This window comes from Camarhynchus parvulus, chromosome 4A, assembly GCF_901933205.1.
Source record: "Camarhynchus parvulus chromosome 4A, STF_HiC, whole genome shotgun sequence".
NCBI classification, from domain to species: domain Eukaryota; kingdom Metazoa; phylum Chordata; class Aves; order Passeriformes; family Thraupidae; genus Camarhynchus; species Camarhynchus parvulus.
In genome coordinates this window covers 17675770-17745545 of record NC_044600.1, presented here as the reverse complement: position 1 = coordinate 17745545, position 69776 = coordinate 17675770, and the positions used below count along the sequence as shown (strand labels likewise).

The 69776-nt window shown below is 48.7% G+C and overlaps 3 protein-coding genes across 4 annotated transcripts in view; 2 read left to right on the top strand and 1 right to left on the bottom strand.

Moving 5' to 3' along the window:
* Positions 1-9243, bottom strand: part of LOC115914976 (ras-like protein family member 11A-like) — a 12125-nt gene extending 2882 nt beyond the window's left edge. Inside the window, exons 1-3 of the mRNA XM_030967884.1 lie at positions 8846-9243; positions 7462-7518; positions 5120-5202 (exon numbers count right to left, since the gene is read on the bottom strand). Coding sequence (XP_030823744.1) covers positions 5120-5202; positions 7462-7518; positions 8846-8990 — 285 coding nt within the window. The 5' untranslated portion in view covers positions 8991-9243. The remainder of the gene's footprint in view (positions 1-5119; positions 5203-7461; positions 7519-8845) is intronic.
* Positions 9244-16080: 6837 nt separating this feature from the next.
* LOC115914918 (ubiquitin carboxyl-terminal hydrolase 12-like) lies at positions 16081-44798 on the top strand. Of its 2 annotated transcripts, none has more exons than XM_030967775.1 (9): positions 16081-16178; positions 29269-29349; positions 33083-33156; positions 33939-34165; positions 35352-35428; positions 36238-36321; positions 36954-37151; positions 39265-39343; positions 42776-44798. In XM_030967775.1, exons 2-9 carry the CDS (start codon positions 29324-29326, stop codon positions 42875-42877), a joined length of 867 nt encoding a protein of 288 aa, XP_030823635.1. In that variant the 5' UTR covers positions 16081-16178; positions 29269-29323; the 3' UTR covers positions 42878-44798. The 2 variants fall into 2 exon arrangements, with proteins under 2 accessions (XP_030823635.1, XP_030823633.1); XM_030967773.1 differs by having other exon boundaries at positions 16087-16178; positions 32943-33156.
* A 17499-nt stretch (positions 44799-62297) lies between these two features.
* On the top strand, positions 62298-63206 carry LOC115914997 (G-protein coupled receptor 12-like; the record flags this gene model as incomplete). Its single annotated transcript, XM_030967906.1, has 1 exon — positions 62298-63206. A coding segment is annotated over one exon (909 nt), but the record flags the coding sequence as incomplete, so codon positions are not given.
* Between the last annotated feature and the right edge of the window lie 6570 nt (positions 63207-69776).

The window sequence follows — 69776 nt, the reverse complement described above, 5'->3', positions numbered from 1 at the left end:
ATCAGGGATCAGCCCCAGACAGAGCTGGATTTCAGCACGGGCCTGTTTTCCCAGAAACTTCTCTGGAGGTACCAGGGAAACTCCCGGTGTTGGTAGCATTGTGCTGGGCTGTCCAACCTGGAGAAATGTAGGGGGATAGAATATAAGAAAATAAAGATAGTGTAGAAAGTAACCTTACCCCTAAGGAGTTGCCCAAGCCAAACCACTCTTTTGCCACAGAGAGCGGTTCGCTCAGTAATAGCTGCTTGTAAGTAGCTCGCTTGGGTTTCAGGGTGGCAAACTTAAATTCATTTTGTTTGGTTTTTCTTGCTAAAGCATGATGCAAGAGGCACAAGGGTTGATCCTTGCTGTTTATAGCTTAGTTTATTCATTATTATTTCACCTTTCCCTTGCGGTACATAGTCTCTATCGTGCCAATGGTGTCTTTTCTATTGCCTATACTGGGACTAGTAAATGCTTTAGTTGAGTGTTGAGTGGGCCAATTATCAAAGATTAGGAACAAGCCTGACTTTAACAGGCCACAGCTGTAACCAGTGAGAAGAAGATGCTATAAAAGAGTGGGGTGGCTGGGTAAGAAGGGAACTGGAGTCAGTTGGCTGCTTTGTGAAGAAGAAGAAAGAGTCAGTGCTTGGAGGAGCTGCTCACAAGAAACACCAAGAAGGTATGGAACTTTTGTGCTAAGGAGACAGCTGTATGGAACCCCTGCGATAAGATGACAACAGAGAAAAGGAGATTCTGGGGGACCTGGTTGTCAATGTTGAGCCAGAAATTACACAAATTCACTTGAAGGCTGATTTGCAGGAGAAGAGCATTTAATATGAAAAATCCTCTCTTTTACAGACAGATTTGACACATCCTACTTGATTAGCTAACTAAAAAAAACTTTCTCGCAAACAGTCCTTGAGAAGAACAGAAAAACAGAGTAGAAAAACACCACCTGCAGGTTGTTTATACTAACAAGTTATAATTTCTACAACTCCCTAAAAAGTCTCCCAAGTCTACTGTGAGGAAAATAAAACCCATTTTCTCACCCTCTGACCAGGCTGTTGCATCCACACCTGGTCATTGTAGCCAAGTGTGGGCCAGGCTCTGTTCCCAGAGATGGGACAAGAGGAAACACCTCAAGCTGCACCAGGGGAGGTTTAGGGTGGATATCAGGAGGAGTTTCTCCATGGAAAGGGTGGTCAGGCACTGGCAGGGGCTGCCCAGGAAGGTTTGTAGTCCCCATCCCTGGAAGTGTCCAAGGAATGATTGGATGTGGCATTCAGTGCAAGGTGGGGATCAGTCATGGGTTGGACTCCTCCCTCCTTTTCCAACCTCACTGATTCCATGATTCTCTCATCCCATACTGCAGGAAAGCAGTAATGTGGAGTGGAGAGGGGTCAGAGCAAACTAGTTGGAGAGAAAAGCCAAAATACTGCTTTGGAAAGTTAGTTCTGAATTCTCTTCTACCCAACAGTCAGAAACTCACTCTCTTATTGTGGATAAAACTGTGATGGGCACAGTAAGAGCATTAAAAATCATCAGGTTTGTCACAGCATGACAAGTGAACATCTGTCTCACCAGGTGACCTTTAGGGCTTTTTCTGATTCTTTATTCAATGTCTCCATGGACAGAGGCTCTCACTAACTCTGTTTGGTGAAGCCTGCCAGGTTTTCCTGCCTTGAAGGTCTCCAGATAGTCAGAGGCAAAGTTCTTTTGAAAAAAAGCAATTTGTTATCAAGAACCAATGACTGGAACTGAAAATCAGCTAAAATCTCATTGGTAATTTGGGGAGCAGTGATGAGTTTATATATTTTTTTTTCTGGTCACACATTTCTTGAGTCCCTCACCCCTCCTATTTAGAGCCCAAACAACCACCAGCTCTGGGACTACAAAGCTGAGTACAGCACTGTAGGCTTGAAAAGGGATCAGCTCACTTGTCAGGATGAAGCTATTTCCAGCTAATCCTCTCCTCTTTGTTACCCTGCTGGGACAGGGATAGCCCAGCCAGAGAGGGAGATCCCTGCTGCAGCCTGCTTACTTTGGAAGAACTGACACTCCTGTCAATGTTTCATTCCTGCAATTACAATTTCTGTAATTTTTAAAATATCCTTTATCCTATCCTTTTGTAATATCCTTTATTTAAGTTGTATTTTATGTAACAAGCATATTCTGTGTACAGCTCTTCATGAAGCTGGTAGAAATTGTGTATTTTAAGGGGAGTTTAACATCACAAATACAGAGCTCATTTTTTTATTATTGTTGCTAAATTCTACCCAAGAAATTTTCATCAACTTCAGTAAGACTAATAGAAAACACATTCCATTATCTAATAATCTATAGAATGCATATGTGCCATTCACATTAATTCTAACAGAATTTAATGCTCAGCACTCTCCCCAAACAGATCACTTTTATTTAGACCTAAACATTAATGATAAAGCCTAACTTCAGAGAGCAGAAGTAGCAAAGAATGAGTAGAACTGATCAGTTTTCTTCTGGGATATCAGACAGTAAAAGAAGAACTACTGACAAGCTCTTCTGTGAGGAGGAGGAAGCAGAATTTCTGAAGGGTCAGAGTGTAAATTAGGCTCAAAGCTTTTCCCAGGAGTTCTGCCAGCCAAGTGCCCTTTGTAAATATTTCATTATTGCCCTCAGAGACACTGGCTCATCACACTTTGAGGTTCTTTGTCTTTGCCAGCTCACAGCTAAATCCTGTGAGCAGTGACATTGGTTATCAGCTGCTCTTGTCCCTCCTCCCCAAACCCCTCACACCCCAAAGCAGAATGATGCAGAGGGATCCTCCCAGCAGCCTTGTTGGGAAGGTTAATGAGAGTGAACTCCAGCCAGGCTGGGGCAGGCTGTGGGAAGAAGGGCAATTTGCACTGTTGGGGTCTGGGTTGTAGCCAGTCTGGGGATAATTAGCCACTCTCCATGTCCTGGAAGCTTCTTTTCACCAGCAAAACCCTTTCATGGCCAAAAAAAAAACCCAACAAAACAAAACTAATTGCACTGGCAAGCTTTGAAAATGGGTTTGGAGAAGGTGCACATTCAGAGAGCCCTAAGAGCAGAAATTCTCCCTCACTCCAGCTAGGCCCACCCAGCAGTGAGATGGATGGATGGATGGATGGATAATCCCAAGTGGAATGCTTTATTCAGGAAATCAAAGGTTAATGGGCTACTTTTTAAATGGAAATCTCTGCTCCAGAATGAATTTTGAAACACACAGGCTTTTGCAGTGTATAGGCCAAGCAGCAATGAATCACCCAACAAAACCACTCATCTGCTTCTGTTTCTCTCTTACAATTTCACGTTTCTGGGGGCTTGAATCCTGAGGGTTTCCACATGATTTCCTCCTGGAACACTGCACTCAGCCTGCAGAGTGCAGGAAACTCTCTTCCTTAAGGATTTGAATTAAAAATCCAGCCTTTTCTCAGTCTTAACCTGTTCTGTTACAGTCCCTTCAATTATTGCAGATTTACCATTTGAAGCAAACAGACACAGGAGGAGATAAGGGTTGCTGTGGGAGATCTTGGAAAAGCACAGACCTTGGACTGGGACAAAGAAAATGAAACTCCTTCCTAACTAATTTAAAATCATTTCTGACTAAGCAACCTCAGCTGTAGGCTTGACTGAATTTTGTGTACCTCTGGAGTCACTGAACTGTAGGACACAGCTTTAATTTAAACAGGAAAATAGCATCTATGTGGTCTGAAAACAGGAGTTAAATCATTCCATGGAACAGAAGAGAGAGGGGATTCCCTTTGTTAAGTGTTTATCAGGCAATCCCAGCGGTGCCCAATCCCCCCCAGCTCCTCTCTGCACGGCAAGCTGGCAAGGCCTTTGTGCTGGTAAATCCCACTTGAATATTTGGAGAGCTTCCACTGCAGCTTTTGTTTGCTTCTGAGTGTGAAGAGCAGATGAGGGCTCCTGCCCTCTGCTCTGTGCACCCTGCACAGCAGAGAGTGGGATTGCATCAAAGCTTTCCCCTTCAACCCACTTCCAGGCAGAGGAGCTGGAAATGGAACGTTGGAAATTGGAGCTTTGCTTATTCCCTTCTGGGAACTCAGGGTGGAAGAGTCCCGTGGCACAGAGATGCACAGGTGGCTCTGTGCAGGTAAAACAAGGGTGCAGAGCTGTCCAGGGCAGCCTGACACATGAGGAGAGAGGTTGGTGTTCCCATCCCACAATATTGGCCAAATCTAAGCCTAGTCTGAAGTTAAGGCCACACCTAGAAGTCTAAGCTTGGTAGTGCAATGAGAATGCCTGATTTTATCATGAAATCTCTGCTTCTGTAGGAATTATTACTCATGAGATTTCCACCATTCATGTAACCCCAAATTTCACTACATTTCCCGTTGCTTTGACACTATTTTCATCCTCTTGTTCTGCATGCAAAGCAGATCTTCAAGGAGAGACAGCATAAATCCTGCTTGGAAAAATATTCCTAGAAAGAGGTTCCTGGTAGAATATTAAATCTAGAATATAATAGAATCATTAAACCATTAAGATTGGAAAAGGTCTTTAATATCACAATAGAATTATAGAATCACTAAGATTGGAAAAGGTCATTAATATCATTGAGTCCAACTGTCTAGAACACTGATAGAAAAAGGAGTGTGATAAATGCTAACACCTTAAAAAAATTAATTAACTACATTTAAAACCAGGGTAAGGAAAGCAGGGCAAAGCACCACAGCTGGAAATGACAGCTGCTGTGAAGCCTGGCCCCTTGGAAAGAAACACTTCCCTAAATCTGAGAGACTTTGGGTGGGGAGGAAGGTCCAGGCTGAGCCAGCTGGGCCTCTGGGCAGGTGAGTTTCCTGCCATGCAGGGACAGAAACCACCTGACAGAAAATAAAACAATCAAGCTGTTGGCAGGAGGGAACCAGATTGTAATTTTACTGCTGTTTAGTAATGTGTTGGAAATAAAATTGTGTTAATTTTGGCTTACTCCTGAAGGAGCCTGATTTAACACCTTCAAGAGCTCATTTTGGTGGAGTTTAAGGTACCTTGATTAGTCTTGGGTTTGAGCCCAGGTATTTTCCTGCTGCTAAGCAGAGTTAATTACAGATGGAAGTGCTGACAATAAACATAAGACAGAAGGGTGTTGAAAAGCACAGAGCAGTTGTTTTACCTCCAATGAGACAAAGGGAGTGTCCTGCACCTGCAGAGAGATCTGTTCCCCATCTATGGTGAACTTCCTGGAATACAAAGCACCTGGGGGAGAAGGAAGATGTCAGTCAGGGTCTGTACCAGGGAACCAAAATGACAAAGGAAAAGTAAAATGGGACTGTGGAAATCCAGAGCTTTGAGGTTTAGGATGTGGAGCTGCCTGTAGGAAAGTGCCTGGCCTGGAGTGTTTGTGTGGCTGTTTGCTCAGCAGTGGGGCTGTGTTTGCTATGTGGGGACACATCCTGAAGGCACAGCCAGGGGGGCTGGGAAGGGCCACTCAGGATTGAGTCACAGACACAAAGCAGGCACATAAATCCCACTCAGGTTTCCAGTCTATACTGTGAACTTTAAATAGAAGTGCAGTTCACTTTTATAATTACAAATGAAGACATCCAGGTGGGGTTGGTGAAAGGAGTGAGTGCTTCCTGCTGTATTTTTCTGAATGCCTTTAAAAAAGGAAAGTGCTCCAGTTTGGGACACAGAGTGAGGGATGGTATACAAATCCCCCAGGTGCTCTTTGGGGTTTGTGTGATTTAGAGCTTGGTTGAAATCCCCAAAGACTGGACACTTCAAACCTGACTTTGGTTAATCTGGAGGACACATATACACAGGCAAGTGTCAGTTCTACTCACCTAGGCCTGATCTAGCTCTGATCTAACCACTGCTATCCTGGGCTTGAACTTTATTTTGTTACTGCAGCTGAGGTAAACAACAATGAAAATTTAAGTCCTGATCTTGTGCACTCTCTGTGGTTCAGAGGTGGTTGTCATTCTCATTTTTCTTTAGAACTTAATACGAGTCACGTGGGGCTGTGAGGAAATGCTAATCCACAGCTGCTGTGTACAGCCCTTCTGTCCTGCCCCAGCACAATTGTCACTGCTGCCTCCAGAACAATGTCAGACTGGAGAAATCCACCCACTGGAGAGCAAGGAATTCACATTAACAGGGAGCCCAGCTAGTGACAGTAATGCCCTCACTTCTGAAAATCAGCTTTGTTTCAAGGAAACAAGTGATTTTATTCCAGTGGAAAAGAGCCTGAGCTCTCAGAGCATTTTCAGCACAAGGAAATTCAGCACTGAATCCCACATTGTCATATTGTGGTTTAATACTGCGATCCAGCCCTGGTGAGGTTTGGTTTGTATTTAAAACCAGCCCTGATTTAAAGCTGTAAAGGTGGTTCTATGAGAAAATACTGCACCCCTGCACCAAGACCAGACAGCTCCTTTTTCCCATTCCATGATGCCCTGCAGAACAAAGAACAGGTGCTGCCAGGCACTGCCCCTGCTCTGCCCACGGATGCTTGGCACAAGGACAGGCAGAGCTGAGTGATCCCAAGGGCAGTCACTGCCACCTGTTCCTTATTGCTGGAATATTCACCTCTCCTGCAGCATGGCCATGGGCCTGGGAGCTTAATGGGAAAAGCATGTGGCTCCCAGCACTGCTCTGGCAGCAATCACTGCACAGCTCCCTGCTCTCGCTTGATGTACAACCTCCCAGAGAAGAGGTGACAGAAGAAAAGGAGCAAAAGTGCAGCCAAGCATCAGGGTTACTCAGGGTCAGGGAGGGGGAGCTGGGAGGAGGAGCTTTCAGAGTGCATTTCCTCAGATCAAAGGTGTCTTGTGCTGCTCCCTCCTCATCCTGAGCTCAGCAAGCATCTCCAAAGTGAAGCATTTTCTGAATTCTGCCCACTTTCACCCCAAAACTGTGCGGTGGCCAATGTATGGGGTGTGCAGTAGGGGTGAGCATGGGGGGTACATGTATCCATCCTACAACACTGGCCAAATCATTCAGTGTTTGCCTGGAACAGTTCACATGAACACACCCTCTGGATTAAACAAGGAATGAATGGTTGCTTTGCTTGTCCTGTGGAGAGAAGGTTTCAATTTCAAGGTTTCCCTGGTTATAATAGCCCCTGAAAGAAGGGGAATGCACAGAAAAGGTTCTGAACTGCATTTACACTCCTCCGAATTCCTCTGCCTTCCCTGGGGTTGCAGGGGGAGCAGCATTGGGTTTAGTTGATGGGTAGGTTGTTCCTTGAGCCTGTGTTTCACTATAGGTATGTCCCCAAGCAAACCTTTTACTCTGATCCTTTTCCATCAGCTTGGGGGGAAAAAAAAACAGCTCAAAGGATCATAAATAATGAGCCTTTGATTTATTGCTTTCATAGCTCGAGGCTATTAACTGAAAATATGCACCTTATGGACATCTAACACCACTTGGCTTCCCTGTAACGTGCAGCAGTCACAAAGCAGAGAGGATTTCTTCCCCACTCCCTGCAGTGCTGCTGGGGAGAGCAGAACTCACCAGTGTTGGCTTCGTAGTCCCCAATAAATCTCTTTGTGAGGAAGCGCACGACCAGGGCTGCAAAACAATGACAGAAACGTGGGTCCTTAATGAGAGAGAGCCCTGAGCCATCCTGCACAGCTCCTGTGGCATCTTCCTGCAGGAAGGAGTCTCACATGGAACCAGGTTAGCCTCTGCATTGCTCACATGTTGCTCTGCAAGTGCTGCTCTCAACTCTCAGCTCTCACAGACAAAGATTTGGGGCCAGCCTGGGATACCCAACACAGAGTTTTTCACAGCTTGTTTTGGAAATGAGCCCTGGGATTCAGGAGGTTGTTTCCCTGTGACTGCAGGTAAAACAATCTGTCCTTTGCTCTGAAATAATTTAGGAGAAGAGTAACAAGGCAGTAGACTGCAGCTAATCCAAATTTAAGCATTTTCTGTCATGCAAGAAGTGAGGCTGATGGATGGAATGGGTCTTTCCAGCCTTAAAACCTCTCACAAAACCCATCAGTGATATCTAATCACACCCAGCAAACAAACTCCATGTGCTCTGCACCCTTGGGTCATGCTGGAGCACCCTGGCTCCTTATTCACCTTAACCTGAGCTGCTTTCTTAAACTTTGATAAGAACATTTTCCTTTTTCTGCATAAAACATTTAAATCCCATCATAGCAACAGTAACTTATATTCCTGTGGTTCTTTGATCTCAGTAGATTCCTAGTAACTTGCAACACCACTTAATTAAGAGTTAAATAAAATGTCTTATTCTGCAAGCAACATTATTTTATAATAGATTTCATTTCAAGCAATAATTTTTCTCACAGTGATACTGGATCATCCTTTAGCACCCTTAAATGAAATTGCCTGTGCAGCTGTCTTCAAGAAACTATTTAAAAATAATATGAAGACGTGGCTGCTTCAAAGCCAAAACAAACATTTTGCTGAATCCCATGGAACCACAGATGTAATAAATCAATCTGCTTTTCATAATTTCTGAAATCATGGACCAGATATTCAACAATGCTCTCTTTACCCTCTTTTCTTCCCCTCTCCTTTGGAGAATAATAAAGGCACATCTTGTACGCTATGATTTGTCTGCAGAGCATAAAACACTTACAGAAAGGAGGATAAAAGCCACCTTTTGGGGTGCGGAAATTTAACTACAGTTAACTAATTTGCTCATGAGCAGCTAGAAGCATTTGGGAGTACAAAACTCGCGGCTGGCTCATGTTGGCTTCTCACGCATCTACAGCAAATCTTACAAATTCTCCTGTGCCTTTTCTTAAAAAGAAAGAAAAAGAAAGAAAAGCAAATTGAAATAGTTAAGCTGCGGTAAATTTCGCTAGTTTGAGTGTGTCTGGCAGGGAAGGAAAAGGAAAGCAGGGCACACACCTGTCCTTACCTGTCTTGCCCACGCCGCTGCCGCCCAGCACCACCAGCTTGATGATTTTGTTGGGCGCGCAGTCCAGCGCGGGGTACTCCGGGATGGGCAGCAGCAGGAAGTTGGTGGAGTACTGAGACATCGTGTCCTCAGGGATGAGGAGCATGCCAGAAGGGATGGCTGCTCGGCCCGGGCGGCGGGAGGAAAGCAGGAGCGCGGCTCCGCGGCGCCCGTCCTCGCCCGGCTCTGCCGGCAGCCAGAAGCGCTCTCATCCCACTGCAGGCGATCTCCTGAGGAATGCGAGAGCGCCCGGCCTCCTGCATCCGCTGCCTCTGCTCAGACAGCGACTTCGCAGAGCCGAGGGGAACTTTTTGATCGGCCCCCGTGAAAGCTGACTCCTGCAGCCCGCAGCCAATGGCGAGGGCAGCGGGACATTCCTGCCCCGGTCCCGAGCGGGCCGCGCCTGCCGCCCCTCACAGCCCCCCCCTCACAGCCCTCCCCTCACGGCTCTCCCCTCACGGCTCTCCCCTCACAGCCCCCCTCACAGCCCTCCCCTCACGGCTCTCCCCTCACGGCTCTCCCCTCACAGCCCTCCCCTCACGGCTCTCCCCTCACAGCCCCCCCCGCACGGCTCTCCCCTCACATCCCTCCCCTCACGGCTCTCCTCTCACACCCTCCCCGGGCCTGCTCCGTTTGCTGCCCCTGGCCGGCTGCTAAAACCCAGATTTTGGGACTTTGCAGCCGTCACGGGAGCGCTCGGAGCGCGGTGCGGTCACGGCCGTGCTCTGCTCTAATTCGGCTGTGAATAATCCGATTCTGCCTGTCCGGGTCCTTCGCCCTTTCCGCGGCCCCAGCCCCGCGCTCTGTTGTTCTCCCTGGGCCCTTCATTGTGTGCTGCCCATGGGACCCCGCTCTTCAGGATAATAAACATTTCCACCCTCCCTCAGAGCTTTCGGCCAGCTGTGGGATATTCCAAAATCCCAGCTGACATCCCGTGAATCCCCCGGGATACATTTGATCTGCTGCTTTGTGAGTTTTGAAGGGCGGCTGGAACGTGAGGCAGCGTTGGGGTGGGACACTGCAGGCTCTGCAAAGGGAATTTGGGGCTGCTGACAGACTGGGGCTGGGCGGCTTCCAGAGGAAGAATGAGAGAATGGCTTCTCTAGGAAAACTGAGTGGGGTTTTAGGGCAGCTGGCAGGGTCTGTGGGATGACAGCCTGGAACTGAACACTGGCTACAATCAGCTCTCTGGGATAGCAGGGAGGGAAGAACACTGGGGAAGGAGTGACCCAGATAAAGCAGAACTGCAAATAATACAAAACAGATGTAAATTAAACTTAAAAAAATAATGTAGTTGGAGCATTTGTCTTTGGAAGGCTTCTCAGAAGGGAGCAGAGGCGAGGCTGGGACATGGACTCTGTCAGGCTGTGTGGGAGATGTGGATGGGAATGGAGAGCAAGATAAACTCCCAGAGCTCATGGAGACCTGGGGATGCAGATTCTCTGCAGGCAGGAGATGGACTTGGCTCACTCTGGAGAGGCTGCAGTCACCAAAAAGCTTCTCTGTGCTCAGCTGCTCTCATGGGGTTCTCATGGGGACCCACAGCACACACCTGAACCCTCCCCAGCCGGCTCAGAGCCAGGCTGGGCTCCCAGGGGATGGGAAATCAGGGCAGGGCTCTGGATCACTGCCCCTTCCCAAAGCACCCATCCCAGCTTCCTCACCAACATTTTCACAGGATGTGAACTGCCCTGAGGAAAATCCAGCTCTGGGGCACAGCAGTGCCGTGAAATCAGCACAAGAATCCCAAGATTTATGGACATGTCCCTTTTCCAAGGCTCTATTTCCCCTCTGAAACCTCGTTGTGCGGCAGTATTTGTGCAGTGATGCTCTGCAAGCTCCCAGTGTTGCTCCTTTGACCATCCTGGCAGCTGATGAAGAGGAGGAAGGAAGGTCTGGAGGCTGATGCAGCTCATGGAACTGGGAGGGAGCTGCTGGATCCTCTGTCTTTTGGGATATGGCTCCTGTGGGAATGGTTTGCAAGTCTTCCAGTGTCAATTTGCTTCCAGATTTTTGCAAAACCCCAAACACTGATAAAAAAAAAAAAATCTGTTCCAAGAAATTTATTTACCAGCATGCTTTAATCTCACACAAGTTTTGTAAGAAGAGGCAAAATGAGAGGAGGAATAGGAAAAAAGCTCAAAATCTTGTGGTCAATTAATAGGGCAGCATTTTGAAATGTGTTGTTGAGCAGGACAGTGATAAATTTGGGATTAGTTAGCAGCAGTAAGTCACTGTCTGCCTCTCTGAGTGCTGGAACCTTTGTTCCCATTTGCTATTAAAAGCATATGCTAGTGAGTAATATAAAACCATTCATCACAATAGTCCTCCTCCAAAACCAAACAGTCATAGATCTGTCAGCTTCTAGGTGGCCAGAAGAGCTCCAGCCCAGGAAAAAAAAAAGCCAGATAAGTTCAGAAAAGCCATGAAGAATATTCTATATGAGCAAAGACATTCCTAGAAGAAAACAGCTCTGCTGGCTTGCTCCAAGAGGGAGGCACGTTCAACTGGAAGAAAAAAAAAAAAGTCAAAATCATTTTGGGTAACCAAATGTGGTGCTGAGGAACACAAAGGGAGTCAGAGGCACATGGAGGGTGAGCTTTGGCCTGGATGAATGTGAGGCAGACACAAAGAATGCAAACTGTGCTCAAAGGATGCTGAGCTTGGATGTGGCACTCAAAAATCAGGAGTCCCAAGCAGGGGCAAGGAGCAGCTGCCGCTGTGTGAGGAGGGACAGGGAAGCTGCTCCATGTGCTTGCAGGGCTGGATCTGCTGCTGACACGGGAGAGGGGATGTGTGGGGGCAGGAATGAGACAGCAGTGCTGCAGGAAATGTCAAACTGCTGCTTTTGGCAGCTCTGAGGGCTTCTGGTTGCTTAAAACAAATGTGAAAGCAGTTTCAGGCTGCGTGTTGGAAGCAGAGCAGTGCAGTTGGAGTTCCTTTGCTGATCTGGTTGAATATGAATTTCTTCTGCACCAGCCCTGGCTTCTTGTGCTTCTCCCCAGATCTTGTTCCACCACGTGCAGGAATCTCTGTGCAGAGAGAAGGGCTTTTAGTACAAATAAAAAGCTGTGCATTCTCCCAAAGTTTTCAATCTGCTCTCAAGCTCCCCTCTCCTCTCAACTTGGAGACTTTAATTCTGAAGGGATTCAAGTAAAATACCGAATCAAACCCAACACTGTGCATTCTCCCAAAGTTTTCAATCTACTCTCAAGCTCCCCTCTCCTCTCAACTTGGAGGATTTAATTCTTAAAGGATTCAAGTAAGATACAGAATCAAACCCAGAGGTTTTCAGATGTGGTCCTTGTGTAATTTTCTAGATTGCCAGAGCAGCCTGTTCAGGGAGTGAAGCCCTGCAGAAGGATTCACACTCTCTGAGATTGTGTAACCCTTGGCATGTGGAATAACAATTGTTTTTAAAGGAGATATTCATTGTTTGTGCACAATGGACTTATATTTAGCTAAAAACCCCCATGTTTTAAATTCTAATTCTCTTGGAAAAACAATAGCTTAAATTAGAGGGGGAATGTTTGCAAAACTGAGAGTGACTTTGGAAACACTTGGATGGTTCTGGAGGTTTCACTTTACCACCCTTGGGTTGCTCATGCAAAGATCTGTGCCTTTGCACAGTGCACAGAGATTGTTATTTCCACACCAAATTTTTTACAGATTTATTTACTGCTCTGTGTTGCTTTTGGCTTTGTTTGTTAGAAGATTTTCTATTTATATTGTTGTTGGCCCTCCTACACATTTTCAGAGACGAAGCTTGCTAAAAATAAAAGTATTTGCCATGACCGTAGTGCCCGTCACAGGAGGATGTCAGAGTGCTTTAAAACTGGCTGTAATTATTCTGGATGCATTGTACAAAAGGAGTAAGAGATGAGCAGAGCCAGGGAGACCTTGCTAAGGTCCCAGCATGTTGGGGAAATGTTTCTCCTTCTGCCTGGCTCTGGCAGAAATTATTTTTCCTCCAGAAGTCAATTTGTAACCATTACATTTGCCTCTGGTACATCTTTTATAGAATATATTGATGTTAGGGGGACTTGGGAGGAGAAACAGGGCTGGTTTTGGAGCAGAAATGGGAAATGTGGATGTGGGGAAGTGCCAAGGGCTGTGGCAGATGCTGAGACAGAACTTGTGGCTGGCAGCTCATGCACACACCCCTGAAGTAACTCCAACCAACAAGAATTGATCCCTGCAGCTCTCTCTGCCCCTCTTTGTGGCAAACTTGGGGCCCAAAGGTCACTTCTGACACTGCACTCAACAGAAATTGTCTTTGAACCACCTTTGTGCTCCCAGGAACTGCATACCTCCAAGCTGGGAAAGGCAAAGGAGGAGGAGATAAGAAAGGATGAAAAATGAGTGTGGTGTACTCAGGGAACCAGCCTTGGCCTGTGTGCTCAGGATTCCACCTTGCTGAGTTTAGATGAATGGAAAGTGCATCTCTGTGCTCCAGCAGTGACATCTGAAGATATTCAGGGACAAAACCACGATTTTAGCCCTGCAATTCTACTCAGCACAAAGTTTTTCTGATCCTGAGGCTAAAGGGCAAGGAAATGTCCTCAGATGCTGCTGCAGCAGCTGTGATAAATCATCTTGACTCTATTTTGGGATGCAAGAGAGATGAACATTTAAACACGCACTTCAATCTGGTCAAACGCTGTACAGCTTCCACAATTCCTGCATTTCCTGTCCCTAATTTTAAAGCACTGCCCTTCATGGCAACCCTGTGAGGAGCACGTGGCCCTTTTCACTTTGGGGATTTTTGGGAAGGATTGGGGTTTTTGTGCTCCTGAGGCCTGTCCCTGGGGAGGCTGGAGCAGATGACGTGGGAAGTCCAACGTGGGTAGGAGAAGATCTCTGCAGGCCAGCAGCTCAAACAGAATGGAAACATCTTGGCCTCATAAAAAAGTTTCTGCTTTGGAAACAAAACCGTTCTCCCTTCCCCACAGATATTCCCACAAGGTCAGGGCTAGAGAGTGGAAACAGCCCTGGCAGAGCTGGGACTGTGAGCAGGGAGCTCCCAGTGCCCTCAGCAGCACTCCCACAGCTTGTAACAATGAGAGGAGGCTGCAGCCTCCCGGCTGGGCACAGCTCTGGGGCAGGATCAGCCCCATCCCAAATTTCTGCCCGTTCCTCGCTGCTTTCCAGGGCTGATCCTTCTGAGATGTGTTTGCCCTCAATGTGCCCTGCAGGATGGGCTCTGTGGTGTCTCAGGAATGTTTCCCACTCCTTCTCCCACAGGATTGACAATGGGCACTGTTGTCATTCACAGAATTCACAGAACCACCAGGTTGGAAGAGACCTTCAAGACCATCGAGTCCAGCCCAGCCCCAGCACCTCAGCTAAACCCTGGCACCCAGTGCCACATCCCGGCTTTGTTAAACACACCCAGGGATGGGGACTGCACCACCTCCAGTGGTGGATGAGGTTGGGAATGGGAACAGACCAGGATGGGAATGGGACCAAATGAGTCCAGAACTTTATCACCTTTCTGTAAAAAACTTTTTTCCTGCTATCCACCCTGTATTTCCCCTGGTGCAGCTCGAGGCTGTGTGCTCTGGCTGTGTCAGTGCTGCTGCAGAAAGAGCCCAGCCCCAGCTGAGCACAGGCACCTTTCAGGAGCTGTGCAGAGTGATGGGGGCAGCCCTGGGTCTCCTTTTCTCCAGGCTGAGCAGCCCCAGCTCCCTCAGGGGTTCCTCTCAGGGTTTGTGTTCCCAGCCCCTCTCCAGCCTCGTTGTCCCCTCTGGCCGTGCTCAGTGTCCCAAGGTCCTTCCCAAGCTGAGGGCCCAGAGCTGGGCACAGCACTCAGGGTGTGCCCTCAGTGCCAGGGACAGGGGCACAATGACCTCCCTGCTCCTGCTGGGCACAGCTCTGGATCAGGATCAGCCACATCCCCAATTTCTGCCCATTCCTTGCTGTTCCTTCTGAGATGTGTTTGCTGTCACTGTGCCCTGCAGGACAGGCTCTGTGGTGGCTCAGGAACGCTTCCCACTCCTTCTCCCACAGGACTGACAATGGATTGACAATGGGCACTGTTGTCATTGCAGTGCTGAGCTCTCAAAGAGCCTTTTTGTCACCGTGCTGGAGCAGGGACATGTGGTGTGGAACAGCAGGGCATTCCTGGGCAGCACCACTGTCCCACCCCATCCCAAAATCCCGCAACCTCTGCAAGGAGCCTTGGAATTACAGAGTTCCATGGGCACCTCTGAGGGTTCTGGTGCTCTGGGCTGGCCGTGGTGTCCCTTGGTGGGGTTTTGGTGACGCCCCCAGTTCCCAGCCCCAGCCCTGTGGGGACAGTGCCTTCCTCCAGTGTCACAGAGCCCTCGCAGTGCCCATCCCAGTGGGGCCTCCCTGAGCCCCGGGAACCACGGGATATCCTGGGGGAAAGGGCCCACAAGGATCATGGAATCACAGACCCACAGAATGTTACGGGTGGGGAGGGACCCTAAAGCCCACCCAGTGCCACCCCTGCCATGGCAGGGACACCTCCCTCTGTCCCAGGTTGTTCCCAGCCCCAGTGTCCAGCCTGGCCTTGGGCACTGCCCGGGATCCAGGGGCAGCCACAGCTGCTCTGGGAAAACTGTTCCCCAAAACGATCCCAACCCCATCCTGGTCCTTTTCCCACCCTGTCCTGTTCCCATCCCTGTGCCGTTCCCGATCCTATTTGCATTCCTGCTCCCATTCCCATTCCCGATCCCATTCCCATTTGCATTCCCATTCCCTTTCCCATTCCCATTCCTGTTCCTGATCCCATTTCCAATTCTGTTCCCATTCCCGATCCCATTCCCGATCCCATTCCCATTCCCGATCCTATTCCCGTTCCCATTCCCATTCCCGATCCCATTCCCAACCCCATTCCCGATCCCCATTCCCATTCCTGTTCCCGATCCTATTTCCAATCCCATTCTCATTCTCCATTCCTGTTCCCGATCCCATTCCCATTTGCATTCCCATTCCCTTTCCCATTCCCATTCCCGTTCCCCATCCCATTCCTCAATCCCCATTCCCATTCCCATTCCCGATCCCGTTCCCATTCCCATTCCCATTCCCATCCCGTTCCCATCCCATTCCCATTCCCATTCCGATCCCGTTCCCCAGCCGGGTTCCCCCGGACCGAGCACGCCTCGGAACGGTGGTTTCGCGGCGCAGCGGCGCGGTTTCGGCGGCGCACGGGCCGGGCCGATTAGCGGGTGCGCAGCTGGCGCTGTCAGTCGCGGCCCAAGATGGCGGCGGCCGGGGGCGGATGGAGGCGCTGGTGACGGTGCGGAGACTCGCCGCCGTCTGTACCATGGTGAGAGCCCTCGGGCCGCCCGGCCCGCGCGGCCGCTCCTCAGGGGCTCCCGGCCTTGTGCCCCGCGCTGGGCGGCGGGGAGAGCCCGCGCTCCGCGCCCCGGCACCGTGCGGGCAGTTCAGAGGCATCGCTGCGGGAGGCCCCGCCGCCGGCTCCGGGGTCTGAGGGGCCGGGGCGGAGCGGCTGTGCCGGGGCAGGGCGAGCGGAGCGCGGGGAGCCGCGGCCGGGCTGAGCGCGGGTGCCGGCCTGGCCGGGGCTCGCAGGGGTTTGGGATAATGGGGCTGAAATCCCGGTGGGAAAGGTGCTGGAGGCTCGGCAGGAACGCGAACCCGGCGCTCCCGGTGGGTGTGTCTGCCGCCGCCCGTGCTCTGAAATGTTTTTCGGGCCGGTGGGTGCTGCCTTTCGCAGAGAAAAGGAATTATCGAGCATTAATTGGCCTTGTGCCCAGGTCGTGTTGGGTTGTTGTGATAACTGAGTTCATTTTAAAGCTCGTTCTACTCGTTTGTCAAAGCTCTGCAGTCGCTCCACGTGCATGCGTGTACCGGGACCGTCCCTGCCGCCAGCAGGGGAGAGAGGCAGGCTGGTAATTGCATGATCATGCAGAATTTTTAATGAAGCTCTGCTGCTGTGTAAATAGAGCCCGGAGTGGCCGGGCTGGCGCTGAGCACGGCTGAAATACCTGAGCCTGGCCGTGAAACAGCAGAGCTGTGCTCAGAGAACCTTCTGGGAGGAGCTCCGTGCTCCAAGCCCCGGCTGCAGCGGCTGCAGCTCCCAGGGCCAGCAGGGCAGCGGCCCGGGGGTGCCCACTGGAGCAGTTTGGTGTTCACACTCCCACCTTTTCATTGCTCAGCTCCCCTCTCCCTCTGCAGCCTCCACACCAGTTCACTGGCTCTGTTTGCACCTGTGTGGGACAGGAGCAGGATTCTCCTGCTGTTCCATGCAGGTGCTGCCTCCCAGTGTAAGTCCAGACCCAGCACAAACTGACCAAAATGCCCAGCTCCAAACTGGGCACTTGCAGCCTCACACCCCTAACAAGAGACATTAATCTTTGCTTTTCAACTCCTGGCCTTGGAGACCACCATGTTAGTCTTTGGGAGAAGACTTCCCAGGACTTTATCCTTCCCTAATCTCACCAAATGGGTTTTTTTCCTGCATAATTTGTATTTTTTAATTGCCATCACAGGCACAGGTGAGATGAAGGCCATGAGAGGTGAGTCAGGAATTTGCTGAGGAGTTCTGCACCCGGGGGCAGAGATTGACTCAGTCCCTGGAATATTTTGGGTGCATTCCTGAGAGCAGCTGGCTGAGTCTGGGCCTCAGAGGGCAGAGGGAAGGCAGAGCATTTCCCTGGGACTGTGCAGCCACACCTGAGCACATCCCTGTGGGCTTTTGGCATTTTTGCTCCTGATTTTGGCTGGGAGGGTGGATGGAAGCTGGGCATGTTCCTCCCATTCCCCTCCTGAGGTTCTGGGAGTTCTTTTCTGCAGCAGCTCTGGGGAGGCAGATTCTCCCCATTGTGTTTCAAGTGGAGAATTCTTCTGTTTCAGTTCTGTTCAGAAATCCTAAAGCAGTGCTGGTAGCACACAATAATTGCATGAAACTGCCTTCCAAATTTCTTAATTAGTCATTTAATCAAATGCTGTGGGATCTGTCATCATCAGTGTTTTAGGTGGATGTGTATCTTGGCTAAAGTTACTGTCAGTATTAACATTTATTCCCTCATCTAGCCCAGGAAATTAAGGTCTGGGTGCTGGATTTTAGAACTGGATCAGTTTATTTGCATGGCCAGCAAGTGAAAATACTGTTTGGTTTGTCATAAAGGTGGATGAAAAAGCTGAGCCTTCTTTTTAAAAACATTGAAATACATGGACAAAGTCCCTTTGGGAGCTGCTTTCTTCAGGATTATGCTAAACTGCAGTGATTGTACAGGACTTTACATATTTTTTTTTAGTAAAATATGCAGTTTTTACCAGCATTTCTAGTCATCATCTGTGCTCCAGGCTGGAACAGTGAAACCCAGGTTTGTGACATTGTCAGACCCTTCAGCATCACAGGGACTGCTGTTCCTGACTGCTTCTCAGCCACTCCATTCCTCTCCAATGTCTCTTTAAAAATGAAATTCCAAGCATGAGCTCATTCCAGCCAGAAATGAGGTTGAGCTTGGATCATCTCCCCCTCCCTGAAATCACTTGCCTGTGGATCAGCTCTGCTGTGCCTCAGGGTGGTGGCATTTCCTTGGTGGGGGGCACTGTCCCTTTTCCTGGGTTTTGATGCCTCAGGTTTCAGCTTTTCAGGTTGTGTGCTGCTTTAGTGTGGGGTCTGGGCTTCACATGAGGGCATGGTGAGCTCTGTGCTCAGAGCAGGGAGACAAAACAATTCCTGCTCCAGCTGGGCACCAAGGACAAATGATCCAAATCTCAGCACCAAGAGCACAAACACCGTGGGCTGAGAGAGAAAAACAAGGAGGATGGGACTGCATGGGCTGGAGCTGGAATGGGACATGAACTCCAAGATGCAAATGGAGCAGAAGTGATAAAAGTGAGAGAGCCCATGACCAGTCAGGGATTTTTGTTTTTTGGTTCATCTTGGATGCAGCCCTGGCTGGGCTCTGGTGCTGCCCAAGGTGCATCCATTGAGGAGATCCTTTTCATAAATCCTTTATTGTCTAGCTCTGTCCACTCTCTGCTCTAGCTCAGCCTTCCCAAGGCCTCAGTTTCATCACATCCCTGTGGCAGCTCCAGCCTGGCCAGGACTGGGAGCTGGGAGGGAGCAGGGGTTGTTCCCTGGGATGTGATTCATGGCTTGGGGAGGCTGTGGCACCACGTGGGAAGCACAGCCATGGCCAGGAGCCACTGCCCCAGCTCTGCTTCCCTGGCACCAGCTTTGTGTCCCAGCCCTTCCCTTTGCTCTGGGCTTTGGGATTTTTCCTTCTGTTTGTAGGCAGCTGCAGGATTGAGGGAAATGGCAGCAGAGGTGGAAACAGAGAGCACTGCTGAGGCATTTTGCTTAAAAAATCTACAGTTGCTGTCTCAGAAATGTTTAAAGGGGGGTCTGGGGTGAGCAGGTGGGAATCCTCTTTTGGCTGAGGAGAGTGAGGAGGGCAGAATTCCATGGGTCTGACTGCATCCTCTGACCCAGGATGTGTTTGCTGTGCTCTGAGGCAGTTGTAGAACTGATTTTCTCAGTCAGAACTTGAGAATTTTGTTGAGTTGACAGAACTTTTGGAAGAGGAGACCAGAACTTGAGAAGGGAGCAAGGTGCAAAGCCCAGAGCTGGGCTTTTCCTCTCTGGCAGCTTGTGAGGAGTCTGTAGTAAGCTGTGAGCAGAATATTGTTTCTTGTAGGCAATTAGGGCCACTTCCTCTAGGTTCATGTCTAATTGTTGGTCAAACCAGTAGGACATGCCTGAAGAACTCCAATCCAGGCTACAAATTGGGGGTAGTCTTACACACTCTGAATCAGGACATAATTATTGACTTCAGTGCTGGAGGGGAGGTGGCTGCAGCATTTGTAAGTGCCACATTTCCATTTGCCACCTGAATAATTTACACTGGGCAGCTCAAGCAGAGCTGTGGTGTCCCTGGTGTGGAATGTCACCTCTCTGCTGTCACCTGTAGCTGTAGGACTTTGGTTTGGCTCTATCAGAGAATTAACATTTATAGCTTTTATTTTTATCACTGGAAGAAGGGAGGGTGGAGCTGGCTAAGCAGATTTGTGTCTCCAGCAGTGCTCTGCTTCTTGAATGACTTGTTAAGCTGAAAGAAACTAAATATTCATCTTTGCACTTAGAACCCAGCCTGAGAATAATTGTTTTAGGGGGGAAAGAAGTACATAACCCTTTGCAAATCAGGGAGGAGGTCACTTCATGGTTTTCCCACATGCTGTTTGTGTTCTGGTTTAATGCTGTGTGTGGTGGGTGTTTATTGCGCAGATTTGGGGCTTCTGACAGTTTGGGGCTGGAAGCGAAGGAGGCTGCAGTTCAGGTGGACCACCCAGGTTCTCTTGGAATGAGCTTTGGGATTTTACAGGAGTCCTGAACACCTGAAGGAGCTTTTGTGCTGTTCTGGTGCCTGCTTTGATTGTCTATAAACTTTTAAAATGTCATTCTTTAATTGTCCTCAGGAAAATGAGAGATCGTGAGAGATCCCAGCTGTGTTGTGCCATGGAGTTGAGGGAGGTGGGCACTCCATGGTTCATTTGTTCAAAGTAGACACTGATTATATTAGAGAACTTCTGCTTCAGTTCATGTAAAAATGAAGTGTGAATACCTGGGGAAGGATGCAAAAATAACAGAGTGTAGCTTGTTCAAGATGTGCTCTGTTGTTGAATCTCTATTGTTTGGTTCTTTAATCAGGATTTAGAGCAAATGTTTTTATTGCCTTGGAATTCATCTGTTTGCATGCACATCACTTGCTGTCTTGTTGCCATTAAAGAAGAAATGGCTTTCAGTGCTGCTCCAGCAGATGTCAGTTTGGGGGATTCCTGCACTTGCTGCCAAAATAAAGGGCAGCACTGTGCATCATTATGGTTTGTTTGTGTGTTGTATTTTCTATTTTCAGCTCCTTTTATAGTGAACACTTAAAATGGGCTTGTAAAACAGATGGGGAGAAACTTTGTTGTGAAAGGACAAGAGGGAATGGTTTTAAACTAAAAGTGGGTTAATTTAGACAAGAAAGGAAGGAATATTTTTCCATTAAGGGTGGTAAAGCACTGGCACAGAGTGCCCAGAGAAGCTCTGGCTGCCCCTGGATCCCTGGCAGTGCCCAAGGCCAGGCTGGACAGGGCTTGGAGCAGCCTGGGACAGTGGAAGGTGTCCCTGCCCATGGCAGGGGGTGGAACAAGATGAGCTCTAAGGTCCCTTCCAACCTAAATTATTCCATGATTTATCCACTTAACCTCTCACACACAGAGTTGTGAATAAAGCTCCCCATTCAGATCCATTGATTGGTCTCACAGCTGAATTTTACTGCTCTGTGCCTGTGTAAGATCTGAAGTTATAAATGAAATATTAACCTATTTATAAATCTTTGCTCTCCCTCAGCATCCACTTCCTTACTCTCCACAGCATTGTCCCTGCCCTGTTTGATGTGTGAGGCTCCTGATAAAATCTCCCTGCCAGCTCACAAAAGAACAATGCTGGTAAACACTGGGCCTTGCACAGCTGGGAGCTGTTTGTGTTTGTTCTCTCGGGGAGCTGCAGAATCCCTGAGAGCTGAGCTGGCAAAGCCTCCTCTCCTATGTGTGTTACTGGGTCACTGCAGAAACACAAGGTCACCAGGAGTCTTGGGGTGGAGAAATCAAGGGGATGGGCTGGGAGCAGTGTGATGTGGGAGGCTGAGGAGACTGGGGTGGACTGGGAGCAGTGCTGATGTGGGAGGCAGTGGCTGAGGGGACTGGGATGGACTGGGAGCAGTGCTGATGTGGGAGGCAGTGACTGAGATGAATTGGGATGAACTGGGATGGACTGGGAGCAGTGCTGATGTGGGAGGCAGTGGCTGAGATGAATTGGGATGAACTGGGATGGACTGGGAGCAGTGCTGATGTGGGAGGCAGTGGCTGAGGAGGGGAAGGAGCTGCTGACAAAGGTCAGCCCTGAGCAGTGGTGCTGTTTTTCCTGCCCTTTCTCCCCAATCCTTTCCAGGTGTCTTTTCACTGGAGCCCAGCTTTGCTGTCTCACTCACAGAGTATAAAATGAGAGGTTTCCCAGGAGCTGGGCCCTGCTGTCCTTTGGGAGTGTGGATCCTGTGGGCCTTGCAGGACCAGCTCCTCACAGAATAAACATGTGCTTGGAGGAGTTTCCAAAGCACCCTGCTTTCACTGATTTAAACCACTCCAATTAAGGCTTCCTAGGAGGAAATTCCTTTGGAAATGCAGCACTTTGGAGTTTCTCTGGGTGCCATGGCAGCAGTCAGGGTGCTCTGTGAGCTCTCCTCCCTGCTGGAAATGGGCACAGCCTTTCCAGGAGGAAGATTCTGTGGCATTTGGGAGGTGGAGCCTCGGATGGTCTGTGACACTGCTCCTTTCAGGATTATCAGTTTGTTTGGAGTGCTTATGCAGGCAAAGTGCTGCAATCCAGGGCTCAATTTACAGTAATTTGTTATGCCTGGAACACAGACAGCCTTCCCAGATCTGTGAAAAGGGATCCTTTCAAACCCGAGCTGACAACTCTTTTTATCTGACTTCAGTGCTCCACAGCCCTGAGTTTTAAAGGATGGGGAAAGCAACATCTAATCTGTGTTTAGAAAACCATACCAGTGTGTTCTATAAACTTGCAGCAATACAACCCCAATCTGCTCCATTTCCACTTCCCCCCAGGGTAATTTTAATAGTCCTGAAGCTGGAACTGTTATCTCAGCAAATACAGCAAGTGCAGGCAGACTTCTGCATCAGCTCATGCAGATTTCTTTCATGCAAAAGTAGCTTTATTTTTTTTTTTTAGGTTTTAAGTAGCTCTGGCTTGGCCTGCTTGTTCTTTTCCCCCCCCTTTTTGTTTTGATTTGTTTATTCACTCTTAAAACAGCTCCTCAGCAGTCGGTTTAAGCAGCTCCTCTAATCTGGAGTGCTGCACGATAGTGTCCCTGGGAGCCTTTCTGCACAACCTGGAAGCTGCTTCCCAGCTTTCTTTAAACCCTCAATCTCCTGCTACTCTCATTTGTTCAAAGCCAAATGAGTAATTAGAAAGCAAGTTGTGCACCAGGCACGTTGTGGACACTGAAATCCTGTAGGTTTTTTTCCCTTTTTTGCCTTTCTTTAAGGGAAATGTGTTTTGCGGGCAGGTGCTCAGTGGGAAGCAGCTGGTTCCAGTCCAGGAGTTAGGATGGTGTGGAGTCCAAGCCACATATCCTCAGGGATTTTATTTCATCAAGGTTTTACTCCAGTGATGCTACACAGCTCCTGGGTGTGCATCCAGCTGCAGGGAAAGGTTAGAGACCTCCTGAGTTATGAGCCTTTAATTCCTTCACTTTAAATGAATTAGATTCATTGCAAAGAGAGAAATGCATAAAAGTCAGGTAATTTGAAATAATATTTTGTACTGAGCTAAAATAATAGTAATTATCCTTAAAGGCTGAATCTTCCCATTTGCATGGGCTGTATGGAGAGGGCTTTAAATTGATTATTAAAAGTGAGCTAATGGAATTGATTGGTCTTGGGTGTGTTTTAGACAGGCCTGAAGCAGCTGAAGGGTGGAGGCCAGCATAGAGAACTACAGTTTCAACAGGATACAGTGAACAAATAGAAATTTTCTGAAATTTTGGGACACACATCCAGATTTTGAGAGTTCTCTTCTGACAATCTGCAACTGTCCATAAATGAACTGTAAACAGAGTATCTGTTGGGATGTGTATATTTATGTGTGTCCATCTAAAGTAGTGGAGTGTCCAAAATAAACACAGCAGACTTTAACAAAAAAATAAAATTAAAATTGACTTCTTGTAGATTTTGGCAGGATTCATTTTGAAAAAAGACCAAACTGTAAGTTTGTAGCTGTATTTTTGTAAAGATTGGAAGGACTTCACCGTTTCAGTTAATTCCCTTGTACTTTAAACAGCTGCTTCATCCCTGTTAAAAACCATCAACTAAAACCTCATGGGGCATTTGTTTGACAAGTCTTTCTGAATTTCTGTATCTGTTAATGACACCAAAGAAATCTTGAGTAGTTTTTGTCATTACATTGAGCCAGTGGTGGTTCTGGAATGGCTCTAAACCCGCTGGCAATTCCAAACCTGTGTGATTAGAGCCCCTCAGAACTTGTCAGGGGTGAATGCCATGAACTCTGAGGGCAGTGGGATCTCCCCACTCCTGACTCCTTCCCTGCTCTGTGGGTTTTTCCCTTCATTTTCCAGCTCACTGTTTGCTGAGCAGCAGCACAGCACTGACCTGATTATTTTGACAAGAGCTCAGAACAGCAGTGAGGGTCCTGCCCCAGAGTTGTGCTAATTTTGGTCCTTTTCTCCCTGGAGCTGCAGCAGCAGCTGCTCCATGCTCTGATCTCCTCACACCCTTCTCTCTGCTTTTCTGACCATCCCCACATGGGCAGAGTTACCTCCAGAGCACAGAAAGCAGATATTTGGGAATGGAAATGGGGATTCCAGCCCAGTGGGAAAGTGTGAATTCAGGGTAAAAAAATGGGCAGTTTGTAATAACAGTGCACTAATTGTCAGCCAGGGTTTGTGGTGGGTCAGGATTTCACTGAAACTCAGTAAAACTCATATTGCTGAAGAGGAAAGAGGTTGTAACTTGAAGCAGGAGCCATGAGCATGCTGGAAATGTGGAATTCTCTGCTGACAGCAGCTCCTGTTCTGAGCTCTGGGGTTGTTCTTAATCACTCCCAGCTTTTATTCATCCACAGTTTCACCAAAACTCTTCAGCTCAGAGCCTGATTGCAATTTCTGCCATAAAGCTAATTAAATATAATACAGACACAACTGAGCACTCCTGATTCCTGTCACATAACTGAATGCAAACTCTGAGCTTTTGTCTGTAAGAATAATTGCAAATCCAGCGAGTTTAAGGTCACCAAATATTGAAGCCCCTGTTGTTTGACACATTTCCAGTTTCTGAAATCAATTAAATCTAGGCTATGCAAAATGCTCATTTTCTTTGCAGGAATAGGATTTTTTCTTTGCTAAGAAGAGGCAGTAATGCCTAATTATCCTTCTCTGTGATCTCCTTTTGGTGCTGCAATGGCTAAGAAACAAAAGTCTACTACTATTTATTCCACTTGCATGGTGCATTGAACTGGAAATAAATCTTTAAGACTTCTCTGGTGAGCAAAAATCACTCAGAGCTTACAAGCTGGAAGAGTTGATAGATCTCCTGGATTTGATGGGTTTTTCAGTTAAAATTTCAGGAGTACTGTGGGATCACTGCCTCAGTATGGCTTGGTTAGACAGCTCCCTCAGGTAAGGGCGTTTGAAACTGCTCCTTTCACATCCATTTTCTTTAAAAAATTCAACAAAACTTGCCTTGGGTGTTCTCTGGGTAGATATTAGTTTACCCCAATGCTATTTTCTCTGTATCTCATGTCTCTGTCCAGCTCTGAGCATGGAATAGAATCCCAGAATCCTTTAGGTTGGAAAATACCTCCAGGATCATCGACTCCAACGTGACAATCCCCACCTTGTCACCAGCCCAGAGCACTGAGTGCCACATCCAGCTTTTTCTTGCATTTTTAAATCCAGATATTGGTGTGATATCCCTCACTGTGTTGGTATGAAAAAGTGAGGAAAACTTAAATATTAACAATTCCCTGTGCTGTTGTTTGGTACTTCAGTATTGGTATATTACATTTTTAAGGGTGTTCTTTGTCTTTTCAGACATGAAATGTTCATGGATAGAGCCTTCTTCTAATTAGTTGATATGCATAAAGTGAAATGACTGCAGCTGTGACAGGAAATATTTTATTGTTGTTCTTTGGGGGTTTTCTTGGACATTTTTAGCTGTGTGTATTCCTGCTGAGGTGGTGATAATTGAGATGGGCCAGGCAGTTTTTCATTTTCCTGTTTGACGGATAATTGCAGAGCTGTGGAAGCACAGCCAGTTCTGTGAGTGGGCTGTGAGCAGAAAAGGGGAGCTCTGAGACAACACTGGAAGTCCAGGAATTTCCAGAAAATGGAAAATTCTGCATACAAGTGCTTAAACTTCCTTTGTCACCTCCCCCACCAGTGTGGAACACTAAATTCAAATCTCATTATGTAAATCAATCACTGTTACCACGTGCTTAAATGAAGGGAAGTTTTCCTCCTGGGGTAATTGTGTGTTGCAGAATTTTGGGTTTATTCCTGCTCACAGAGCTGAGTTTGATGGTCCTGAAGCAGAGCAGCTGCTGGAGAGCATTTCCTTGCATCTCCCAGAAGTCAGGGATGTACTCTCTCTGGGATTGTTAAAACATTCATTTATTTGCCTTGTACTAGCAGTGAGAAGTCCATTCTAATCCCCTGCATTAATCTTTATATTCAGCTGTATTTTAGTTTTTCATGTTTTTGCTCGCCTATTTTATGCCAAGCAAGCTCAGTTGGTATAGATGAGGGATTTTTTCCTGGCATTTCTTTTTGCTCCCACAATATGTCACATAGTTCATCAAAACTGTATTGATTTTCTGATGGTTTTAGGTGTGCAAAGTACCACAAAATGCAGAACACTTTGGGCTGTGGCACCCCAAAGAGGAGAATTTAATTAATTCCCCAAATAACAAAATAAATTTTCATGTTATGTACATTTACCACTTTGGTTAGATTTTTAATTCTGGACAAAATGTGACTTTTATATTTCCAAAATGATGAAGTGTGGATTGTTTATCGTGAGGAATTATTTCTGTGATCTGTGACAAATGGAAAAATCTTCACACCTGTCAGAGTGGCAGCAAAGCCTCCTTGCAGCAGGACATGGCTCAGGCTGGAGCAGGTTTCACTGCACTGGGTTAATTGGTAATTGTTAATTGAGTTGCAGAGATCCCTGACTGGGAGGAGCTGGACTTTGCCTGCAGTTCTGGACCTTACCCCAAAACGTGACCGAGGCCAAGTGGTGCCCTCCCCATAAAGTGAATTCCCCATATCCCTGTTCAGTGCAGTTCTCCTGGACATTGGCTCTGTGGTGAATCATCTGGGATTCTGCAAGGGAGTTCTTTTTCCATGGAACACTGGGCATTGCAATTCCTGGAACTTTTTCACTACTTAATTTGCAAGTTTGCATCTTCAGAACTATTTATGATTCATCTCTGATATTTTTTTTTATTCCTCCCACAAGTGCTTTGAGTTCTGTTTTGGTTTTTTTTTTTATGATTTTATGAATTTAAAATATTCTCTAGCAGGAAACTTTAGAATCATCTCCGAATCCCAGAATGATTTGGGTTGGAAGGCACCTCAAAGCTCATCCCATTCCATGGGCAGGGACACCTTCCACTATTCCAGGTTGCTCCAGCCTGGTCTTGAACACTCCCAGGGATGAGGCATCCACCACTTCAATTGTAAATAATACATTAAATATAATCTAATTTATTAAGAAAACCTTAATTTTTTAATCTGCCTCTGCAGATAGTTTACCCAAATTTATAAAGTTTGGGCAATAAATACAAGGAAACACTTGGGGAAAAAACTCACCTGTGACCTGTCAGGTTAAATGGATACAAGTTGGTGGCTTGGTTAACAACCCTGGTTTATGGTAGGTTATTCAATTCTTTATATCATAGCTTTATTCAAAAATACAATTCTTATGGTTTTATTTATTTGTTCAGATATTTATTCCATGTGTTGCTTTCCAGCTGGAACATTTGGGCTGTGAGGTTTCACTGATTTTGGAGGTTTGGTACCTCCTTTAATGGGCTTTTCAGCTAATAAAATACTGGAGATCGTGGAGGGGGTGAGGAACCTCCTGAGAAATTGAAACTGAACTTCACAAGCTCACAGGATTTACAAATCCTCCTTTCCTATTCTCCAAACATGCAACTTGGAAGAGCAAAACAACCTCAGCAGGAGCCAGGTCTGATTTCCAGGCTGAAAATTCTGGAATTTTCCCCTCCTGAGCATTTCCATGAATTTTGGAAATTTTGAATTTTACAGCATTTCCCAAAGGCAGTGTGGATCAGAGCAGAGGAATTGGAGAGCTGAGGTAGCCCAGGACAGAGCCCTGCCAGCAAATGCTCCTTGCTGATGGTTCTCCCTTTTTTTAGATTGGATTTGGGTTTTATTGAGGGGAGATATTGGAGGAAAAAGAGCTTTTTGGAAGCAGAGAATGGCTGCAAGGAAACAAATGAAAGGAGCTGCCTGAACTGGCACTGGTGCCTCAGAAATGTTGTGAGTAATTGCTGCTTGAGCAGACTCTGCTTGTAAATCTGTCAGCACCCTGTGAGTGTTTTGTGGGGTTTGGAGTACCCAGTTCTGAGCCTGCCTCGTTTTATCTGCTTTGAGAAATGTAACTCACTGGAAATCTGATGGGGGACATCCAACTACAGCTGTTAAACCTGATTGTTTCTTGGTTTCTTTCCTGTTTTTAAGGGAATTTTGAGTTCTTTCTCTGTTAAAAACAATCTGGATGGAACTGTCCTTACCAGTGTCTACTTGTGGTTTATATTAATAGGGAGAATGGAAATGTTTGCTGAGCAATTGAAAAGCATTGGTAGCTTCAGGGGAAGAAATAAATTGAGTTTTGCTGGACTGTAATGTTTGGTTGAATGTTTTTCTGAGGTGGCTGAAGGTGGCTCACCTGTGCAGGAGGATTTCTGTTTGGGCAAGGCTAGAGTTGGACTCACTTGGGCATTTAAAACAGAATTAGGAATCCAAAGTGTTTGGATTCTGCACAAAGGAGCTCAGGAATGTTGGAGCATCAGCAAGAAGCATTAAAGAACAAGGTGGAGAGGAATGAGGGAAGGAACCAACCCCAGATATTCCCATCCATAAGGGGCTGGTGGGTTGAAAATGGAAAGAGATGAAGAAACCACTTTGAATATGAAGTGGAGCAAGTTAAAATTCAAAATAAAACATTGGAATGCTTTAGTTGTTGCTTTATGGGCCAAATAAGAGCAGTGGTGGTTTTCAGTTGTATCTAAACCAGCAAATTCCATCCTCATTGTACTGCTGGAAACTCAGGGATGTGTCAAAATGCACTGTGAGCTTCATACATCACCTTGAAATGAAAGGTAGCCAAGGCAAAGCACTTTCACATGATCTGTGGTAAAACTCTTCCATCCTTCTGGGGATTTGTAATCAAAAACTTCACTGGTCCATAGCATTTTGTAAAATAAAGCTAGAAAAAGACAAGATAAGTTTCTTTATTTTCACGGTGCATTCTTGACTAAATTAAGTTGCTGTTTCTAGATCACTGTGGCCAGCCTGGTGTTTTAAGTGAGAACAGTTAATTGTGGTAATTTCCAAATAAACTCAAATGTAGCAAACCCTTCTGTTAGATCAGATTACTGATTTTGGCTGAGGGAGTTGAGATTTTAAATGACACCTTGGTACATTTATGATAATAAAGCATCACATTCATTTAATTCTGACAAAATACTAATTTTCAGTGGAAGTAAATTATTTCCTAAGCTTTGAGTTTTTTTAGGAAATTTCTATTTTCTCTAACATAAATGTTGTTTTTTGTAGGGCGCCAATGCCTCTGCTTTGGAGAAAGAGATTGGTCCTGAGCAGTTCCCTGTGAATGAGCATTATTTTGGCTTGGTCAATGTAAGTGAATTTTCTATGCTTAAAGTGCTGGGTTTTAATTCACATCCTAATTTGGAGCTTAGCAGGATTCTCTGAGAACTTGATTGAGGAAGCTTCTCACTTGGAGTGGGACTGAGCACAGACACCACATCCTGCAGTGTGCTTATTAACCAAGATAGCATTTCATCTGAAACACTGAAAAATAAATGTACTTCTTGTAAAGTCTGTGAGAGAACTCTTCCTCCTCCAGTACATTTCTACTTCTAAGATTTTAATATTTAACCGGAAAATTGGAAATAATAAAGTGTGTCCATTGTTCATATGCTGTTCCAGAGCAGATTTTCCACTGATGCTGCAGTGCAGGGGAGGCTTTAAAATTAAAATGTGTTACTTTTTAGTTCTAAAAACACCCCTCTCGTGGGAGGAGTGGAAGTTTTGTGCAGGAGATGAATGACATGGACTGGGTGGATAATTCCTTTGTGTCGTAATACTCCTTCTGGATTTTTGGTGTAGCCACGAACCCTCCAAAAAGCTGAATTTTTGCAGTTTGTGTGGCTGTGGGGCAGCAGAGCTGTGCAGAGGATGTTGATCCTGGTGAGTTCAGAGCAGCACTGGTTCTGTGGCATCCTATTCATGATGGGAAAATGCAATTTTGGCAGAACTCACTAGAAACAATTATTCCTGTATTCTGGTCGTCAGGGTTGTGTTGAGAGCTGGGAGATGCTCCATGTCTTCACACACCAAGTAAGGCCAACTAAACAGTATTTATTGAGCTCATTAGAGGCCCAGTTAATTGACTTTGTTTGGGTTTCTAGCAGTTTACATTTCAGACACCCAGCTATCCAAACAGCCAGAATTCCGTTCCCTCCGTGGGGTGTTGGTGGCCATTCCAGAGCTGCTGAGGTTTGCACCATAATGGCAAAAATGGAATTGTGACAGAAATAGCAGAGCACTGAATGGAGTGAGGAGGAAAAACAACATCCTAAAAATAACCAGAATTATTAGAACCCCGTCCATTCTCTGTTTTGAAGGACAAAACATGACTAACATTGTTGTGCTTCATTTCATGCAACTGGTTTCTTGAGGGTGGTGTTTTCACACTGTTGTTCTGCTGAGCTTTATCTGAAGTTATTTCTGGTTCTTTCATGATTTGGAATTAATTGGAGCATTTCAAAGAGGGCAGTTCCATGGCTTCAGCATCAGTGCTGTTAAATGTGTGATTGCACTGCAAATACAGTCAGGTGTTGAACTCGTGGGCAATGGAGGCCAAAACTTTGGGTTGAATAGTTATTTAATTATTTATAGTATAGTATATTAGTATATTTTATATAATATAGTATATATATATATTATATAGTATATTTTATAAATAGGTATTTAATTTTTGGATCAGTGAGCTGAAGCAACCTGACTCTGTTAAACTGTGTCTAAAGCCACTGCAGAATATGTGGGAAACTGTTCAAATAGTTTATATTTACTAAAGCCCAAGAGGGATGGAACAATGGTGTCATTCCAGAATTTAATCTCAATTTTCATTTTAAGAAGCTCCTATCTTCAAATAAGCTTTCAGATCTAGGATGCCTGTTTTGTGTTCTATGCAGATTTATTTGGCATAATGATTCTTGGTTTTTCTAGATCACTAACAAGCATGTGAGTGATTCTCTCTCCTAATTCATGTGTTTGTTTAGTTTCCATATTTTCCTCATGTTAATAAGTTTTAACTATTGTTCCCTGTTGTTTGCATATGGTGTAAATCAATGTTACTGGAGCTATAATCTGTGACCTTTTGAGCTGTATAAATGAAGCTGTGCATTTTCTGTTTCAGTCAAAGTGATTATTACCTTGAAACCATTCTGCTGCAGTAATCACACCAAATTTGGGTGAACAGTGACCATGTCTCAGTGTACCACCTAAAACCAGTCTGCTCTGCAGACAGATATTTATGCTTTTTTGGTTTATTTAAAATATGTTGCTCTTGGGGTGCAAAACCTTGTTACCAGAACATCTGGGGACTGCAGACCCAGAATTTGTGTCCCTTTTTTGAAGCAGCAGCAGCAGCACAGTAGATTGCAGAGCAGCAGCTCTGAAGCCATGGTTTGTGGTTGTGGGTGATAAGCTGATATCCTGGTGTCCTCCTTGCTGTGCCACAGGGTGCAGCCTCTGCAAGGCTTTATCTGTGCCTGACACTGCCTGCACACAGGCCAGATGCAAACCAGCTGCTCTGTGCCTGGCCCTGCATCACGTGCTGCTCAAAACATTCTGTTACAAGCAGGAAATATTGGTTTTATTGTTAATTTATAATAGGTATTGCCCCTGGGATTGGCTCAGATGGTAAGAGCAGGGTGCTGGTAATGCCAAGGCTGTGGGTTTGATCCCTCTATGAACAACCCATAGAGGGTTCCTTCCCAACTTAAAATATTCTATGGAATTCATTATTTATTTATTTCATGTCCTTGCTGCCTCTCCCCTCTCAGGATGATGAGTTGTGCTGTGTCTCCACAAGTTTTGATTCTTTGCTGAACCCTTAATTACTTTATTACTTATTCCCAATATCCTGTGAGTGTTGTTTCCTCCCCCTTCCCTTGCTGTCACAAGGCTCAGCCTTTGCCCCTATTCCAAGCAGTGTTTCCCTCCATCCCAACCAGTGTTTTCCCCATTCCTCCCACTCCAAACAGTGTTTCCCCCCACTGCAAGCAGTGTTTCCCCCCACTCCAAGCAGTGTTTCCCCCCATTCCAAGCAGTTTCCCCCATTCCACAACCAGTGTTTCCCCTTATTCCAACCAGTATTTCCCCCCACTCCAGCGTTTCCCCCCACTCCTACTAGTGTTTCCCCCATTCCAAGCAATATTTCCCCTAATTCCAACCAATGTTTCCCCTTATTCCAACCAGCATTCCCCCCTCCAAGCAGTTTCCCCCCATCCCAACCAGTGTTTCCCCTTATTCCAACCAGTATTTCCCCCCACTCCAACTAGTGTTTCCCCCATTCCAAGCAATATTTCCCCCATTCCAAGCAGTGTTCCCCCTCATCCCAAGCAGTGTTCCCCCCCATTCCAAGCAGTTTCCCCATCTCAACCAGTGTTCCCTTCACTCCAACCAGTGTTTCTCTCCATTCCCCCCATCCCAAACAGTGTTTCCCCCCATCCCAACCAGTATTTCCCTCATTCCAGCCAGCGTTTCTTCCCCCCGTTCCAGCCAGTGTTCCCCCCCATTCCAGCCAGTGTTCCCCCCCATTCCAGCCAGTGTTTCCCCCCATTCCCCCATCCCAAGCAGTGTTTCCTCCCATTCCAACCAGTGTTCCCCCACTCCAAGCAGTGTTTCTTCCCCCTCCCCATCCCAACCAGTGTTTCCCCTGTCCCACAAGCAATATTTCCCCCATTCCAACCAGTGTTTCCCCTGTCCCACAAGCAGTATTTCCCCCATTCCAAGCAAGGTTTCTTCCCCCCATCCCAACCAGTGTTTCCCCCATCCCAACCAGTATTCCCCAGTAAATGAGCTCTGCCAGGTGACTCCTCCAGTTTCACTGTGTGACATTCTTGATGAACTCTTCCTGTCATTCCTTTTTGGCAGCCCTAATGCAAAGCCCTTTGTTCTCCCTGTGTTCTGTTTCTGACCAGTTCGGCAATACCTGCTACTGCAACTCGGTCTTGCAGGCCCTGTATTTTTGTCGGCCGTTTCGGGAAAAGGTTTTGGCGTACAAGGTGCAGCCTCGAAAGAAGGAAAGCCTCCTGACCTGCCTCTCTGATCTCTTCAACAGTATTGCCACACAAAAGAAGAAGGTGGGAGTCATCCCACCCAAGAAATTTATTTCCCGCTTGAGGAAGGAAAATGGTAAATGAAGAAATGATATTTTAATGTGTTTTTAAGGATGTAAAATGTTAAATTCAGGGGTTTTTGTTTAGTAAGAATTGTCAAGTTTGAACAGGTTTCTTGGAGATTTTTGTGGTGTGAAGTTCACCACCTGTGTGCTTGTCTTGTCTCAGTGTCTGTGTTTCTGGACTTGCACATGTCCAGATATTCCACACTGGCATGGTGCTCCCTAGAGGAATAAAACACACTGCAGGTCATTGCTCCAGGCTCTTATGAACTCTCACAAGAGACCCAGCCACTCATAGCCTGTTCCCTTGCATTTGTGGCAGGATGAATTCCTCAGGATCAGAACTGCTGGTTAGTTCCCAGGGCTGTTTGGTGAGGACATTTCTGGCTGTTGATTTCTCCTCTCTGCTTGAACTTGAAAAGATAACAAATTTCCAGTAGGGGATTTTTGCCCCTTGGTGCTGGATTTAATGAACCAGTGGCCCAAGGCAACACATCTCAATTTCTTTCTTTATCTCCCTTTCCAAAGAAAAGAAGAAAAAAATCTACAAAAAGCCCCAAACCAATAATGATTTCTTCAGTTCTGAGAAATGGCCAAATTAAGTTTCTTTAATGGTATTTTTCAACTGTGTGTTTCTTCTTCCTGAGGAAAATCATTGAGAGAACAACAAAGTGTAATTCTTCCCAAACTCACCAGAGCTGTGTAGCAGGGGAGAGGAGGGAAGGGAAAAAACCACAGTGACCTGGTGTTGGGAAGTGTCTGTAGCTGTTCGTTCTCCTCCTGTCTCCCTTTCCAGAATTATTTGATAATTACATGCAGCAGGATGCACACGAATTCCTGAACTACCTACTGAACACTATTGCTGACTTGCTGCAAGAGGAGAAGAAGCAGGAGAAGCAGAATGGGAAGCTCCAGAATGGCAGCATTGAGAGTGAAGAAGGAGACAAGGCTGATCTGACGTGGGTCCATGAAATCTTCCAAGGAACACTAACCAATGAAACCAGATGTCTTAACTGTGAGGCTGTACGTGCACCACCAAACCACTCCTCCTTAGCTTTCTCCCAGCTCCTGGATTGGTTTCCCTAACACTGAGCACCCTTTTTCATTCATTAGGGTAGATGAAATTGCACTATCTCTATTAAAGTATGGAGCATAGCCTATTTTAGGACTCTATGTTCAAACCAGTGCTCATTAAGGTATGTTGCCCAGAAAAAGCCCAGTGTTTTCCCTGTTTCTCCTCCCTGTTTCCATCGAGGCAGCTGCACTTGGCTGACCCAAGCTGCCTTTTTGTCTTCATGTTATTCCCTGTGTCAGTGGCTGAGAGTTTATGTTGTGTTCCTACATGAGAGTTGCTCTTAATTTAACTCTGGCATGAACTGAATTGCTTGAACTGGAATTCTGTGCTTGGTGCTGGTCCTTGGCCACTCTATTTGAGAGCAAAAAAAGTGGCATGAAGTCTAGAATTAGAACCACAGCACCTTCAGACCAGGGATTTGTAGTTTGTCATATGCTCTGATTTAATAGTGCTAAAAAAAATGAAAACCCAGATGGGGAGAGAAATAAAAAACCCAGGAAATTATTACTACAGAAAAGACTGCTCTTGGCATTTAAAATCTAAAGTTATGGCTATGTGGTGAGGAGAAGCTCTAAAAATGACATTAATAGGATTTTGTCTCAAGGTTTTTGCAATGAAATGTGACTGTTCCACAAATGGAAAGATGGTTTTCCTCCCTGCTAACCCATTTAATTGAGGAGCCATCTGCCTGTTTCTGCATTGCCTCTGAGTATTGACTGTTACACCCTGAAATGCAGCAGAAAGCTGCAGCAGGCTGCAGAGAAAATGGAATGTGGTTGAAACCTCTCCAGTGAGAGCTCTGGGTGGTTAAAACCTGGGTTTGCCAGTGAAATAATAAAAGTGCCTTGAAGTCTCACGGGGGAGAGATGTTTCATGGGGAAGTGTTTGGGTTTTTGTGCTTTTTTCCATGGGTTTTTGGCTTTGTTTTGTTGTTGCTTTTTTTAAAATGCTCCTCTACAGATTTTAACACCACATCAGACTATTTAATCACTTTTAGTTTACCTCAAGAAAAGGCCTCTTTGTGTACGTGTACATTTATTTTTAATCACATTGCACCACTCCAGAATTGGATAAAAGAAATCTGCCAGCTCTAAATTGTTACCAAATATCTCTTCTTATTATTTTTTTTTCAAGGTTAGTAGCAAAGATGAGGACTTTCTGGACCTCTCGGTTGATGTGGAACAAAATACATCAATTACACATTGTCTAAGGTAAACAGAATTCTTTGGGAATGGAAAAAATACCTGCCCTGGTCAGAAGGAAAGAGCCTGGATTAGTTATTCTCTGTAGGCTTTGACATGAGATAAAATATTGTGAGTTTTGGAAGGGTTCTTAGTGGGTTTTAGTAGTTAATAAATACTAGTGGTTGATAAGATTGATTTTCACTTTCTTTTATGGGGATTTGAATTTGTTACATCACACAGCCAGGCTTTGTCAAAAATAAACATGCAGTGTTTGGTTTCACAATAAATTCTTGATTATTTTCATATTCTTACTGAATTTCAGTTGCCTGGCCCTGATGTTAAGGGTCAGTTTGGTTTTTCCTGGTAGACATTTGCTCCATGTGTTTGTCTGCTGGATCCAAGGCTTATCAGCTGCTTGGATATTTAATTTGCACCCAGCATCTGGCTATTTAATAGCTGATAATGGGTCTCTAATTGCTGGGAGCTGAAGGATCATCCAGACTTTGCTACTTAATGGCTGGAGATGGGAACATTTAATTTCTGCCACTAAAGAAAACATGGAATGGCTACTGATGGAAACAAAACTCAGTCACCTTCTTGCTGTTTATTACTTTTCCTAGCCAGAAAATAGGCAGTTAATAGTGCAAATTCCAGATTTTTCCAGCTGAACATTGATGCTGCATCCCAGGAATGAGACAAATACGCATCAAATAGGTCTGGCAGCACCATGAATGAAAGGAGCTTCATCCTCTGTGTGTTGTTTGGGGGTTTTTTCAGCATTTTCAGCCTGGATGCTCTGGAATATCCCTGCTTATGCCACTCTCTGATTTCCACAGGGGATTTAGTAACACTGAAACTCTATGCAGTGAATACAAATACTATTGTGAGCAGTGCCGCAGCAAACAGGAGGCACAGAAGAGGTAAGGGCCAAACATTCAGGCTGAGGGAGATATTCTCTTTAAATTTCTGGGCAAATACACCTGGTGAATTCAGGCAAAGAAAAGGTGAGGTTGTCTAGATCTGTATTTGGTGAAGGAGAAGTGGAGAGACCAAGTAACTTCATGGCAGCCTCGTCATGAGGAGATTCATTCTGTGTTTCTCCCTGAAGAGTTTCTATCTGCTCTTTCCAGACATCCACATTTTCCCCAGTTAGCATTAATCAGCTTAAAGCCACTGGAAAACATCCCATCTGCTTTGTCTGGGAGCACTGGATACAAAAAAATCTTATTTCTCCCCTCAGACTTGGTCACAGCCAGAGCAGCAACACAGATTTATTCCAGCTCTTTCTTCCCACTGATGGGTGAAAAATTGATGTTTTCCTGCAGTTGTTTTGCATTCAGATGTCAGTTGTGCTGTTAATAATTTGGAATAAATATTGCCTGTTCTCACTAAGAGATTTAAAAAAATTTTTTTTTATTCTATCAATATTTTGGATTATATGGGATTCATTTTATGGCGCTTCCTCATTACGAAGCCATTCTTGAACAAATCTTTGTTTGGGGTGATTTGCTAACCCTTACCCTTTATTTCCCACATTCTTTTTTTGCTCCAGAATGAGGGTGAAGAAGCTGCCCATGATCCTGGCTCTGCACTTGAAGAGGTTCAAGTACATGGACCAGCTGCACCGCTACACCAAGCTGTCCTACAGGGTGGTGTTCCCCCTGGAGCTGAGGCTCTTCAACACCTCGGGGGATGCCACCAACCCCGACAGGATGTACGACCTGGTGGCCGTGGTGGTGCACTGTGGCAGGTACCTCTGCACATCCCCTGCCTCTCCTTGGAATTCTGAGGGAATCTCTCATCCCTCTGCTGGGCAATGCAGGAGCACTGTCAGAGCTGGTTGGGTGGAAGTATTTTGATTTTTTTTAATCTGTATTTTTTACTAGTTTTTTTGCTATTTTAAGTTTTATTTTAAATTTTTTACTGTTGGTTTCTCTGGGTCTGGATTGAAGGCACTTGAGGAGGCAGTTCATGTTCAGATTCAGGTGGTTTTTATTTCTTATCAGTGAAACAGCCTCACAACCATGAGTTCTGCAGCCTTTCATTAGAAAGGCACAAAATGGCCAACAATCTCTTGTTACAAGGTCTTTTAAGACAAAACTATCCAATTAAGAAAGGACACCTGGATTATTTCCCTTTTAGCCCAATAACTGATCCCTGGAAGCCCACAATGAGGACTTTTCTGCCCAATTACAGAACATCACCCCAACCCATGAAGAAGGAAGAAGGTGAAGAAGAGCAACTTGTCTCCACCCTAAAACCTCCATCTTGCTTCATATTTATTTCTATATTCTAAAACCCCAAACTCTGAGTTTTCCACCCTGTGACATTACACATTTCTAACCAACTCCACACCCACAATCCCAGTGCTATCAATCAATTCTGGAAGTTTTCTCCACAGCCTCAGGTCAAGTGCAGTGTTCTCTTGTGGCTCTGTGCCTTTCAGTACAGAAAGTTAAAAATTCTCAGCATCCAGGGTTCCAACATTTTACTATTTTAAATTTAACTTTACAGGCTCAGATTTGTCATTTTGTGTCACTTGGGTCATCAGCCCAGTGGCACATCAGGCAAGTTCTTTCTTTGAGCTGTAGCAAAGAGCAATCATTTAAAAAACCCAAAACAATAAAAACCCCCATGCCTAACCCTGCTTTCCAGGAAATCTAAGTGGCAGAAAAAGAAATCTTGGAAAAACACCTACTGAAATAGAATTAAATTATGATTTTCATCTTGCTGCTGCCTAAACCCTTGAAGTTTCTTTAGAAGCTGGTGCCATCATGTGGAATAAACTGTGCACTGCTGGGTTTCTAAAATGTCCTTCTTTTCTTCATTAAATTTTAGTTTTAGCAGCTTCAGATCTGGTTTTAAAAGCAAAGAGGAAAAAGCTTCTAAGCATTTTAGGAAAAAAAAGCCCTCATGGAAAGGAATAAATATTTCTAACTGCCTTCGGGAAGTGTGAGTTTTAAAGGAACCAGTTATTACAGCACATAAATGCTTTGAAATATCTTTGTGAGGGAAAAATGCTAATAATGCATAGATTTAGTATAAATAAACTTTATATAATTCTAGAATATTTTTGCTGTGGTGCAGTTATAGTTATATATAGTTTTTATCATTTTAGGATCTCATGCAATGCGTTTTCTTGTGTAGTTTTTATTTGCCATACCTGTGCCTACACTTACATGTTTGAATAATGGTGATTAATAATTCAGATTATTAAATGGCTTTTCATTTTTTTCTCAAACCTTTTATCCTATGTGGGGCTTTTAGGTTTCCTGTAACTCACCTGCTCTCAGTTCTTACCAGGAATTTACCAAAGGCTTGAGATAAATGAGATTTTCTAAATATTTTGAGTTCTCAGAACTTGTTTGAAATATTTTGCACATAGGGTTTTCTTCAGTTTAAATTTAAATAAGGTTAAATTTAAGTTTAAATTTAGTTTTATGTAGTTGCCCTAAACAAAGGAATTCCATTCTGTGAATTGGAAACTTCCACCAGCAAAGTGGGAAGAGCTCTCCCAGAAGTCAGGGTAAGCTACACTGAGAACTAAAGGAATTCCTGCTGTGAAATAAAATATTTCAGAGCTGATTTAACTCAAAACTTCAATTGTAAGTCAAAATACTCAGCAGTGGTGAATGCAACACGAGAGAGATTGAAATATTTTTAATTTTAGGTTTTAAAATCTATGAGTGATGATATGCAATATTTACAGCATCGTGTGTTTTGAACATTTTAATTGAAGCAATTTGGCAAAAATCGAAAAGCCTCCCCAGGGAAAAGCTGGGCAGTGGAGCTGGGAGAGCAGAGGTGGTTTTGGGGAGGGCAGTGGCTCCTGGTTAATAAATTTGCAATTCCTTTTCCTGCAGTGGCCCCAACCGTGGGCATTACATCACCATCGTGAAGAGCCACGGCTTCTGGCTGCTCTTTGATGATGACATTGTAGAGGTGGGTAACAAAAAAACAACAAAACACCCCAAAACTCTCATTGCAGCCCATTTTTAGGCTCCTCTCCATTGCTAACTTGCATTTCATTGCTGCACTTAAAGAGTTTCTCACTTTTTTTGGGGTCACTTTTCAGCAACAAATTGTAGAAAAAAAATATTTTTAGAGATGATGTTGAAACAGCTCAAGCAAATTTTTCCTTTTCTGCCAACATATCTGTAAAGGCTGATATCCACAATATTTATACATCCATGGATTTCACTTAATTATTAAGCAAATATCAAACAGTAGAACAAATGCCACAGCAGAGCTGCTTTTTGTAAAGATGAAAATGCTTTGTTTGTCTTGGAGGTCCCGTGGTCAAGGCCTGATTAAGTGTCTCAATAGCAAAATCCATGCTTGTGTTGAAATAAAAATGTAGGACATTCCCCATTTTTAATTTTTTTTTTTATCTTTGCATGGCTCTGAGCATCAGAGGTGGCTCCCCTGTGTGTGTGGCTGTCAGCAGTTCCCTTTTTCCTGTTTTTTTATTTTTGGGGTCATTTTCCTCTGTTTCTGTTATAGTCCAAGTAAAGAATTGGGTCACCTAATATGGAAATAGTTCACCCCAATATTTTAAAATGCAAGTGTTATCTGTATTTCCCATCCAGGAGATGAACTTCACATTTTAAAAGATGGAAAATAACCATCCTCTTATTCTGTATTTGTTTTCTATCAGTCACTTCTATGTTGTATCTTCACTTTTAGGGCAAAACCAAATTTCTGTTTATCTGCAAGCACTGTTGACACTTTCATAGATGTGCCAAAAATGGCTTTTAAATGGGCTGTCTGTTATTGGGCAGTAAATCCAAGGTGCTGTCACATAGTTCTTCCCTTCTGGGAAAAAAACCCACATTTTTTTCCTTTATGTTGCTTTTCTGTCTTTAATTCTGGCTTGCTTTTGGTTTTCGAGTTCATCTTCTTTTATAGATTTTTTTTTGAATGCTGTAAAAACAAAGCTCTTTGGAGGGTTTAAATTCTAGGTGTGGCCACCTAACAAAACAGGTTTGAAAAGGTGAGTGCAAAGCTCTTGTTCACAGATATTGCAGCTGAAAAGCCAGGAAAAGCCTTTTCCCCCTGAAATACAAAAAGCTTTCTTGCATTTTTGGCAAGTGATGTGAGTGAACAGCTCCAAACTGAAAACAGGAAGGAGTTTGTCCTCATTACCCACTAAATGTCAGCAGTGGGGAAGGCAGATTTATTTGTCTGTTAGGATTTCATGGGAGGGCCAACTCTCAGTTAAATTGGAGATTGATGATCCCCAAACATCCTGCAGCATATGGGGAAACAGCAAATCCAGGGGACAGATCAGTCCAGGGGGGATCCTGAGCCAAGCAAAATGGGCTGAGAAAGCTGAGCCAGTGATCTGTGGCTGATTTGAGTTTGACATTTGTCACAGAGCAGCCAGGGGATGCAGCCAGTGCCAGAATTTACCTGGAAACTCCATCCCTGGAGCTCTGCACGCTGAGGGCAGGCACAGAATGGCTCTGCTTAAAAAATCCCTCAGGGATTTGAATGCTGAACTGCATTGGGTTTGGAGAACCAGAATAGATGTCTGGAAATGAGCAAGTCTCAGTTCATAAGAAACATCATTTTTAATGCCAGGTGAGGTTGCAGAATCCTAAAAGTTGTAGCTTTAGAGTAACAGGATCCACTGGTTGTTACTCTACAGTTACAACTGGGTTAAACTATATCTGGTCAATAAGAATGGGAAGAATAGAATCTATATAATCCCCTTTCAGCTCCACTCTGTTTTCTCTGCATAGTGAAATTAAAGGAGGAAGTCAGTTTTGCTATGCTGAAACTAAAAATATCTGAGGCATGAATTAATATGGATCAAATGTTTGAGTTGCATTCAGGATGAGTAGTGGAAATAGGCTTGATTGCATGGCAAGTGAGCTGGCACTTAAAATAAAACATGTTTGACTTGTCTGCTAAATATACTGCAGGAGCAGAGGAGTGTTCTTTCACTATATTTCTGTTAAAATGTGCCTCTAACAGTCTGTAGTAACGTTATGTTAATAAATGGTGTGAAAATGCAGCAGCCTCACAGGGGATTTCAGCTTCCCCTCACTCCTTGAATGGAGAAAAGACAAAATCTGTTTGGGGTTTTTTTCCCCCTGATTTTTTAAGAGAAGGTGTTTAACAAAACCCTTCAAGAGAGAATGTCTGCAGTTGATGCATCCTCTGAAGACTCCTGTCTGCTTTTTCTTGTGCTGGGAGAAGGCTGCTCCCAGCTCACTGCTGTTTGGCAGTGCCACAGGGAGAAGCCAGTGCTGCTGAGCTCCTGCTGATGCCAAAATCTGCTCAGGGAGCAGAGATTTCACCTTCTCCAAGTTGGTTCTGTAGCTTTCTTTTTTTTTTTTTTTCTTTCTTTCTTTTATGGTGTAATCACAGTTTGGTCTCTGCTCCTCCTGAGCAGGGCAGGTGTTCAACCCAGAGCTTCTTGTGTTTGCAACATTTCTTTACTTCCTCAACTTTATTCCTTGGGAATAAAAGGAAATTTGAGGCTCATCTCCTCCTTTGCCTCTCATTTCTGTGGATCCAGAGTCCTAAAGGGATTTAAAAACTCCATCCCAGTGGAGTGCTGAGCAGCACAGGTGCCTGGGAATGTTTTATTCCAGAATCTGGGCTGCAGGATTCAGTTCACTGATGGGAGACCAGTTGTGCTCAGGACCTGGATCAGGACATCTTTAAAAATCCTTTAAAATTCCCTCCAGTTGCTGCTTGGAGTATGAGAGCAAAGCAGCTTTTCTGCATAATCACAACTTGAGATACAAGCAGATTTTAATTCTGTTAGTACAGCAAATCATAATTTTTCTTAAGACACAAACCTTGTGATAATACTCCAGAAAGCTTTGCTTGGTAGGAAAGCTCTTTTATGACCAAACATCATAATTAGATGAGACTCACAGAGCTCATGAGGCACTTGCAGGACTTTTCTCCTTAAAAGGGTCACAATAACTTTCAAATCTGGAGTTATTTTAGCTGAACCTTCTTACCTGATTAGTGACTAATTTTTTAAAAAAATTATAAAATAATTTAATTATAAAATACTCAGGCAAGGTACCACCAGCATGAGAAAAGCAAATATAAAAATGTCATGTAGTCAAGGATACATTTTCATGGATCATTTGTTTTGTAGTCCAGTTTAGGACTGCACCCCTTCTGAGAAGTTTATTATTTCATCCTTGTTTCCTGTTTTTTCAATAGTCAGTGAGTTATCAAGTGGGAAAAAAGTGTTTTGTTGGATTGAATGATGTTGAAGTGTCACCATGTCAGCACTGCTTGGCTTTTCAGATCACCTCCAAGAGCTGGGAATACTGGTTTATCTGGGGAAAGGCTTTTAGGGTGGTTGTGTGATTGAAGCTAATTAAAACTTCCATTAATTTTCAGAAAATTGACGCCCAGGCCATTGAAGAATTCTATGGGTTAACATCAGACATTTCCAAAAACTCTGAGTCTGGATATATCCTCTTCTACCAGTCCAGGGACTGACAAGAGACACAAAGGATGGACACAAGGAAAAAGGGATCAAGCTTTGTCCAGGTGGACCCTGTGTGTGCCAGCAGAGCAGCTCCTCGTGGTGCTGTAGGACCAGGACAGACCCAGGGGAGGGGAGAGCTCCCTCCTCCCCCCTTGGAGGACTAGTGCTGAACTGCCCTAACAAGAAGAGCTTTTGTTCCAGTTTTCTTTCTGGGCTTTTTTTGGTTGTTTTTTTTTTTTACGTGCTATCTTCCAAAATCTGTGTTACCTCTACTTGAAACCCGGCTGCTTGTTTGTTCATGAACTCAAGGAGAGATTTCAAAGTAGCATTGTAGGATTTTTACCATTTAAAGTTGGCCTGAGGCTATACCTTGGTTTCTGCCATCGTTTTTCTGTATTTTAGCAGAATGATTTCAATATTCAGTGTCAGCTGAAAGCATATTTTAGGATATGAGCAGCAGCTGCTTGCTGGATATTTTTGGTGACTCAGACTTGAGAAGCAGTACAAAGCTAAGACATATTGGAAATGTCAAGTCTGTAATTTTTATAAAGAAAAAGCAGACAAACCCTTCTCTCTGCAGCATTGTAAACCTCCCCATTGTGCATTCTCTTGGGTTTAGAGAACACTAACAGCACTGCTTCTTTTTGTACTCTTCTTTGTGCTGTTCTGTTTCTCCTGCAGAAGGCAGAGAACTGTCTCCACACCCAGCCTCTCCTGCTGTGCATTTTCCTTTGGAAGCAGCAGTTTTGCCTCCAGTTGCTGCAGGTTCCAGGGGAGCAGAGCAGCCCTGAGCTGTCAAAGACCATCTCTGCTGTAGAAAAGTTGGGAATTCCAGCCTTTCCTGGAGCTGTTGCATAAACCAAAAGTGCCCTCATTCTGAAGCAGGATCTGTTCCACATTTCACTCAATTCCAAGCAAACTGATGCAAGTTGCATTTTGAATCTATGCTAATCCACAGAAGCAGCACCAGTTGGGAAGGGTTGGCCAAGGGAAGGGGTGTTCAGGGAACTAATCCAGGAGTTCTGAGTCTTCAGGGTGATGAACAGGTGAGAAGGAAAACCAACCAACCCAGCAGACATTACCGGGTCAGTGTTGCAGCCATTGCTGGTGATGTTTGTCTCCATCTGGGAATCATAACCCCCCATAAAATGCTTCTGTTTTACCTCTCTAGGCCTTGCGTCCCAGGGGAAAGGGTTGGTCTGTTGAAGACTGAAATGAAACAATTATCTGTTCTGTGTATATATTCTAATCTCAAGGATAACTAGGAAGAAAAGACTAAAGAACTTGGTGAGAAATCTCAGAAAATCTTGGTCAAGTTTCTTTCGGAGAAATGCTGTTGCTGTGCCAAAGCCTGTCACAGCTGGCTCCAGCCTCCCAGTGGGAAGGCGTGTTCTGCTGGGCCCCTGAGCTGTGTGTCCTCAGTGTGGCTGTCACAGCCCCTCATCTGTCCCCAGTGCTTGTTGTTCTTGAGGATCTTTAACTTATGCAATTCTGTGGCTTGTGCAGGATATTCAATATTTTACCAAAACACTGTCCTCAGGAAAGCAGCATCTCACAGCTCCTCGTGCTGCCTGTGTCTGTTCCTTCCTCTCATGACCACAAAGGTGATGTTTAGCAATTAACTCCTGCCTTCAAAATGCAAATGAACCTTTGCCATTGTATTCCAGCTGGGTGCAGCTTCCATTCTCCTGGCACATCTCTTCCAGAAGATAAAATATGGACATTGGGTTTTTTAATTCTTTTTTATTATACAGAGTACTGTCATTTTAAGAGACACATTCAACAGCAGCAAATGTTCTTGTCATCTTGTTCTGTTGTGTGACAATTGTTCCTGGCTAAGAGTTTTCTCCCCTTCTCCACACACAAGCTGTGAGTCCTCTCCTGGTGATGCCACCAGAAGACTCTCATCACTGAGTCTTGCAAAAAATGAAAAAAAAAAAAAGAGAGCACTGAGTTAAAAATAATCTAAACAGTAAATACAAAAAATAATGTAGTACACTAGACATGTATTTTGTATATCTGGTGATACCTTTTTACAAATAAAATACCTGACTGAGAGATAATATTGAAAGATATATACTATAGATTAAAAACTGCTCAAAGTGCACTTTTGCTACAGATTTATAAGGAGACTAAAAGGAATTAAATGGGAAGAGAATGGTGTGATGTTACTTCTGTATAATAAATGACCCCACCTGTCTCCAATAAAGGTCATTATGATCAAACCCACAGCACCCAGAGGTTTTTCCTTGAATTTCACTCCTTAACTCCTCCCATCCTGATCCTGCTGTGTTTGCATCCCTGTAACCTGTGCAGGAATGGGTCAGAGCAGGAGAACTGAATAATTAATTCAGTGTCAGAGATTGTAACTGCTGTGCTGGTGCAGCAGGCAGAGGTTACCCAGGGCCTCTGTTCCTCCTTCCCCCATCACCCCCGGAGCTCTGCTCCTGCCTTCCCTGGGATTTCTGCTCCCTCTTCCCCCCTGTGTTGTGCTCCCTGAGATTTTGTTGCAAATACCTTCTGACTGATCTGGAACAGAGACATTTAAAGGCAAAACCAGGAGCCTGTGCTTGGAGCTGTTGAGGTTCATTGCAGGACAGGTTTTCATTTCGTTGTGGTTCACTGCAGTTCACCTTAGCACAGGAAAATGGGATCCTGTGAGAAGGAATTTATGAGAATACAATGCAGTGGGAGCAGGGGAGATTGGAAGATGGCAGCTGCTCTGTAAAACCAGGTTGTAAATCCCAAATGCTGTCTGGCCCCTGTCCTGCTGGGTCACACCTCGGCAGGAAGTAAATAAGTGAGCTAATTTTAACTGCAGTGAGCATGAGTTGGACTTGCAGGAAGAGCATTCCCTGGAAATTGGGAGAAAACAACCAACCCCAGAAGGGCTGAAAGCAAAGTGGTTTGAGCCACCGGGGCAGGAGTGATGGAGCTGGGATCTGGGAGCTGGGTTGGTCCCTGCAGCTCTTCTACAGAACCTCTGCTGGAGTGAAGGTGGAAACCATTCCATAGTTATTCTTTTTCTATTAAATGATATTTTGCTTAAAATTCCACATTTGTGGAGAGGCTCTGCCCTTGGCTCTGTAGCACAGAGATGCTCTCTGGCCTGCTGGTGGTGCTCAGCATGTTCTGGGTACCAGCAGGAGCTTTTAAAGCCCCAGTGCCAGCTCCGTTTAGGAGATCCTTCAAACAAATCCTGTTTGATTGGTACAAGAAAGAAAATGGGCTGACAAAAGCCCCTGAGACGAGTCAGACCTTCCCATTGTGGGGCTGGCATTTAGCAAAAGGAAACAATCCCTGAAATGTAATTAATTCCTCACTAATTAACCCCGGGGCTGCTGCTGCTCTGCTTCCCTCCTGCTCCTGCAAACCCCGGCTTGGCTGGGGCAGCTCTGCAGAATCGGGATGGGATGGGGTGTCTGGAGGGGGAGCTCAGGGTAGGGAGGGTTAGGGATGGAGCAGTGGAGGTTTAGGGATGGAGCAGTGGAGGATTAGGGATGAAGCAGTGGAAGGTTAGGGATGGAGCGGTGGAGGGTTGGAGATGGAGCAGTGGAGGGTTAGACACAAAGCAGTGGAGGGTTAGACACAAAGCAGTGGCACTGGGGTGGTGCCAGGGTCATCCTGTCCTTGTGCTCTGCAGCCAAAGCTGCAAAGGGCGATGCTTTGATCTTTACACATCGTTTGTGGCAGAATGAATGGCCTCAAAGTGACACTGGGGCACTTCAGGTGGGATATTGGGAGGGAATTCCTCCCTGGGAGGGTGGGAGGCCCTGGCACAACTTCTCCTGGGTCCCTGGCAGTGCCCAAGGCCAGGCTGGATGGGATTTGGAGTGCTCTGGGACAGGGGAAGGTGCCCCTGCCATGGATTGGGATCATCCTTAAGGTCCCTTCCAACCCCTCCCCTCCCTCGTGGTGCTTGTTTGCATCTGCTGGAGTGTGGGGGATGTTTCTGCGCCCGCAGGAGAGGGAAGGATGAATTAATTACACAGCAGCAGCAGCTGTTAAATATTGGAGTTGCTAATAATGAGTGCATTAGTGGTTGTCAGTTGTTTTAAAAGCTCCTAAATACAAATAACAAACACAAATACAAAACACTGCAGTGGTTACAACACTTCAGCTCGTGTAAAATCAATTAAAAACATTCAGATAGTCCCAGCTGGGTCTTCCCTGGTGATTTCCAAGTCCCAGGCAGAGTGAGGGGAGGGCAGAAGGGCAAGGATGGGGTTTGGGAGCTGTTTGGGGTTGGGAACATCCCAGACCTACCAGAGTTCATTTTGTTTTCCAGGTGGTTTTTAACAGGGATGAGCTGCTTTAGCAGAACGTGTTGTGTGAGGAATTTTGATGCAGAAAAGAGACATTTACTCGGATTTAAAGCTTGGAATTAGCAGGGCCAAGCCATCAAGAGCTGCACTGAGCCCGTGGGAGGCTGAGGCCAAATGCAGCTGAACTTTGTGTGTCCATGAGCTCGCAGGTGGAGTTCAGCAGGAGCTGAGTTTGGGAGTGATTAAGTGCCCTAATTAGCACTCAATTAAGTGGTTTTGTTTCCTTCTCTGAAGAGCAGCCACAGCTACTCCAGCAAATCATTGCCAGGCAGAGAGCAGGGAAGTGCTGGGGGGGATAGGATGGGATGGGATTGGATTGGAGATAGGATGGGTTGGGATGGAATGGAATGGAATGGAATGGAATGGAATGGAATGGAATGGGATGCCCCAAAGGAAGGGAAATCCCATCTGTCAGTGCTGCTGTGCAGGCCCAGCTGTGTCCAGAGGCACTTGGGAGCACAGGGTTGCTCTCTTGGTAGGATAAACCCCTCTCAGAGCCAGCAGGGAAAGGTGTTCAGCCAGGAATCTCACACTGATGGCAGCTCAGAGACCTCTTTGTCTGGAGTCTTTTGCATCCCCCACGGTTTGGGTCTGTTGGTCCTTTTGGATGATGTGAAATGATTGGAATATTTGGATATTTTGGAAGCATCAGCTGCACAGCAGGGTCCCTGCAGGTCATGGGGACTGTGGCAGGGGGAAGTTCCATCCCTGCATCCCAGAGAATCCCAGGATGGTGAAACCTGTGCAGATCCAACCCACACCTGTAAAAATCCTCCCTTTTCAATCACCTGGACCAGCTGAGGTGAAATCCTTCAGTGTTTTGCTCCATTTGGAAGCTGCTCCAGGTCCCTTTGCTCCCACCTCCCACCCTCAGCTCCTCCTCAGCAAATCCTCAGGGAATTGCAGAGGCAGCACGTGGGGGTGATCAGGGACAGGGTTATTCTTGGCCATCCTCCCCAGGTCCTTTTTTTTTTTTTCTTTTTTTTTTTTTAACATTAAACTGCTCATTTTCAGATTTTGAGTCACAATATTTCTCCAAGCAAAAGGCCACGAGTCTGGAAAAAATCCAGTTTATTCCTTCAGAATTCTCTGCCATCATTTCAGCCCAGAAGAGCCAAAGCAGAGCTGGGACCTGCTGCTGCTGGCATGGAGGGACAGTCCCATCACCTCCAGGGTGCTGAGGGTGCTCATCCCCTGCCAGGTGTCCCCTGGGCTGTGGGGACAGGTGTGGGTTGGTGAGGATCAGGAAGGGGCATTATGGGATGTCTGAAGGCAGCAGACAGAACAAAATGGAATTATCTTATTATCTCACTCTTAGGGAGCGAAAAGTGAAAAAATGGAGATTTTACTTTTATTTTTTCCCCTAGTTTCTCATGGATGGTATAAAACTGAACCTAAACCCAGGTTTAAATGGAATTTCTTGAACCCCAGATCCAGCAGAAAAGCCAAGCTTTGGTTTTAGTAACATTTCCATGGGAGGAGGTTGCTGGATTTGGGAAAACCAATTCCTCTGTGCTGTTACCCCCCAGTCTGAGCCAAATGCTCCGAGAGCAGCGACTCGGGGTCAGGAGAGCTGGCAATGCCTTATCTTCTAAAAATATCTCCAACCAACCTCAAACCGCTCCAAAACAGGGCGGGGAAGGGGTTGGACGTGGTGCTGGGCTGTGGGCAGGGATTGAGCAGGAGATGGGGCCGTGCTGGAGCAGGGAGGGACAAGGCCAGGGGACAGCAGGGCTGTGCTGGGAGGCAGCGGCTGCAGGAGCATCCTCCGGGAGCGGGGAAAACGGGAAGAGGAAGAGCTTGGGGGGACTCTGTGTGTGGTGGCTGCTAAAAATAGGTTAGAAACTGCTTTAAAATAGTTGATAGATTGTTAGGTGTGTGGTTATTATATTGTAAAAGGAGTTAAAGGGGGAGTTGTAAGAAATATGGTACTCAAGGTACCACAACACACCTCAGTAAAGAAGCCTGAGTTAAAACCAATAAATAGACAGGACCAGCGTGGGGGTGTCGAGCTGCCTGGTGCTCCACTTCAAAGCTGGGAATTTGTTCCCCAGGATTTCTGGAAGCCAATGTCCTTCCTGCCCAGTGAAGTGCACCACGAGCCAGCCCGGACAGAGCTGTCATGGGCCAATCGAGCGCCTTAAACCTTCCTGCAAATGAAGGATCCAAACAGAAACCAATCCAAAGGGACAAAAAACAGGATAAAAAGGGGCTCCTGACCCACTGAATGTGTGCTGCTCTGTAGCATCCCATAAATTCTCCCCCCTTGGTCAATCCCCAAGCCCTCAGCCCTGGAAACATTAACTACTTACCACAGAGCCATCCCTCCCAAAGGGAAAACCAGCTGTGACAGTGTTCCCAGGGGTCTGAGGATGAGGGAAGAGACGAGGATCTGACTCCATGTTTCAGAAGGCTGATTTATTATTTTATGATACATATTATATTAAAACTATACTAAAAGAATAGAAGAAAGGATTTCCTCAGAAGGCTGGCTAAGAATAGAATAGGAAAGAATGAATAACAAAAGCTTGTGGCTCGGACAGTGAGTCCAAGCCAGCTGACTGTGACTGGCCATTAATTAGAAACAACCACATGAGACCAATCACAGATGCACCTGTTGCATTCCACAGCAGCAGATAACCATTGGTTACATTTTGTTCCTGAGGCCTCTCAGCTTCTCAGGAGGAAAAATCCTAAGGAAAGGATTTTTCAGAAAAGATGTCTGTGACAAACAGTCTCCCCCATGGACTCGGTGTCACAACTTCCTCGGGTTTCTCCTTCCCCTGTCACTGGCTCGGTACCCCTGGAGGCCAGGCCCCTCTGCCCAGCCCTTAGCTCTGCCCCCCACCCCTTCCCCTCTATAAGCTGCTGCTCCACTGATGGTTTTCCTCTTTTCCCCGGGTTTATCCTTTGCTGGCTGTGTTACCCTGCTGGGATAAACCCTTGCCAAAGAGCCTTTCTTGCCTCTGTGGCTGAGCCATTGTGGTGAGTGTTGCGTGGGGGTTTGACAGCATTGCCTGAATGTTAACTCAGCCTGGCTTTCGACAGGAGAGGCTTGCTGGGACAAGGGATGGGCAGCAGCACCGACCACTGTAACACCCGCGTTTTTACTGCTCCACCTGGGACATCGGGGCCATCGCTGCTGAGCAGCCCCAGCGCCGGCGCTGCTCCATGCTCGGCGGGATCGCTGCTGCTCGGCCCAGGTCCCCTTGCTTTAGGCCTTTATTTAATTATAATAAATGCTGAAATCACTTCAGTACCGGGAGCTGCTCTCGTTTTTGCCCGTGGCATCCCCGCGGTGCCGCCTCCCGGCGCTGGGAGGGGCCGGGGCTGAATGGAAGCGGCTCCCTCACCCCTCCCGGAGCTCTGCGAGGGTCCTCCGCTCCCCGAGGCTGCCAAGTGCCTCCTGGAGTTGGGTTTTTTTCCTTCCCAGCGAGGAAAGAACCTGTTTGCTCTCTCCTGCACCTTCCTTCAAGGTTTTCCTGTTGGTCACAGTCCCGAGGAAAGCCAAGGCTGCGGGATCCGAGCGGCAGCTCCCGGAGAAACCACAGGGATTTTATCTCAGCCCTGAGCAGAGGAGCAGGGCTGCTGGATCTGCTGCGGGTGCTTCTGTTCCAAAACCTCAGAGCAGCCGCTCTGCAGACCCACTGACCCTTCCTCCATCCCTGCACCGTTGATTATCATCAGGGAATCAATCATCATGGAATGGTCTGGAATGGACCTTAAAGATCAGCTGGTTCCACCCCGTGCCAGGGACAGGGACACCTTTCCCTCTCCCAGGTTGCTCCAAGCCCCACCCAACCACTTCCATGGATGGAGAATCACCTTGCTTTGGGTTTCATCCCATCCATTTGCACCCTGCTGTTCCTCCGAGCCTGCTGGGAGGTGTTTGGGGAGCTCTCCCTTGCCCTTGTGCATCTTTGATGGATTCGAGCTCTGCTCTCCCCTTGGCAGCCAGAGCTGCACCATCAGCAGCTCTGTTCCCTGTGGCAGGGGGAGCTTCCATCCCTGCATCCCAGAGAATCCCTGGATGGTGAAACCTGTGCAGATCCAACCCACACCTGTAAAAATCCTCCCTTTCCCATCAGCTGGACCTGCTGAGGTGAAATCCTTCAGTGTTTTGCTCCATTTGGAAGCTGCTGAGCAGTCCCCAGCCCTGCTCCGGGGCATCTCCTCTCCCTCAGGTGCTGGGAGAAGCTGAGCTGCTTCTTTTCCCCTTTTCCCTCGCTCCAGAAGGATTCGGGCTGTCTCAGGAGCCGTGCAGAGCCAGGAGCAGAGGATGGAGCTGGGCTGGGCTGGGCTGGCTCGGGGGTTTTCCAGCAGCTCTTGCCGTGCATTAACTCTCTTTTATTTACCCTGCTGAGCAGATTGCCCTGCCCAGGCACAGCCCTGCTCCCCACCAGGGTTTTCCCCTTGCCAGGGCACCCTGGTACCCCAATCACCCTGATTTGGGGTCATTTCCCCGGGCACTCCCTCCTGGCTGGGCAGCAGAGCCGGGCACAGCCCCAGCCCTGTAGGGCCAGCCCCTGGTGCTGCTCTGGCTGCCGGGTTGTGACACCTGGAAAGGTTTAGAGGATGAAAATGCTGCAATTAGAGAGGAAATACCCCTGGATTTGCCTAACGCAGTGCCAGGCAGGGAGGGGCTCCCTTGGGGTGCCTCTGCTGGGGCGCAGGGACGGAGCCCAGCCCTGGGGATGCTCCAGCCCCAAAAGAGCCCCCAGGGCCGGGCCAGGCTGCGGGGGGTTCTGGCCATGGCCCCACCTGCCCTGGGTGCTCCACAAACCAACCCCGCTGCCTTCCTTCCCCTTCCCCGCGCACTAATTGAGCCGCGGCACTAATTAACGCCACAGCGCCCAGCTGCGCGCCGGGAGGATGCTCTGATCTCCCTGTTCCCGGTTTAACAGGGTCAGGAAATGCCGACAGCCTGTGCCTTGGGGTGAAACCTCTGACATTTCCCTAAACCTGCCGTGACCAGGGCTGGGCTCGGGCTGCGGGTGCCCGAGCGCTCAGGGATGCTCCGGGGAGCGCTCCCAAGCACCGGCAGCTCGGGCTCGGTTTATTTCTGCCAATATCCCCGCGATGGCTTCTCCTGGATGGGGTTTTGTTCTCTTAAAAGCCACGCAGCTAAAAATAGCCGTGAGCAGCAGTGTCCCGGTGTGAATCCGTGCGCGGAGCCGCCCCGGGAGCTGCGCTTGTGCTGCGCTCTTTAAAAACCACTGCTGTGCCTCAAGAAACGCCTGATGGGGAAAACGAGGGGTTTCCCTCGCTGAAAGAACCACCTGGACTCAGATTATCCCAAAGTGGATGATTTCGAGTCGGATTTCATTAAGCAAAAGGCTGTGATGATTTGGTTGGGTGGCCGTGGAGAAAGCTCTGCCTTCCCCAGGGCTGGGGGTGTGCACCTTGGGGTGCAAGGAGAGAGCAGGGCGGGATTTGGGGATGCAGGGACCCAGCAGGGCGGGATTTGGGATGCAAGGACTCAGCAGGACAGGATTTGGGGGTCAGGGACTCGCTGAGAAAGGATCTGGGGAGTTGGCACTCAACAAGGGGGATTTGATGGGAAGAGATGAGGCTCCTGGATGCTTTCACAGGGACGTGGTGAGGGAATTCTGCCAGGTCCGTCCCTGCAGACCCTTGAGAACCCCCGGATGCTGTGGAACCCCATGTCCCTGTGAAAGCATCCAGGAGCCTCATCTCTTCCCATCAAATCCCCCTTGTTGAGTGCCAACTCCCCAGATCCTTTCTCAGCGAGTCCCTGACCCCCAAATCCTGTCCTGCTGAGTCCTTGCATCCCCAGTCCTGCCCTGCATCCCCAATCCTGTCCTGCTGGGTCCCTGCATCCCCAAATCCCGTCCTGCTCTCTCCCTGCACCCCAAGGTGCACAACCCCAGCCCTGGGGAAGGCAGAGCTTCTCCACGGCCACCCAACCAAATCATCACAGCCTTTTGCTTAATGAAATCCGACTCGAAATCATCCACTTTGGGATAATCTGAGTCCAGGTGGTGCTTTCAGCGAGGGAAACCCCTCGTTTTCCCCATCAGGCGTTTCTTGAGGCATAGCAGGTGCAGGATGGGCAGTGAGCAAACTGCATCTGTGCCGGGAGCCGCGGAGCCAAACTCAGCCCCACAGAGCGCCAGGGAACAATGGCCAGGTAATTAGCGACTCCCTAATGAGGAGCTGGGGGTGTCCGGGGGACAGCAGCATCCGGGGGTTCCCGAGGGTCTGCAGGGATGGACCTGGCAGAATTCCCCCACCACGAACATGTAAAGTGGCCGGGAGCCTCATCCGGGTCGGAATCTGGGGATGAATCCCAGGGAAGGGAAACGAGGGGGGCAGGGACGGACAGACAGCCCTGGGGGAGCCGGGCTGGGGGCTGACACCGGGGGGAGGAATGGGGCATTTGTCGTTCCAAACCAGCTGTGGGGCTGCTGGTAGATAAAACCAGCACTGGGACACAAAAGAAACAATGGGAAGGATTCCACTGATTGATGAATGGAAAAAAGATATTTGCTTTTACAAATCAACATTTAAAATTAAATTAGACATTGAAAGATTAAAGAAACAATGGGGAAGAAAAACCCCTAAATCCCATAAGAATTAAAGATGAAAAGGGAGGGTTGTACATTAGAGGGAAATCTTTGGTATCAGGTGTATTGGGAAGTCTGTGCCACTCAAGTACCTCAGCCAATGGGGAAAACCCCCTAAGTCCCATAAGAATTAAAAATGAAAAGGGAGGGTTATGCATTAGAGGGAAATCTCTGGTATCAGGTGTATTAGGAAGTCTGAACCTCCCAAACACCTCAGAAATGGGAAAGAGAGAAGGGAAATGTGGCTGGAAATTGGGATAAAAAGGAGACTGGGTGCTCCAAAAATTGGAGAGATCTCAGGGGAATGCCCCATGGCCTCTCCCTTTATTGGAATTAAGTAAAAAGGACTCCTCTGTCTCCTTTTTGGACATAAACCTCTGGTGTTTGTGGATGAATTTCCGTAACAGGGGGATGGAGGCTGCAGTCACCGAGCTGGGAGGGGATGGTCACAGTGACACTGCGGGGAGGGCATGGTCACAGTGACATTGACATTGGCTGGGAGGGGATGGTCACAGTGACATTGGCCGGGAGGGGATGGTCATGGTGACATTGGCTGGGAGGGGATGGTCACAGTGACACTGGCGGCAGGGCATGGTCACAGTGACATTGGCTGGGAGGGGATGGTCACAGTGACACTGCGGGCAGGGCATGGTCACAGTGACACTGCGGGGAGGGCATGGTCACGGTGACATTGGCTGGGAGGGGATGGTCACAGTGACATTGGCTGGGAGGGGATGGTCACAGTGACACTGCGGGCAGGGCATGGTCACAGTGACACTGCGGGCAGGGCATGGTCACAGTGACATTGGCTGGGAGGGGATGGTCACAGTGACACTGCGGGGAGGGCATGGTCACAGTGACATTGTCTGGGAGGGGATGGTCACAGTGACACTGCGGGCAGGGCATGGTCACGGTGACACTGGTGTGTCCTCGGTGCCCCGGTGGCCGCATCCCCAGAGGTGACACAGGCCCAGCTCCCCAGCCCAGCACGGTTCTCACCTTCCCGGCAGGGCAGCAGCTCCCGGCAGAGGGATCAGGCTTTCCCGGGAGCGCTGCGATTCCCTCCATGGAGGGAAAAGCCCTGAGGAGGGGTGGGGAGCTCAGCAGGGTCTGATCCTGTCACCCCAAAGCCCCTGGAGCTCCAAACCCACGCCCAGCGTTCATCCAGATCCCTCCCTCGACTTTTCCCAGCTCTGTGATGTCCCCAAACTCCAGGATGTCCCGTGCTCAGGGACCTGCCTGGCCACCCCTGCAGCCAGGGTACCAAACCGTGCCAAAAAGTTACAGAAAAGAGGAGTTTGGGCCGGAATTGTTGTGATTTTCTGTTTGCTCAGGGTAAGGGAGGGATCCTCTCCCCTCTGCTGCCATCCCTATAGCAACCAGCAGCCTCTTCCTGTTAAACAAGTGACTCATCAAACACGGCTGCACTCGTGTCAGGGATGCTGCTTGTGACTTCCAGCTCTGACAAGGGAGCTGACCTTTCAGGAGGGAAAAAAAAAATCAGAAAAACCCCGGGGGAACAGCTCAAACCTGGCTGGGAAGGTGCAGTTCTGGTCTCATCCTCCTCATCCATCCTGCTGCTTTTATCTCCCCCAAACCCTTCAAACTCAGCAGTTTTAAAGAATTTGGAGGGTTTTCCCTGTTGCTGCTTTTCCCATTCCCTCCTCCAGGTGCCTTTGTGCCATGAATTCATCCCTGGGGTCTGGGGGATGTTCCTCAGCCAAGGCACCTCCAGCAGCACCGGGGAGAGGCCCAGCACAGCTCTGGGGTGGAATTCCTGTGGGACCAGAGACCCTCCCTGCTTCAAACCCCAGCCTGAGGATGGAGAAGGCAAATCCCCAGGATGTTCAGCAGCTCTCCACTCTGGCTGGGTGTTCACACTCCTGGAAACGTCTCCTTTATGCTGGGGGAACCCCTGAGTGCCGAGACAGCTCTGGACAGTGGTGCTGAAGGAGAAATTGCAATGCCCAGAGAGGGAAAAACGCTTCCACACCCCCAAAATCCAGGTGGGTACAGCTCAGGCTGAGGGCTGGGATGTGACCACGGCGCTGGCAAGCCCCACTCATGGCTCTTTTTAAGTAAACAGATTTTTTCCAAGCCAAGCATTTGCTTTATGGAAATGATTTCACTCCCAGCCAGCAGCTGTGGCCTTTTCTGGGTGATGTGCTAACCCAGCCAGTCCTGGATCCAGGCATTGTGGTTCCCCAGGCTGATTCCCAGGAATGTGCCCTGCTCAGGAGGGGAGCCCAGTGCTGTGCCTCCACAGCCTGAGTTAAAACCAATAAATAGACAGGACCAGTGTGGGGGCATTGAGGTGCCTGGTTCTCCACTTCAAAGCTGGGAATTTGCTCCCTGGGATTTCTGGAAGCCAATGTCCTTCCTGCCCAGCAGGAGGGGAGCTGGGGGGCTGGAGGTGCTTCCAGGGCCACCACAGGGGGTTTCCCCATGGAAAACCTCGTGTTCCCCCGTGCCAGTTCCCCAGGAGGGATCACCAGGGGCTTCGGGGGTTGAATGGAGCAGCAAATCCATCCCTGCATGGGTCCCACACTCAGTGCCTGGGGATTCCCGCTGTGCTGGGGTGGCCTTGGGGCAGCTGAGGGCTTTTCCACACGGAGCTGGGACCTTCCTGGTGCTCAGAGCTGCTTCTCTGCTGTGGCTCCAGGGTTTGGTGCTCTGCAGCTGCTCACTCCAAGCCTGGCTTTGGAAAGCTCCCATTGGTGGCAGGGGCACAGCAGGGAGGGATGGCTGCCCAGCTCTTGGATGCAAAAATATCCAGGTTTTCTATTTTTTAAGGACTTTTCCTATTTTTCCCCATCCAAACCCCTAGAAAAACTACCTTACCTCTGTGCCACATCAGGTAAATTGTATTATTGTTAATTATTAACTATCACACTCGTATGCCCAAATATTTTGCCTCATATTCTGCAGGCTCCCAGTGTTCCCTATGGCTGAATGGCAGTTTAGGGAAACAGTCACTCCTGATGAGGCACCCAGCCAGAGCAGCACATACAGCTTGGGAGAAGGAGTAAAACACAGTGCAAAACCCTTTATTTTGGAAAAAACAAGCCCTTTTCCCAGAAGCCCTGCTCAGTGACATATGGTGACACAGCATGTGCCAGCAAAAGTGCTCCAAAACGTGTCCCTGTGGCTCAGGAAAGGACTTGGAGCAAAACCATTCATGTGGGGATGATATCACTGATGGAAGGAGCAGAAATCCTCTCCCTGGCTTGGCCTGAGTGTTTGTTTGGTGGGAATCAGGAGGAGAAGTTGGAGTGAGCCTCGGGATTTCTCCTTCCCCCTGGCACAGCCAGGCACTGTCCCCCTAAGTGGGGAGTGTTCCCTGCATGTGTAACAGCACCAGGGCAGTGGGACACGCTGTCCCCACTGTCCCCAGGCTGGGCAGCCCCGAGGGAAGGGGGCAGGAAGGTGATTCCTGCTGCTGGCAGAGCCAAACCCACCCATGGCTCTCCAAGAGGCAGAGTCAGGCTTGCAGCAGTGCTGTGGCACAGGTCACCCTTGCAAGCCAGGACCTGGAAGGGGCCCACTCCAGCCACCTGGAGAGAGGCTTGTCAGGCAAATCAGCTGCTTTTCCCCAGAGCTGGATGATTTCATCAGCCACACTCCTGCCTGCCACCCTCCCATGCCTGGCTTTGCACCTACACCTCAACCAGCCCAACCCACCACGGAGCCCTGGTCCTTCCCTCCAGGCTGGGGTGCTGCAGCTGGAGCAGCTCTAGGAGAATTCCCATCTTTCCAGTGGCAGCAGTGAGAAAATGGCCTCATTTCCACCAGGAATTATGCAAAGCCTTTGAATGTAGGGCTCCAGCGCACCCAGCAGCGCAGCCCCCACGGCCCCGTTTTGGGGAGGGCTTGTTTGCCACCCTGATTAGTCAGCACTGCTAATTATAGCTGAGCTTTTCCTGCTTCGAGCTCCTCAAGCACCGTTGGAGTAACAGGGAACAAGGGAGGTGCTGGAACGAGGCTGGATCCGCTCAGAAAAGAGAAATAAAATGTGGGGAACGTTCCAGCTCTGAGCCTGGCTCGGGGGCACGAGGCAGGGAGCTCGTGGGTTTGTCAGCTCAGCACAGGATGCTCCCAGAGGAGTGGGAGCTGGGCTGGGAAAAGCTGGTGGGATGCCAGGGGTGATGACTTTTCCCCAAAGCAAAGATGTAAAGCTGATTTTGATGCTTGTGGAGGTGAAAATGATGGAGAATTGGAGTTGTGGTTATCCCTCTGTACCACCAGTGTGCCCTTAGACAGCAGCTCTTGCTCCAGCTTTGGTTCCCAGTGGGCTGGGCCTGGGACATCACGTCATCAGTGACTGCCACCCCGGTTTTAACTTGCCACCCACGTGTTTTAACCAGAAATGCACAAACTCTAAGGGAGGATGAGCCCCAGCTGAAGCCCTGGGAGCACCCAGCATCCCCACAGGGCAGTGCCACAGGAAAACCTGCCTTGTTCAGCACTGAGCTTTCCCCAAAGGGCCAGAATCCAAGGAAGATGGTGAGGAATGAAGGTGGGAGACATTTTCCATGCTGAACAGCATTCCCAGGTGGGGCTGGTGGCCTCTTGCTCTGTAATTAGTGTCAGGCTTGTGTCTTTCCTTAGCTTTGATCTTTGCTCCTCTCTATTGACTCTGTAATTTAAATACAGATAAATTCCCATATCTAATATATGAATATTCCCAGAATGGTCTTGCAGCTACTCAGGGAGCTCAGAACATTGAATACAACTTGAAAAAGTAGATTGTCAAGCCTTGAAAACAGCGTGTGCAGTGGCTGGTCCTCTCATGCGCAACAGGGCTGCTCTGGGCACAGCAAGCCCTGGTTTAACGGGGGCCAGATAATGTCATTTCTGTCACCAGAAAACCTCAGCATTCTTGGGGTATTTGCCAATCCACTGCACCCCCTTGAAACCCCAAAAATTCCCATTGGAGACATGGGGCTGCTCTTCCCTGGGCAGGGGGACGAGAAGCTCCCAGCACTGGCTGCAATCCGCTGGGATGTGTGCATGGAAAGGGGAACTGCTGGAGCCCGGGGGGTAACACCTGCCAGGGACTGGTGTTCCTGTAGGACACGGCAAAAACATCCCGGGATTGGGGCGAACTTGTGCTGGGATGCCGCGGGGAGGAGCTGGAGGTGGGAGGGAAGGGGCTGCCCTGGAGTGCCGGGTGTTGGAGGGCAGAGGGCAGGAAGGGTGGGATGCTGGATGGAGCAGGAGAGCCACGGCAGCTGCAGCGATCCACGGGGTTTGGGATCAGCCGGGACCCTCTGGAGCGCTCGTGTCCCTGCCAGGGGCAGCTCCGGAGCGCAGGGGCCAGGCCGGGTCACACACACCGCTGTGTGCTGGGCTGGGGACAGCGGGGACAGCCCCGCTCGGACCCCACAGAGCACCAGGCACGGCCGGAGCATCCCCTCTGCCCCTGCCGTGCGCTCCCTGCAGCGCGTCCCGCAGGTGAGTTGCTGAGAGCAGCTGTGACTGGAATTCCCGTTATCCTCCTACCTCCTTTAGAAATGCTTCACAAGTACTGTTTTCCCAGCACACTGATAAAAGCCTGGATGGAATCAAGCGATCATCAGAGAAGGAGTCAAAAAAATGTTGTTGATGATACAATGTTATCTGAATTTCTGAAATATTGCCACCTTTACCCCTGCTTTAGGTGATAGTTTTACACCACTACACCTACACCAGCCCTAGGGCTGATTTCTGCGTCTTACAAATCACAGGCCCCAGTTTGAGACAAACTTCTTCTTTTGCTTCTTTGCAGGTTTTGTTTTGTATGATGAAGGAATAGGCTCATATTCCCTGGATTTTCTGCGTCATCTGTAGCTTCTGCTTTTAAGTGACATGAAACCCTGGTACTCAGCTGTGCCACGTGCTCTGCCAGAAACAGGAGCTCAGTCCCTGCTTGTGCTTCTCGGCCCTGAATCTCTCAGGATAAGGCACTCATGGCTCTGTATTGAGCTGATGCCGGGGGGAGCCGGGCAGGGCTGTTCATTCTCTCCCCATCCCCGGGCAGGGCTGTTCGGCCTCTCCCCATCCCCGGGCAGGGCTGCTCAACCTCTCCCCTTCCCCGGGCAGGGCTGTTCATTCTCTCCCCATCCCCGGGCAGGGCTGTTCGGCCTCTCCCCATCCCCGGGCAGGGCTGCTCAACCTCTCCCCTTCCCCGGGCAGGGCTGTTCATTCTCTCCCCATCCCCGGGCAGGGCTGCTCAACCTCTCCCCATCCCCGGGCAGGGCTGTTCAGCCTCTCCCCATCCCCGGCCGTGCGTAATTCCCGGCAGCGGGAGGAATTCATTCATTCAGCTCCTCGCTGCTCGGCTTTCCTCCGCCCCTTGTGCCGGCGGCTCCCGGCGCTCGGTCACGCGGCCCCAGGTAGATGAGGATTCACATCCCCCGGGACGGGGCTTGGCCTGATTAGCAACCCAGATGCTCCAATTTGGGGCGGTTGGGTTCAGCCAGAAGCGCTGCTGTTCACCTAAATATCTCCGCACATCGGGAGCTGGAAATGCGGCGCAGAGCTGGCTGCAGCAGCCTGGAAGAGAGAGGGGGATGAAAGGGGGAAGCTGGAGTGTTATGAAACGAGTAGGAAAAATGGGAGAAGGTGTAGCTGAAATGCTGTGGATCCAGGAGCTGAGCATCCCTGCTTTGATGATCCTGCTCCCGAGATGAATCACGGAGCCATTTATAGCTGGAAAAATACTCGTGTCTTTGGGATTTGTTCCTTCCCAGGCTGCTCCTTTCCCAAACAGTCGGGGAGGAAGCTCTGGGGATGGGTGGGTGCTGCGCTGAGGGGGACAGACCCCATAATCAGCGTCCTTGGGCAGGTCCCGATTCCCGTGAGCTCCTCCTCACCCCAGCTTTTCGCTGGCTGGAGGGAACCCGTGTGGGGCGAAGGCTCCGGGGCGCGGCGTTTCCCCGCGGAGGGATGCCCCTGGCCCGGGCTGGATCCCCGAGCAGCCTCAGCCGCCGTGTCCCGGAGGCGCCGGGGCCGGTGCCGCTGTCCCGGGCATTGTCCTTGAGCATCGCGGCCCCGGAGCCGCGCCGGATCGCCGCCCTCCCTTCGCATCCATCCCCGCGTCGCTCGGCACAAGCGGTAAAAATAAACCCAGCGAGGCGGCCGGGCCTGGCCGGTGCCCAAGCTGCATCCGCAGGACGCAGGTGCAGCGGGCCCGACCTTGGGGAGGCGCGTCGGGGCGGCGGGAGGCTGATGAATGAACGGGCGCGGGGCGTGCCCGCGGGTGTGCGGGGATGGGGAGCGAGAGGGGAGCCAGCCTTGTTGTTATTCTGATCACAGCGCCTCTGATTCACAGACTTGGATCATGAATATAAGTGAAGACTTTGACGTCAGAGTTGAGATTTATCAGCAGATCCAATGGGGCAGGAATATTAAGTGCAAGTCGATGCCAGCTCTCTGCCAACGCTATTAGCGATGCTCGCCGAGGAATGAGGCTTCGCACCAAGGGCTGGAAGGACCGGCGAGGAAAAAAATAAAAACGGGGTGGGGGGAGCGAGCCGATCCTCGAGCATTAAAACCAGGTAAAACAACAAGCCCCGGCGGCGTGGCTGCATGCGGGAAGGGGCGGTGGTGGCGGCGGGGGATGGCAGCGGGCTGCGGGCACAGCCCCGACCTTCACACCTCGGCTGCCCAGCCCGGCCGGGGGATTCACTCCTGCGGGCACGGCAGGATGCTGCCGCCGGCCGGGAGCATCTTGCAGCAGCCTTTTCCAAAGGAGGGAAAGGCGGGGAGGAAGGAGAAACTTAACGTAGGCTGTTCCTTGCCGCTGCCTTCTCCTTCCATCAGCGGCTCCGCATACAGGCGCTGGCCTATTAATAGTGTTTATTTTTACTCACCGCACGCAAAAAAGAAAGGGCTGCGGGAGGGGGAGCTGAGGGGTTGCGCTATAAATAGGTAGCAAAGGTGGCCGTGCCCCAGGGAGGGGAGGAGGAGGAGGAGGAGGAGGGGGCGGCCGGTTCCTCACCGGGTGCGCAGTGGCTGCGGACCCTGCATGGAGCCGGGCGCACGGAGGCAGCTGCGGGCAGCGGGGCGATGAGTTGTGCTCGGCCTCAGCCCGCCGGGAGATAGCGGCCAGGGGTGCGTGTGGGGCGGGGGGGACGGCGAGCCGGGGATGGGGGGCTCGGTGCCCGGGAAGCTGCGGTGGGGCTGGCGGGGAGCGAGCGGGGATGCGGCGGCGGGGGCGGCCCGGTGCGGGGCGCGGTGTCCCGGGCCGGGGGGCTCCAGGCTCGGTCAGGGGCTCCCCCGGCCCGGCGCGGCTCCGGGCGGGGGCCGAGGCGCGGCGCTGCCCGGGCTGGGCGCGGGGCTCTCCGGGGGCTCCGGCTCCGTCACTCACCGCCCCCTTCTTCCTCTCTCCCCAGCGATGCTGCACGGCCCCGCCGCCATGGGGAGCCGTGGCCGCCGCAGCCGCAGCAGCAGCAGCAGCGGCTCCCGGGGCTCGGCAACGCCTCGGAGCCCCCGCCTGGCCCTCGGCGGCGGCGGCCGGGCCGGGCACGGCGGCGCCGGGCGGCGGGGCCGCGGCCGCGGGCTCCGTGAGCCCCTGGGACATCGCGCTGTGCGCCACGGGCACGGCGGTGGCGGGCGAGAACGCGCTGGTGCTGGCCGTGCTGTTCTACACGCCGAGCCTGCGGGCGCCCATGTTCCTGCTGATCGGCAGCCTGGCGCTGGCCGACCTGCTGGCCGGGCTGGGGCTGGTGGCCAACTTCGCCGTGCGCTACCTGCTGCGGCCGCCCAGCGAGGCGGCGGAGCTGGCGGCGGCGGGGCTGCTGCTGGCCGCCTTCTCCGCCTCCGTCTGCAGCCTCCTGGCCATCACCGTGGACCGCTACCTGTCGCTGTACAACGCGCTCACCTACCACAGCGAGCGCACGCTGGGCTTCACCTGCGCCATGGTGCTGCTGATGTGGCTGCTGTGCCTGGGCGTGGGGCTGCTGCCCCTCCTGGGCTGGAACTGCCTGCGGGACCAGAGCTCCTGCAGCATCCTGCGGCCCGTCACCAAGGACAACGCGGCCGTGCTGGCCGTCACCTTCCTGCTGCTCTTCGCCCTCATGATGCAGCTCTACCTGCAGATCTGCAAGATCGCCTTCCGGCACGCCCAGCAGATCGCCGTGCAGCACCAGTTCATCGCCACGGCGCAGGCCACCTCCACCCGCAAAGGGCTCTCCACGCTCTCGCTCATCCTCGGCACCTTCGCGCTCTGCTGGATCCCCTTCGCCATCTACTCGCTGGTGGCCGATTCCAGCTACCCCGCGGTGTACACCTACTCGCTGGCGCTGCCCGCCACCTGCAACTCGCTCATCAACCCCATCATTTACGCCTTCCGAAACCCGGACATCCAGAAGTCGCTCTGGCTGGCCTGCTGCGGGTGCATCCCTTCCACGTTCTCCTCCAGACCAAGGACATCCAGCGACGTGTGAGGACTGAGCACGGAGCCACAGGCGCTCCCTGGCTCTCCCGCTCCTTCTCTTTTTCCCCTCTGTCGTTATTGTCTCCTACCGGGAGGAGTCCCCCTCCCCGGTCAGCACATCTCGTTCCATGGAAAGATGGCCAAAAAGAGAAAAGAAAAAAAAAAAAGAAAAGGCAAAAGAGAAAAGGAAAGAGAGAGAGCAGAATGATAATGGTTTCCTTTAGAAATGTTATTTTCTTACACATTTTATTTTTTATTTAAAAACACAAAACACCAAAAAAAAAAAAAAAAAAAAAAAAAAAAAAAAAAAAGAGAAAAAGCAAAGAAAAAGGATCCTCGCACGATGGCGTTTGTCTGCTCTCGGGGTAAGGAGCCAGGGGAGCAGCGGGCCCCATCCGGGCGGTGCCGCCCCTCGGGGCACATCCATGGGCACACCCCACAGGAGCGGGGGCGGGCAGGGAGGTGTCGCGTCCCCCCCGGCGGGGCTGGTCCCCAGGCGTGGGGTGGCTGCGCCCATCGCCCCGCAATCAGGGCCTGCGATGCTATGCAATAATGGGGGAGGAGGGACAGGGGGCTGCCCGTGCCTCTGCGCTTGGAGAAGCTCTTTGAGGACCTGCGGGTGAGGGACAATCGAGGTGCGGCTTGCTGGGGCTGGGGGCACCCCGGGAATCCCTTCCCTCCTTCCCCCCCTCGCCCGAGGATGTGGCAGGGGCAGGGCTGGCGGTGTGGGGATGGCGAGGCAGGGGGGGTGCCCTGCACCCCAAATCTGGGAGGCCCAGGAAGGGCTCTCCTGGTCCAGCTGGGCGCTGGGGTGCTGCTGTCCCCCCTTCCACACCAGCTGTTTACATGGGCTGGGGGTTTCATCCAAAGAGGGCTCCGGGCTCGCTGGGGGCCCCGAGAGAGGAGCCTCTGTCACCACACTGTCACTGCTGATGCTGCCACCTCAGCTCGCTTCCTCAGCCCCGACATTCCCGAGCTGTGTGCTGTGCTTTGTGGTGTTACTGAGGCCGTGATGATGATGATGATGATGATGAAGTGTCCTTTATCCTGGGCTTTCTTTTGGCCGGGAGGTGGAATCGTGCATTCACTGACAGAGAAAGGGAGAAGCCAGGCAAGCCCCGGGGAGGGGCAGGGCTGGGCTGGCACATCCAGGGTGGCTCGGGGCACAGGGGGTGTCCTGCCCGGGCTCCTGGCATGGGGGGCTTGGGAGACCCTCCAGCAGCTGGGGCTGGTACCCAAATATTCTGCTTTGCTGTAGAGAAATTGTTGTGATGTTGGTGAGGGACTTTGGGAAGGGTGTGCAGGGACAGGACACAGGGAATGGCTCCCACTGCCAGAGGGCAGGGCTGGATGGGATATTGGGAATTGGGAATTGTTCCCTGGGAGGGTGGGCAGGCCCTGGCACAGGGTGCCCAGAGCAGCTGGGGCTGCCCCTGGATCCCTGGCAGTGCCCAAGGCCAGGCTGGGCATTGGGACACCCTGGGACAGTGGGAGGTGTCCCTGCCATGGCAGGGGTGGCACTGGATGGGCTCTGAGGTCCCTCCCAACCTGTAACATTCTGTGAGTCTGTGATAGTGGAAGAAATGTTGTTGCTTTGTGTGGCTGCAGAGGGTACAAAGTCACTTTATGGCTGGGTACAGACAGATCCAGGCGGGTTTTGTCCCTGGATCTGCGCAATGAATCTCTTGCTCCTCGGAGCTAAGTGCACAAGAGAAAGCTCTGAGGTTCCCAAGTGTGCCTGGGGCTTGGAATTACTGTCTGCCTGTGAGAGGTGGCCAGGCTTGGAGTTTTTATGTTTTGTGGGTTTGGGGTTTTTTTTCCATTTCCTTTCTCTGATGAGTTCCTTGGAGAATGGGCAGTTGGCACAATGTGGAATCAATGTAAGTTTTAAAGTAAATGTATATGTGAGACTAATATTTATACAAACACTTTACTCATTCTGTTTCTTCTGATTTCTTAAGTGCAGCCAGGTCCCCGCAGCTCCTCAGTGTGAAAACTCAATAGCTTAAACCCCTTTTGAAACATTGTGAACATTTGAAATGTTTTTCTACAACCACCCTAGCTAGAAGCCAGGATTTGTTTCTCTGGGCACCTCATTTTGTATCTTTAGATGAAAGGTAGTTTAACTAATCAGCTCCAGAGAAACCTTGACACAAAAAAGTTGCATTTTCTTGGCTTTCCAGTAAATTCCCTGTTGCTGAAGAGCTTGATTTTAACGATGTTCTTTTTAGAGTCTAGTTGCTTATGTAAAATGTGTCTCAGTTTGAGGGATGTGCTGATGAATTTCTCCAAAGTCAAATGAGGATCAATGAAAAATTTCTCCCTGTGACCCTCCAGAGCAAGAGGAGAGAGATTTGGGATGAGAGGAGCTAAAGCTGGGACACAGCCCCTGCCAGGGTGAGGTGAAGGGCAGCTGGGGGTGTCCTCACTGGGACCCTGGGGGCTCTCCCAAACTCATTTCCAGCCACTTTGGCAAAGGCAAACTCTGAGTTCTGGTCCCTGAGTGCCCTGACCCAGCTCCCAGCCAGCACCAGGATGTGGGACAAGCCCATTCCATGCTCAGAATTACTGTAAAATAAAGATCTCATTTCTTTTTGTGTGATGGTCTAGCACCTCTCTCTGAGATGCCAAAGCTGCCCATGGAAGCTGTTAAAAACCCTCGATAGGTTTCAGTCAAAGCCTCAAGAAATCTTCTCTAAAAAACCCCATTTTGATAAATTGGCATTTTTTCAGCCATTCCCCTAAATAAAAAATAGTGCAATTTCCAGTTTTTTTGGTTTTTTTTTTCTGTTTTTCCTCTCCTGTTTCATCAGAGGATATGAGGGGAAGTGAGGAAGAGGATAAAGAGGTTTAGGTTCACCTGCCATGTGTTGCCTTGTGGAAACCTCTGACCATTTCACTGCAGTGCTTTGGTTCTGTTTTCATTCTGTTTCCCACAGAGAAAACCTTTTACTGGGAAAGTTTGGACTTTTTGGCAATGCTGGACATCAGGGGGAGGATGGATTTTGGAGCCTCCTCATGCTGAACAGCAGGAAAGTTGATTTAAAACCTGAAATCACTTGCTGGGGCAGCGTTGCTGTGTGCAGGGTGGGGATGTCCTGGTGCTTGGGGCTGGCTTTGGGATGTGTTCAGGATGGAATTCAGGGCTTTAGGATGGGGTTCTGCTGCCATAAAGAGGGAGCAGCTCCCATGAATGTAAAGGAATCCCATGTAGATGAGGCACCAGTGGAGAGGGAATCACCAAAAGCAAAATGGGGTTTCCAGCTGTGGATTCACTGAGGATCCAAACCTTGGTGAGAAGAGCCCAGCAGCCCCTGTTCCCCTCCTGGGCACACCAGAAGGACACAGAGCGCCTGGAGCACACCCAGTGCTCCATGTTCCCTGGTGCTGGATTCCTGGAGGCCTCCTGCACCTGGGATTCTGCATCTCTGTTAAACTGAGCGCTCTCACAGCCTCTGATTGAATGATTGCGCTTTTCAGCCGAGACAGGGGCACAGTGGCAGCCCTGCAAAGCACAGGGCTTTGCAGGTGTTCTTTGATGTCCACAGAGCCCCCCTGGTCCCTCCAGGTGGGAGCTGGAGCTGCCTGGAGAGGGCTGGGGGTGTTTGGCTGGGGGGTGTTTGCTCCCTGTCCCCACCCTGGCCAGCACCTTGCCTCTGCATCTTCAAACTCTGAGCTCTGCAAATGAATTTTGATAAAGGATGAGAGACCAGAGCCAGGCTGAGCTCTTGTCACTTCTGGACTCTCCAGGAGCTGGTTTGGATCTAGAGCAGCAGAAATGGGCAGAAAACTGATCCTGAGTGATTCCAGGTGGCATCCAACCAGCCCTGAGCCTATGGCAGGGACCAACACAGCCAGGGAAATGAATCCATGCTTACTTGCTGATTTATTTACAGGTTTCTGGGTGCCTTTGGCTTTTCCACCACGAGCTGGTGGCCAGGAGAATGTAGAGGTGCAAAGCTTTTGGTGCTGGTGCTTGGCTGGCTGAGGGGATGAGGAAAGGGTGAGGAGGGGAAGGAAGGAGCAAACATTCCTCAAATACACTGTGACAAGGCCAGGGCCACCGTGGGCTGGGATGTAACCACAGCTGCCCTGAGGTTCCTGGAGGTGTGCCAGGGCTGGGGGGATCTTGTGCATTTACAACAAGCCCTTGCCCCTGCCCCAGCATGAGAAATTAAAAACAATACAAAAAAAAGTACCAAAAACCCTATTAAAATGTACAGACTCGACCAACAAAGATGCTTAGTTTTATTTTGGGGTTTGTTTCCTTTTTTCCTTTTCCCTTTTGGTCAGTTTGGGACTCTGAGCAGTGAAAATGTCTCTCTTTAGCCAGTCTCATGCCAGTAACCAGCAGTAAATGTTCCAAAGGTCTCAGTCCTGACGTGGCAGCCCCAGTCTGTTCACATCAAAGAGTTTTAATTGAACCTGCAATGAACCCCCAAGAAACCATTACTGTTCTCATGAGGTGATGAAGTATCTCTTTCTTGTAAAAGCATCAAATCTGGGGTGGGGAGACCCTTTACAAGGCCATTGGTACTCACTTGCATTGGTGTGTCCTGACCAGCATCGAGACCCACGTCATTGCTAATGATGAATTAACAGTTCACTTCTAATTGTCAGGAATAATTGTTGGGTGCACATGGTATTTCCCTGTAACTCCTCTCAGCCTTCCCTCTGGTGAGGTGAGGCAGCTCCACTTGGTCCCTCTGTATCTCCTCTGTTGTCAGCGCAGCTGCCCACTGCAAAATCCCCCTGAGCACCTCCCAGTGTCCCTGCAGCCCTGGGACCAGAGCTCCCCGTTCCCACTGGAAAACCCTGCAGCACAGACAGAAAAGGGGCTTTTCAGCAGAAAACCCAGGTCAGAGGGGTGCTGTGAAGCCCTTTAGTCCCTGGTTTGGAGGGGTGTGAGTGAGCTGTCTCCAGCTCCAGCTGCCTTCAGGAGTTGTGGGCTCCAGGGGGATCCTGCCCTGCTCGGGGCAGCAGCAGGCAGGGCACTGACAGCACATCCTGTCCCTGGCCACTGGAACCACAAGCACAGGTTTATGGCCTTACTGCAGCTGGAAAACAGCTGGCTGGTCCCAGGAAAAGCTTTTATTCCAGCTGGGCAGGGTCTGGCTGCAGCCCTGGGCTCTGCAGCACGGGGACAAGGACGGGGCTGGAGGGACAGAGCACACGGTGATAAAGAGCGTCCTCCCCGGGCAGGGAACCCTCCAGCCCCGAGGCAGGGGTGGGATTCCGGTGTTTTGGATGAGTTTCCAAGCCCAGCAGGAGCCTCCTGCAGAGGCAGAGCCTGCCCTGTGCTCCCCGCTGGGCTCTGAGCCCCGGGTCAGGCTGGGTGGGAATCAATCCATCCCCCCATTCCCTGCCTCCCTGATTTCCCAGGAACGAGGCCACCCCTCAGCAATCACGACAGCAGCTTGTTTGCTGTCAGTGCTGTCACGAGCCTTTAAACTTGACTGGGAAAGTTGATCTCAAAGGGAAATGTACAGTTGTCACCCAGTTATGGTTCAATCAAGCCCCTTCGATGCACTTTATGAGTGAAAACAAATCAATGCTGTTATTGCACTGTATCTCTATTGTGTATAATATTATACATTCATCTGTAAGAGTAATTTATTTTTATTACTGTAAATAAAACTGTTGAAGTGATTTGTCAAGAGGATATCCAAAAATCTGGGGAGGGGGCGTGGGGTACAATTAAAACCTTTGAAGATCTGGGCTGCTGTCCCAGGTACGTGCCATGCTCTGTGTGCCTGTGTTTTTATTTCAGAGTCCAGAACAGCTCTCTGCTTTCCCTCACGCAGGGTCTGGGTTTCCCCTGAGATCAGGAGGAGCTGGATGAGGACAAGAGCTGCTGGAGACACGGAGGGGTTGGGAGGGAACAGCTCCTGCTGCTCCTCCAAGCACAGACACAGCTTCCCTGCCCTCTGACTACCCAGGCAGTCAGGGATTAAATACCCTGGGGAATTAATTGATCTTTGAGGGCTTGAATCTCCAAATGAGGGGTTTTAGAGAGATCACAGCTTTCTGCTGCTCCCTCCATGCCCCAGCCTCTAACAGAGGAGGGAACATCACAGGGCTGATTAACTCCCAGCAAAGCACAAGCCAACAAAAAGCCAAACCCAGATCTACTGTAACCTCTTAAAATCTTTATTAATTTTTTAATCTTTTTTTTTTTTCTTTTTTTCTTTTAAATTTAATTAGCACATGCATAAAGTGTCAACAGTTTGGGGTTAAGATGACATTTCTTGAACAAATGTAGTTACAAGCGGTGCCTCGGACCCATCCAGGTTTCCTCTCTACCCTGTCCAGGAGGAAGCTCGAGGTTCATCCCTCCCTTCCCATCCTTGTGTCACCACAGGCAGAACCCACAACACTGGGGGGAAATACACTTGTTCACACGTAGCAACTGGGCAGGGGAGATAGACACGGGCAGCAACACCTACTCACCTACTGACTAAGGGCACACGGTTAGAGACCCCAGAGACAGAGAACATCTCCTCCCTCCACTCAGCTTTGAACAATGGGAGCCTCTCCTGGCCTGGAATGGGTCACCCTCCCTTGGGGAGGTGCCTGTCCT

Bases quoted from the DNA above. Each gene is read 5' to 3' on its own strand.
- LOC115914918 (XM_030967773.1), top strand. From the start codon at position 16,131: ATGGAGGCGCTGGTGACGGTGCGGAGACTCGCCGCCGTCTGTACCATG. The intron at 34,166-35,351 runs GTACGTGCACCA...TTTTTTTTCAAG, and splicing joins GATGTCTTAACTGTGAGGCT to GTTAGTAGCAAAGATGAGGA. The intron at 37,152-39,264 runs GTACCTCTGCAC...CTTTTCCTGCAG, and splicing joins GTGGTGGTGCACTGTGGCAG to TGGCCCCAACCGTGGGCATT.